This window comes from Rhipicephalus sanguineus, chromosome 9 (assembly GCF_013339695.2).
Source record: "Rhipicephalus sanguineus isolate Rsan-2018 chromosome 9, BIME_Rsan_1.4, whole genome shotgun sequence".
Classification (NCBI taxonomy): domain Eukaryota; kingdom Metazoa; phylum Arthropoda; class Arachnida; order Ixodida; family Ixodidae; genus Rhipicephalus; species Rhipicephalus sanguineus.
This window is the reverse complement of record NC_051184.2, coordinates 37,158,780-37,229,961: the sequence shown is the minus strand read 5'-3', so window position 1 is coordinate 37,229,961 and position 71,182 is coordinate 37,158,780. Positions and strand designations below refer to the sequence as shown.

The 71,182-nt window shown below is 47.8% G+C and overlaps 3 protein-coding genes and 1 long non-coding RNA gene across 4 annotated transcripts in view; 3 read left to right on the top strand and 1 right to left on the bottom strand.

The window, feature by feature from the left end:
* Positions 1-3,908, top strand: part of LOC119405001 (uncharacterized) — a 4,607-nt gene extending 699 nt beyond the window's left edge. The window contains exons 2-4 of the long non-coding RNA XR_005186402.2: positions 1,054-1,135; positions 1,726-1,840; positions 3,764-3,908. This is a non-coding gene — a long non-coding RNA (uncharacterized LOC119405001). The remainder of the gene's footprint in view (positions 1-1,053; positions 1,136-1,725; positions 1,841-3,763) is intronic.
* A 6,659-nt stretch (positions 3,909-10,567) lies between these two features.
* LOC119404113 (prolyl 3-hydroxylase 3) lies at positions 10,568-26,722 on the bottom strand. The gene is made up of 6 exons (XM_037670716.2): positions 26,366-26,722; positions 24,710-24,853; positions 18,036-18,186; positions 12,448-12,568; positions 11,105-11,180; positions 10,568-10,810 (listed from the first exon to the last, which is right to left on the bottom strand). Exons 1-6 carry the CDS (start codon positions 26,720-26,722, stop codon positions 10,568-10,570), a joined length of 1,092 nt encoding a protein of 363 aa, XP_037526644.2.
* Positions 26,723-29,020: 2,298 nt separating this feature from the next.
* Positions 29,021-50,186, top strand: LOC119404999 (sodium- and chloride-dependent glycine transporter 2). Its single transcript, XM_049419411.1, has 13 exons — positions 29,021-29,222; positions 30,454-30,585; positions 30,786-30,990; positions 32,060-32,203; positions 34,484-34,616; positions 36,989-37,123; positions 45,007-45,110; positions 46,917-47,041; positions 47,486-47,598; positions 48,448-48,576; positions 49,363-49,462; positions 50,011-50,111; positions 50,178-50,186. The coding sequence occupies exons 1-13, from the start codon at positions 29,021-29,023 to the stop codon at positions 50,184-50,186; spliced, it is 1,632 nt and encodes a 543-aa protein (XP_049275368.1).
* A 1,067-nt stretch (positions 50,187-51,253) lies between these two features.
* Positions 51,254-53,007, top strand: LOC125759744 (uncharacterized). The gene is made up of 2 exons (XM_049418837.1): positions 51,254-51,408; positions 52,499-53,007. The coding sequence occupies exons 1-2, from the start codon at positions 51,274-51,276 to the stop codon at positions 52,910-52,912; spliced, it is 549 nt and encodes a 182-aa protein (XP_049274794.1). The 5' UTR covers positions 51,254-51,273; the 3' UTR covers positions 52,913-53,007.
* The last annotated feature ends 18,175 nt before the right edge of the window (positions 53,008-71,182 follow it).

The following is a 71,182-nucleotide window of genomic DNA, read 5'->3' as shown; positions in this document are numbered from 1 at the left end:
GCGGCTTTTCACCTCGCCGAAGAACATCGGGATTAATACATTTAGCTTTAGCCTCGCATCTCCAGAGCATATGCTTAAGAGTAGCTGTGTCTGCCTGGCAGATCTAACAGATGCTGGTGTGATAGATCTCAGAATAGATTCGGTGGCATAGCAGTCGACTGGGATAAGTGTTAGTTTGGAGCTGCCTCCAGGTAATTCCTTCAGCTCTGCATAGATTGCCACGAGGTGGAGGGTTGCACCGCCGGGCCAAGCAGAACGCCTTGGTCAGTTCGTTGCATCCCGTACATTTCAAGTCTGTTTAAACTTATTCCACCGAAGCTCTCTTAAGCTAGCCTGTGCCGTAGTAGTAGCAGTAGTAGTCGGTGTCCGCACAAAACTCCTAGACGGTTCAGTGACTGAGCCGGTAGCTCACGTGATCTCGCTTTGACCAATCAGGTGTAAGCGCGCGCATTTCAACTCCAGCGGCGAATTCAAGACATCACGAGGCGTCCGCTGAAACGCCATTGGCTGAGCCGGTAGGTCACGTGATCTCTCTTTGACCAATCAGGTGTAAGCACGCGCATTCTGGTTATTTGGTTTTCAAGCACATTCAAGTGCATGGTTTTCTGGCGTTGTGTGCCGCGGTAGTGCTTTTTCTGAGGATAGTGTTATTGACTCGAATCTCAGGTAGAGGACTGCACCGTGGTGGCAGAAGTCCATACCAAGAATTGAATCTCGCGAGCATTATTTGAAGATAATGAATGCCGCAGGGTAAGCTCGGTAAAAAAAAAACAGCTTATGCGGCAGACAGACCACTGCAGTTACTTGCAGAAACTTTTTTACATGAATGGCAAACTGGCGTAAACAAAGAGAGAGAGAGAGAGACTACGTGAGATAACGCATTCCGTCACGAACTGTATTTCCGTAATTTAGTGTACGTCAGGACCCCGTATGTGTATTTTCAAAATGCACATGCCGAATAAAACAACTTTTCTGTTACCATGTGTTCTGACTAGAGCCGCACAGCTAAATCCTCCTCTTACGGTGTGATTGTACTTCTGAATCCTGACGCAGGCAAAGAATTAAAGCACAAGAGGTAGAATCATGTTTTGCGCTTACCTCGCCGCCACGTTTCTTTGGACATGGTTCTGCTCACGTAAGTTGTAACTCCCACCGCTATTTCATTTTGCATTATCTACCATTTCTTTAGCTCTCACCAGTTGCCGCTCGAGAGTATATGTAAGTGTAGAGTGACAGCCGCTTACGTAACAAAATATGATCCAGCGTAAGTGACACTCGAAGCAAGGCATTCAAATGCGTGTTTAGCTTGCTTTACACCTGTTCGCATGTACGCGCTCTTTATTTCCTAAGTATGTATGCGATTTGTTTCCTCTTTGTAACCAAAGGAAGTTTTATTACGTGGGGCAGCACAGCTTTTAACAAGTAAAATTAATGTAAAGCAACGCATAGTGTAGTTAGCCAAGCTTTTGCGTGAAGACAGATATACGTAATATCTAGAAGAAGAAAATTACACTAGACGGCCATTTCCTAACGCATGCGATCGCTTCTCAGTCGTCTGTCCAAATTATCATTTCAGCAAAACCACTTTTACTGTGTCTGTACTAAAAGAAGGGATCCATATGGGCAGTCATAATTATTATCTGGAAACGCATTGGAGCTTTCGTGCAATCAAACTCGCACAACTTGCATGTGATAACTTCGACATGGCGTTATTTTACCGTGCAGATCACTGCAAGCTGCCGCCGCCAAACAAAGGCATCGTCGAGGACGGAAAGACGTTCAATTCATCTGATCCCTGCGTTCAATACGTGTGCCTCAAGGGAGTCCTGACGACAAATATGTAAGTAGCAAGACTCCAATGAAAGTACACGACTTGCACCTCGCGTCGTAGCCATTCAAATGCGTCGCAGAGAATGAGGAACAAACGTGGAATAAGAGAGGAACATCCGTTCAACTTACTACTGTCTTCCGTCTTACGCAAGTTCCTCCTCGGAGGCGTTTCGGAAGGACTCATTTGCCACAAGACAGAGAGCTATTGGTTCCCTGTAGGATGACGAAAGCCCATTTGCGCTGGCCTTTTATGCGCACGCGTTTTACACATTGCCTAGCGATTTTAACCGTACTGCTCGGTAGAGTGACCCTATCACCGAGGCGGCCACCCAGCCATGATAACGCCGCCATGAAAGCATAACAACACGTATCTTGTGCGAAACATGCAACGCATAAACCAAATGAATTGCCGCCGCAATTTTGTTGTGTGATCAGCCAAAAAATAAATTCCTAAACATCAATGAAGCACTTCCTAAGATATAGAATGGGTAGTTGCGATGAGCAGGGTCCAGCAGGCATTACTGGCTGAAGAGTCCGATAGTTTCTGCGAATTCTAGCTACATGTGTGGCATTCGAGCCTTTAATCGTTTCATTCATCAGCTGATTTCTGTTCTTTGCAATGTTTTATGTCTTTCCTATCTCATCTAAATTGCTTATGGTATTGCTTTCATTTCACTGCACACATCTTGTTTCTTACTATGCCAAGTTTCCTCCAGACTGTGTTCATGCCCCCCCCCCCCCCCCCCGCCCTCCTCTCCTCCGTGTTTAACAAATTCCTCAAGCTTTCGCAACTTAGGAATCTCAATGTCAGCTTTTGCTTGTTTTTCAGCTTTGGCACTTCGGCAAAGTCCATCTGATTTCTTGAGTAGGTCGTCGCTATTTTCCTTATCTCCTTTCTCTCCCTCGTTCTCCCTTACCAGTTCTCTTGCTTAGACAGCAACTTAACTGCTGCTTCTAAATCAGTCTGCAGTTACAGTTTCACTCATGGTCTCTATGTCGGAGGTGGTGGCAGGAATGGTAACGCTGTAATCAAAACCTTGGGATATTGTGCTCAGACGAAGCCCAAAAAGCTCACAGGGTCCCTTATGCAATCGCGTAAGATGACTCGAAGGCAAAAGCCAACTTCTTTTAAGTGCATAGCACTTTAGGAGCTCGGCTTGTCCTCCCTCCGTAGATCTCATGTGGCGTGATCACGCTCACAATCAAGTGGTCAATACAGACTTAAAACAAGACTAGCAACGGTAGCAATGCCCAAAACAGGGTTAAAATAAACGGAAAAGGCCTAAAACAATAAAATTAACAGAAATAACCAAGAATTAATTCTAATAATTAAATTAAAATATACAAAAACGCTTCGGAAACATGCGGCTGATACATACGCCGCGCTAGAGAGGGCGCCACCGCCTTGACCGCCTCGCCAAGCGCGCGATTGCTCCTCCCACCGGCGATTCTCCGGCGCCGGTGTTACGAACTCCTGTGAGAGATCATTCATTCATAGACAGATACTAACAACAGCGCAACGGGAATCGCTGGGTGCCCGTGCTACGCACTTCCTCAGGTTTCGCTGTAGTGGAGCTGCATTTAGCGCAGGGTTTAGAACTACATCAATTGCATCACAAGAACGCCATTAGCGCTGGATCTTTTCTTCTCACTCGATGTATTGCTCCCCCCTGCGAAATCTTTCTGCACTTCACCTTGTTTTGCATTGCCTCCGTAATCGACCCACCATAACCAGGCGACGATGTCGTGCGATGACGTAATCATGTGACGTCACAAATTCTGCCGATGATTTGATGACGATTTTTCGCATCACTCGTGTTGACGCCGCCCACGCCGACGGTCATCTCTCGCTTTTGATGGGGGAATCTAAGGCATTCGCCTTTAAAAAAGTTTATTGCTTCTCACCTTTTGACGCCAACTTCTCTTTCAACAGGTGCATCGGAGCGAAAGTCGGAAAGTGCGCAATACCGAAATCAATCAAGAAGCTTCCTTATCCAGCTTGCTGCGGTCAAATGATTTGTACGGGACACTAAATAAAATGCCACAGAGCAAACTCTGCTCTGTTTCTTCTTCTCTAAGCGGCATTTTAATTGACAGTTGAAGACATAACTGCACACTTGGGAGTATCAAATACGCGCGCTTGTAATAGGGTTGATAAGTGAACCGCAGAAAGGGCGAACAGCCTATTGATGGTGGTCGTTCGAAAGTTACGCTTACTGAACCGAAAAATGACGCCTAACAAGCTGAAGTATCGTGTATAGTTCCAAGAGTGGGTTCTTCACGAAGTCACCCAAAACGCTTTTGTACAATCCAATGAGTTCCACGTGATCAAATATAGCGCTCTGACATTCGCACTTGATTCTAAATCTAATTAGTAAAGTGAAATGATGGCAAACTGATTACAGGTAGCAGTCATGAGGAGGTACACCCGTTAGCTAAAAAAGTATACGGAACGCGGAAGGGAGAGCCGAAATCGCTGTCTACGCCGTCTAGTCGCGAACCACCTGCTGTCGAGAGTGTTGCTTTGGCGGAATAGCTGCCGAGAGCATTACTCTAACGGAATTTGTCAGAGAGAGGCTCTCGACAGCAGATGGATCGCCACTACACGGTGCCGACGGCAATGGTATACATATGGGAATGGTCCATATACTTTTGCTCACGGGCGTGCATCCGCTGCTAACTGTATTTAATCACACTCTATTTAGACCTAGCGAGCTTGGAGTCCTCGGATTTCCCCCCTAAGTTTTCATAAGGAACATGTGTGTTAAGGCTTTTGAACACGCAGCAGAATAATAGTCAAGTTGTTTTACCTTTGTATGTTTTTCCAGCCATCCTTCTGGCGGCGCCCGCTTGACTTGAAGAAACGTACATTGTGCAAGCGAATAGCCGGCCATTAGAATAACCTACGGTATTTATTTCCGCGTTTGCTTTTTGTGCATACAAACAGGGACCTATTCTACTAACATAGTACCTGCCGTAGGAAAAATCGCATGCGCTTGCAGCAGGTTGGTCATTGTTATCACGTACAGCTACGGTTAACTAGAAGCGTCGACTTTTTGCAGGATATAGTGGCTTACTGACGCGGAGAACAATCGACAAAGAGGCAGCACGAAAACGCTCCGACCTTGGTCTAGCGGGTAACAGCTGTATCGAAACATTACCACAAAGGAATACCGACATTTTTCACTTCCAGTCTTTCTCAGAACCTCTGCGTCAGCTCGACAACAGAACGCTGTGAATTGCGCACACTATACTCGGATAAAACTAAAGAAAAAAGCGGCTTTTCACCGCCAAAGGACCCACCTCCAGCCAATGACGTCGCCGTGTCATCGTGACGTCGCGGCTGACCGCCTTCGCGCCGCGCTCCCAAAGGAGTCAAAAAGCGTGTTCTTCCGCGAAAATGGACCTCAACCCAAAATGGCCGCTTCCGCTGTTCGCGACAAGTTGACAACTCATCGGCGTTTTCAGTGAGACCGCGCTCTCGCAAGCTGACTTTAAACCATAAACTCTTTCACGCGTTTCCTCCTAACGGGGAAGTAAGATAAATTCAACTAAAATTTTATCTTCGCTCAATATAAAATGTTCCAGAGGAACTACTTTACGGCGCGGACGCACACATAGAAGCTTGGGTCCAAGCGCTGCTTGTAGGCGCAAAGCGGTCGCCCGCAACGTCACGATGACACGACGACGCCATTGGCTGGAGGGGAGTCCTTTGACGGCGAAAAGCCGCCTTTTTCTTGAGTTGCATCCGAGTATAGCGCGATCTTAGTTTTTCCTCTGGTGAGAAGTGAGGCACATATAGAAAGAACATAATTACCAGACTGAAGATAATAATACGAATTGTCGGTGTTTTACGTTCAAATACCACGATATGATTATGAGAGACACCGTAGTGGAGGGCTCCGGAAATTTCTACCACCGGGGGTTCTTTAACGTGACCTAAATCTAAGCACATGGGCCTACATGTAGCATTCTGCCTCCATAGAAACGTGGCCGCCGCGGCCGAGATTTGAACCCGCAACCTTCGTGTGAGCAGTCTAGCACCGTAACCGTGGCGGGTACCAGACTGACGGAAATGGAGCGCAGTATAAGAGTATTGCTGTTCTCGCAAATAACTCTGTTTTGCTGCGCGCTAACTGACGCGTCGCTGTATGGTAGGTTTTGCTGGACACCGATATGGGCTGACATATGCGCGACATGACTTATAGCAGTGTCAGAATTGAAACAAACACTAATTCCTGTTTAGTGATGGCCGCATGCAGTACGGTTGCCAAAACAGGCAGCACGGCATAATTAAATGTATAAGGTAGAAATAAAGTGGCATATATGGCATTGCTAGTAAAACTGTAAGATCATGGCAGTACTGTAAATTGATTGAAAGTCTACATAATAAAATGTCAATAGTTCAGTATACATTCCTGTTCACCAACAATAAACAGCTGTCGCTATATCGGGCGAGGCTCATCTCAATACAACTGCGAGCAAGCTATGTCAAAAGCTTCTGCTTTTTCAAGGTCAGTTAGTAAAGCAAAAAGCTATCACATCGGGTTGATGACAGCGAATTAAAATTGCATACTTGTAAATTCAGTGTGATCACCTAGAAAGAACGAACAGAACGGACTTCTTTTTCACGTCCTCTGCAGCCTTCGTAAAGCATTGTGCATAAGCGTAATGTTTGCTTCAAATAGTGCTGATGCATAATGAAGTTCGTGACGTTACAAAAGCTTTTAAAACCCGACCTAATATCGGCGAACTGATATTGCACACTACAGCATGAACGTTGATATTACTTGAACCCAGGGCTGCAGTGATTTGTTGAGATAACTTAAAGGGGCCATGACACAGCCGCCCAAAGATTTGCGCTTTTCAGTGACAACTAGAAGTAGAGGGTCCATTATGCCTATACAGATCTCAAAAGTGGGCCGTAAAAGAATATTTCAGTGCGAAACAAGCCCTAGAAGTCGCCGGCTGTAAACCCCGCCCACCGCCGGCGACCGCCATTTTGCCATGGCGCGTGTGACGTCATGTGCAGCACAGAACGAAGCCGTCGTCTTCTACCAAAGCTTCATCCGCTGCAAATCGTTCAATTTCAGTGCCAAGCTGAAGAATTGAACTTCCTGCATAATAAATGTGTCTTCAAATAACCTCATTTCGCAGTGTATACTGTTGTATAGAATCAGTTTGCTGAAGGCAAACTGATCCTATACAACAGTTTGCCTTCAGAAAACTGTTGTATATGAAATCGAACAGTTCCCCTTCATCGAACAGGGGCGCTGTTCGATATCGTCCAAACCAGGGTCGTGGAGTGGGCCACACAGGTCGCCGTCAACCTTGGGCTGACGGCCATCTCCGGAATCGTCCGCAGCCGCTTTCTGACGAAATAAAGTTTTTCCGTCCATCCATCGATGAGTCTCTCCACGTGCCCCTTCCTGCGAGCCACGTAAACAGTAGAATTTTTCTTTGCTACGGTCCCGACGTGGGAGTCGCCCGCTGCGCGCTGACGCGCGCCTTGCAGGACCCAAATAAAGCTTTTCAACCAACCAACCAACCAAATGGACATACCCGAAAACAAATTTGCACTGTATTTCTAGCGTAAGATTTCATTCTATTAATGAAAAAACGGAACATGAATAACTTCACAATAAATAGATATTTAGTTACATTTGAATTAGAAATAATTATCATAATCGGTATAAATTAACGCATTATGACATATTTTTGCAATAGAATATCGAGTGCCTTGAAATAACGTACAGACTTGACGCATTTACTGACAGTTCATCATGGGTTAAACGCTTCGCGTTTGCCAGTAAGTTTTATTATGCTTGAAATCTGCAGGACCTTCAGTTAAAATTAACAATGGCAAGTCGTGAATAAGGGGTAATTATACTGGTTTAATGCAACTTCCGAAGTGACTCAAACCGACTAGTGAGCGATAGACCACGCGCTCCGCATTCCATTTGCTTTGTAAAATTATTCACATCGCCGTTATAGAAGCGGTCTCCTGCGGTCACACAGTGGTGGTTTCGAGTTCTCCTGCGCGCTGCCACTGTGATGTAGCAAACATTATTTTGCCGTATTTTTAAAACACGTATGTATTGTCAATGGCGAAAGAATTTTTTTTAAATATAAGCCACGCCCTCTGTAAAGCACTGCGGGGACTTGGGGATATTCAAATAAATAAATAAATATGCAGCATTTCATGATCGAACCGATGCAGCTATATCTGAAAGCCCACTCGATGGATTTCTGACGAATCTGAACTAAGCAATATTCGAGGAGCGCCCTTGAAGGTATTCACTGGGTTCCGGGAAGTGGACAGGAAGAAATTTACAGCTGATTCTACGGATACACATGCTTTTTGTTTTTTCAGGCTAGCATGTGTTTGGGATCCACGAATGTTTCCTACTTGTAAACAAGGCAAAAGTTCGGAGGAACACGGAGGTGATGAAAAAGTTTTGAACAATTGCTGAACATCGAATGTCGCTGGAGGCAACGTTTCGACAAGTGAGACTTGTCGTCGTCAGGACTGCCCTTACGAGGTCAATTCATTGCACATGCGACTTGCAAACTTACCCTTGACGTTTGTGCACAGGACCATGCAAGCGTAAAACAAAAGAGCTTGTGAGGTAATTATGTGCATTAGAGCGAACAACGTACGCCCCGCTAATTGCATTCTGTAGTGAGTCGTTTCAGAATTGCTAGGCGTCCGCCGCGGTGGTACTGTGGTTACAGTGCTTGGCTGCTGACCCGTAGGTCGCGGGTTCGATCCCGGCGGTAGCATTTCGACGGAGGCAAAATGCTAGAGACCCGTTTACTTAGATCTAGGTGCACGTTAAAGAGCACCGGGTGGTCAAAATTTCCGGAGCCCTCCGCTACGTCGTGCCCATAATCGTATCATCGTTTTGACACGTAAGAGCCCAAGTATTATTATTTATTAGAATTGCAAGGCGCAGTGAGTTTAAATTAGGCAGCTAATGATCGCTCATTCAGAGCACTACATGCGGTAGAAATTATGAAGTTATGGACTATATTACAAATCACCGTAGGAAATTATCTTTCCTGTCTTATTATAGTAGCCGTATTAATTGTCATGAAAGGGTCTAAAATGAGTGCGACTTGTGAACTTCGACATGCGAATGAAGTTGTTATTGAGAGCAATGAGAAGCCCTGTGTGAGTGGGAAGAAAACGCGAGAGGTGTAACAGATACACCCACTTGAACTGGAAACGATTATCTTCAGGGATAGACTATTGTTATAACCACAGTTCTACTTATTTCGAGGCTCTCTGCAATAAGTAGAGCTGTGGTTATAACGTTCTCCTTGTTGCATAACTCAGCCTGTTTGAAACGTCTGTTCTGACTGTACGACGTCGCACAAGCTTGCTGTCATATCTATCTATCTATCTATCTATCTATCTATCTATCTATCTATCTATCTATCTATCTATCTATCTATCTATCTATCTATCTATCTATCTATCTATCTATCTATCTATCTACCTATCTATCTATCTATCTATCTATCTATCTATCTATCTATCTATCTATCTATCTATCTATCTATCGATCGATCGATCGATCGATCGTTGTATGTCTCATAGTGGTCATTTCTTGCATCTGAAGGGTTACATAAAACCAAAGAAGTGGAAGTACTATATATGTTCTGCGAGTATATTGCGCGGCCCTTTTAGTTCTGGCGTCTTCGCTCAAGTAAGAAGGCGGTAGCACCTTTTTTTTTTCTGTGTACTTTGCAGTAGTAGTAGTAGTAGTAGTAGTAGTAGTAGTAGTAGTAGTAGTAGTAGTAGTAGTAGTAGTAGTAGTAGTAGTAGTAGTAGTAGGAGGAGGAGGAGGAGGAGGAGGAGGAGGAGGAGCAGTAGTAGTAGGAGCAGTAGTAGATCTATCCTAATCATGAACCAACTCGCCCAAGCAGCCGTTTTAGTAGTAGTAGTACGAGTAGTAGAAAACTTAATTCATTGTTTCTGCTTGCGAAGTCCCAGATGGTGGAACACTCCGTCCAGGGCCCCATTTGCTGCTGCAGTCCGGCTGGCTCGGTCTACCAGTACTCGCTGGTGGTCTATAGCTGCAGTGTTTTATTCTTGGCAGGCCGTGTGGCACCGCTGATGAGATAGGTGACCAGAGGCCCCCATCTGAGCGCGAATTAATTGTTATTTATTTATTTATTTATTTATTTATTTATTTATTTATTTATTTATTTATTTATTTAGAACATACTGCAGGCCCATGCAGGAGAGGTAAAATTACAAGAGAAAACAAAATTCCGAAAGGAGAAAAATAAACAAATACTAACATCTCAATTACAAAGTTAACATATCAAAAACCAATCAAGTCAATAGAGTCAACAGTTAATGAATGATAACGGTAGTTCATTCAATGATAATTTGTCAATAGTGCGAGGGAAAAAAATTCGAAGGTGTTAGTTCTTGTTTGATATGGAGTTCAGGACTGAGGGTGATGTCTGGTTACATGAGCATGCTTTGTTGTATACATTAATTCCTACGCATATAGATTATGTTCACGGTGCTTTATGCGCTAGTGACCCATCGAGGTGCATCAGCTGCTGGCAGACATTATAATAAAGAATAGTTGCATATATTACTGACTTATACGACGCCTATCACGCAGTAATGTGATGCCCCAGGGGGGACCACAGCGTTATGCAAACAGGCGCAGCGAATTTCGGCAAGTGTCCTGCGTGATTGTAGAGACGTCGACGGTCAGGTCTTTCTCATGTTCCAGAGTAAGTCCCATCGGTCGTCGGGCTCCGAGCTCTTCCGTACGCGACCGTCGATGTCCCGGAGCAGTCGGTTGAATTCGGCTCTTGTAGGCTCCTCCTCTCGACCGGTGAACGTCATCCACACGAGCAAGGCGCATCGCCGCCCGGTGAACACCGGCAGCACGCCGTGCGCCGTCTCGCTCCTGAACGACACCATGCGTCCGCACTTAGGTCGCACGATGCCCTGCACGAAGGTGGCACAGCGGACGGAAGCGAGGAGCGAGATATTAGTTCCGACCAAACCCGCCAGGGTGGTCTTGTGGTTATGGTGCCCTAATGCTGACTCGAAGGCCGCAGGTTCGAATCCCGGCCTTCGGAGTGAAGCTTATGGAGTGTAGAAAAAGAAGAGTAGCATATTTGTCTTTTTTTTTTTGAAGCACAGGTCGAGGTTTATATATCGTGTTTTTACGCTTATTGTTAAGGCGTAATATCACTAATCTCTTTGGCAGAGCTCTCTGAAGCCATGCTTTGCACTCACCCGAATGCTCGTGCGTGGAGTCTTTGTGAACACGGCTTGGCCTCCATGGAAGTCGCTGTTCAAGTAGACCGCCGCGCTGCGTCGTTTCCGGGAAGGAACAGACATCCGTTATTGAAGTTGATGGAAAAAGCAGCTTCGCCAACTTCTTTCGGTGACAAATTCTGACTCACTGCTCTTATAGGCCTCCCATTTTAGGCTTTCGTTTACTATAGTCAGTTACAACATAAGACTACATACAAGCCACACCCGTAGTCATCACTGTTCCACCCAGAAATAACTGGAATAGGCGTGCCACCCAATCACATTTGCTCATTTTTATGACGTAAACCACTCCCCGAGCGATTCAGGTACGCGATGTACCCGTGCAGACCCATGTGCGTGTCGCTGGTTTTATGACGACAACGTGAACGTCCTGGCAACTTTCATCAGATTCTGACATCAGTGCTTAGCCAAAGATCAGATTTTACGTAGGAACGACGAACCTCTAGTTAGCGATATGCGTCCTATCCACTCGGCACAAAAAAAAAGTGCTTATGGCTCGAAAGGAAACCAGCTTGCACGACTCCCTTGCGTAGGCATTACATTGACAAGCGCGCCGAAGTTTTGCGGGCGGAGCTTGTATTTATTTTTAGGTTGCAACTGACTATAAAATAAAATAAAAGGCATAGCCAGGTGTACAGCAAAAATACTTGACTCATTTCGAGCTAGTCTTCAAACCAACAGCAAAAAGCCACAGGGTATACAACATGCATTCGTCTGAGATGACTCGAAGTTGAAAGCCACCTTCTTCCTGTTTTTTTCTTTCGGCTGATTATATTGATTATTCCATGATACTGCTATCCCATGACAACACTTCCTGTTACACCGGTAATACATTCCGCGGGGCAATCCATTTGCTCCTCACCAGCTCGAGGTCACGTGACCTGAGTGGAAACGTAACGCATGACGTCATCGGAAGAGCGGACCCTCAAGTCGGCCTTTGCAGTACTGATTCTGCTAAAGTAGAGGGAACCGCGAAGCGGCACAGCGTAGGTTACTGGCGCCCCCCAGTGGCACGGGCAAATCACCGAAACTGGCAAAATAGCGGCGCTGATGAAACGACAGGCGGAAGGTAGCCTTTCATTCAAATTGTACGGCGGTGGTGTGACGTCACACGTCACGTTTCTTGCCCAGGTCACGTGAAACCGAGGAGTTGAGTTGCAAACAGACGCTCCCGCATTCCGCAACACTTCGCTTTTGTGTGTATACGCTTGCGGCTCCAGGTTAAGGCAAGCGAGAGCGAAATTTCGTCTTCATAATCCAAAGACCAGATGACCAGGGATGATAAATTGTATAGTGTATACCTGTAATCTCGCCAGGAAAGATCTTCCTTGTAGTCCGGGCACTTGCAGGTGGCATTGTCAGCGAAGTCGCAGTTGTCGGAGTGAATAGTGTGACTCATGTCGCTCCTGCTCGCCGTGGAGTCTGCAAAATTTGCATTTTCGTCTGGAATTCATTCACGCGACTTCACATGTTCATGCCGCAAAGCGCATCTGCTTACTGAAGACGATCGTACCCGTAGTTAGTACGAACTACCGACGTCAGCTCAGTGGAATGACATACTCTTTCATGAGTCGACTCACTCAGTCCCGGGTCGAAGCGTGAGTCCGAGTCTGTGTGAGTTCGGCTAAGAAAAAGTTTGGTGAGTCTAGGTTCGAGTGAGCCCTAAGCGCCGAGTATATTTCTCAAGCGAATCTGAGTGGGCTGCACTTTTTGTGCCGACCCTACCTGCTCGTCTTCATCCTTCCTGTGAGGTTCATTTGGGCTCATGTCTATACCCGTGGCTACTCACACATTTCAACGCACTAGCGTATTTGCGCCAGCTCAATATTTATGAACGATGGAGCTGTTTAAGGCAGAGAAATAGCACAAACCCCACTACTCACCACTGGTTCACTAAAAATCAAGATGTCCGCGGGCAAATGCGTATGTGCCACGGGGAGAGAGAGAGAGAGAGAAAGAAAGAGAGAAGGAGAAAAAAATACACAGTATCGCCGCAACGGCGAAGCAATGAATGCGACAGCAACAAATTGGAATGTCACGCGAAGAACGGCAAGCAGCTCGAAACTTTCAGCGCCCTGCACAACGCAAAGGACGAACGAAAAGAACACACACACCACGAGCGCGAACTAACAACTGTCACAGCTCAACACGTAAAGCGTGCTGCTCAAACACAAAGACGGACGCACGAAACGAACGCACAGGTACACACAGTATGAACGCGAACTAACAACTGTCACAGTTTTTACTCCTTTGTGTTTAAGCAGCGCGTTCCTTTCGCAAACGCGGCCGCTGCAGCGAACGAAGTGACCTTCGGGCACTTTGTAACTTCAACGAAAACTTTGCAGTGAAAGCACTGCACATATAAACTGCCCCCATCAGGACATAAGCGCGCGCGCACGGGCGATCACGCCCTGTAGGGCAAAGTACAGGTTGTAGGGGCGGTAGAGGTAGGAGGTGCGCGCGCATCGCAACGAGCGGGGCGACGACCTTAAAGCACGCCCTTGGCGCCATCTCGCTGGTGATAAAGAACATGCCAGCAGAGTACCTCCGAGCTCTGCGTACTGCCAGCGGTAAATGGCGTATATAAATAGCACGCCGTTAATATGTTGAAGGACGTACGCTCTGTGGCCGAGTCGTTTAACGCCGCGTGCTGCAGAGCGAAAGGTCGCAGGTTCGAATCCACGGTCGCGCGCTTCCGAAAATATTTCTCTGAATTATTCTTCATTGTGGCATATATATATATATATGTATATATATATATATATATGTGTGTGTGTGTGTGTGTGTACGGGACATGACGGCGACGGCAGAAACCAGCCGAGTGTCCATATAATTGCTATCGCAATAAAAGACAGATAGAGAGAGAAATAAAAAGAAAGAAAGAAGTACCTTGTGGAAGAAATTTGTTTAGAAGAGCCGGAGGAAAATGTGTATGGCCTCGTTTGTACCGATACAAACCATGCCAGACAATGTGATGGCACCAGATTCACTGTTTAACCAGCCTTCACGAAGTCAAGGCAGTGAAGCTGGGTCATTTTTTTAATTTGATTCCCAACTTCGAATGTTTTGCATCGGGCACTCTCGCAACAGGTGCAAGCGCATGGCATTTATAGTGACAGTCTTGTCACTGCATGTAGCGGGACGTGCCTATAATAATATTGAAAGTTTCAAATAAGGTTTAACGTTTCTTGCGTATAGTAAACCTGTTGCTTGTTATAGTCTGAAACACTTTCAATGTAAACGCATAATCTCAGAAAGAAGTCGTCCAAGAAACTTGCGCCGCAGTTGACGTTGGAACGCAAGACCACCATTTCGGAGGTCCTTCGACTCAGCTCCATTGAAAGCACTACCGGCCTTCAATTGTTCTCCAGAAGTGGCTGTGACTTAGTTTTTGGAGAATTAACATTCAGTAGAGTTTCAGAAGGTGTCAGTGCTAACCAGCCTCCTAGGTTCTAACTGTCAGTTTAATATATGGGGCTGAAACATGGAGGTTAACAGCACAATTAGAGAACAAAATAGGAGATATTCACAATGCTCGGTGCTCCAGCAACACTGGGCGCCTCCGCCATCTTTCGCTGGGCGCAGTCGCGGAAGCCTCTTCTAGCGATTCCATAAGGAGAGGCCATGGAGAGGCTGATCAGCAGTCGCTGGCGGAACTTTCGGACCAAGCAAATGCGGCCGTTTCTTTCGAATTCTAGCACCGAATGGTCAGCCGACCTCACTCTGCTGCCACAAATCGACGAGAACACAATATCGGAGTTCGCTTAAAAACTCATCCGGACGGCAGCTGCAAGACGCGCACCGCTTCGTAAAGCCGAACTCTTGTTCTCTAGTGACGTGCGCTTCAGATCTGAAATACGCGTTCAAGAAAAGTGTTCGTTGTCGAGGAGACATGACTTTCAGACTTCTAAGATAACCTTGCGCTGCAATTCACCTCCATTGTATTTCCCGCTGCGATCATAAACACATGTCATACACACGCGCCAGATGTCGAAACTACGTTGTTTCTGCGTGACCAGTGCAACGCTGTGTTGCTTTTCTCGTCTCATTTCTTTGGCTACAGGTATCTCAACCCCGTTCGATACAGCGATACAGGTATCTCAACCCCGTTCGAAAGAAACCATGCATGGGCATGTGCGTGAGCGTGAGCGGTTCGTCGCAAAACAAACAAGAAGACTGATCACGCGTTTCAACTGTATACAAAGATTGCGGCCCGAGTACGAAATGCTCTTTTACTGCACATTGCTTGTTTATAATGCATTGTGGACGTAATCTATAGCGCGGATTTAGTATTGTCATTCTGGTTTTCTTGAACACTATACGTGCGCGTTCCTTGACATATCTTTTTAATGTTGCACTCTTTGCTGTTGCATCCTACGGCGGTGTTGCACAACCGTGCGCTGTTGCGAACGGCATACGAGGGCCTGTGACCAGTGGAAAGATGAGTGCAATTATCTACCGAACAAATTCTTAGCTTGAACGTATTCGCGGCGCACACTGACTGCACACACACACACACACACACACACACACACACACACACACACACACACACACACACACACACACACACACACACACACGCGCGCGCGCGCACGCACGCACGCACACACACACACACACGCACGCACTCACGCACGCACGCACGCACACACACACACACACAAACACACACACACACACGACATACCTATAGTAAAGGTAATGGTTTCCTCCCTCTTCAACGGCACTTTTATACGCCGCGCACCCGTCTCTCTCGGAGGCGGCGGCAACAAGAGTAGAAGGCGATGGTCTAATCGAGCCGTGTTCGTATCGCCTTTCCGATCTCGAGCCTGCCTTCACTTCTCTCGGTGGAGACCTAAACCGTGCCGCAAGGAAAGCCAAAGTGCGGGCGCCCTCTGGCTCCTATATTTATGTGCATCTAACTCGCATTTTCGCTCCCGGACAACGCTGTTTTCTCGCTCACAACCAAAGACACCACCGCCGACGCCGACACCAACACCGCACTTTCTGCGAAACGAGCGCTTTAACGCTATCGCGTTCAAAGGGCAGGGATCAGGGTGCAAAGCGAAAGGCAGACGTGGCATGTGGACTATGCATTTTGGCGCTCAATGCCTCGCGAAGCTTGCATAGAGATGCGTGTTGGGGCCTTTGCGCCGATCGAGTCTCGTTGGCGGCACTGATTTTCCTTGGGCGCGTGCAGGAGCGTCTGTCGCACTGATGTCTAATACATGTGCTTCTCAGCTTAACCGATCGACGGAGCCTTACACGTGTTTATATACGTAAATCATCGCTTTCGCCTATCTGCCACAACAAGCAAATGTTGATCAATCATGCTCTCTCGCGCGTATGCGACGTCAGCCGTCTGTTTGAAAATGCGTACATCGTAATTCTCTTCTGCAAGTCTATTTTATATTGCAGGCGAGTGACTGAATTGCTCGGGCAAATAAGAACCGAGGTTGAAGAGCGCTTTTGCGCGCACCGGTAATTTCCGAAGCAAAGCAGAGTTGACGATCCTGTTGACGAAACAAGTTAGCGTCGGTACTTCTTTTTCCCCTTCTTTCATGTAATTGATAAATTCCATTGAATTTAGTGTCGCCTTGTTCCCGGCATTGCCACGGCTGCCTCGTTGCCTTATTGTACATTGCGTATTGAATGAATGAATGAATGAATGAATGAATGAATGAATGAATGAATGAATGAATGAATGAATGAATGAATGAATGAATTTATAATAATTAATGTTTATTTACTTTGATCTTGAGTACAACTTCATGAAAGGTAGAGGAGCAAAAGGCGAGCAATGCTTGACAGGCGCCCCTGTACCAACAACATATTACAACAGCATTTCACATGCCTTAGTGGCAGTTCAATGGCAGTGTACGAAACGCGCGAGGTCGCTATATGTTTCACACCCAGTGCATGAGTTACACAGAACTTACTACAGCAATAATTTGACAATTACAAAGTTATTGTGCTACCATTGGTTTTCGAAATAAATGGTGACGTACTAAAACAAAAAGCTGATAGTAAAAAGCTGATAGGTAGAAACTAAACAGAAAAAAATATGCAAAAAAACGATTTTTTTATATGTGTTCGTTAAACTTGAGTTAGAGGCACTTCTTGACCCGTCCTATTCTCTGCTCACCGGTTCGAGTCTTTCTAGCGCTCCTTCTAAGTGCGCAGCACTTTAGCGGCCCGGCATGTCGTCCGTCGTCTCATGTGGCGTGCTCACGCTCACAATGAAGTGCTCAACACAGGCCTAGAACAAGAGTAGCAATGCCCAAAACCGGGTGAAAATAAACGAACAAGGTCTAAAATAATATAAGTAACAGAAATAACCAAGAAGCAATTGCAATAATTAACTCAAAATCGTTAAAAATGCTTCGGACACATACGGCTGACACCCGCGCCACGCAAGAGACGGCGCCACCACCTTGCCAAGCGCACGATTGCTCCTCCCACCAGCGCTTTGACGTTTCGCCGCTACATTTGAAGGGGGAAATAACTTGACAGAACTCGCTGCAGACGACACGTGTCTCAACTGCCGTAACAAGCAGGAAATCGATAAATCGCAGCAAAAAGTAGCGCGCATGTCGCACACCGAGTTTGCGAATCTCCCTGAGAAGGTTCTACTGGTGCCGGAGAAAGCGTACATGCTTAGCTCAAACATTGGCGTCATCGGCGATTTGGTAAACGGAGCAGTAAACGAGAACCGCTGGGTCGCCCGTGCTATACGCACTTCCTCAGGTTCCACAGTAGTGGAGCTCAATTTAGCGCAGAATTTAGAATTACAGCAAGCGCTACGTAAGTTTTTTACCATCTCTACTGCAAGAGCCTTAGAACTTCTCCCAATTTTCGGCGCTTCTCAAACGAATGCACCGCTTACTTGGCATCGCGATCCGGCACTGGAGATGAGCAAAGTGGATGTACAGCCTCTTCTTGAGCCGGAAGTACGCTTCCGTGATGAGCCGCGCCTTACGGGAGGCCAGCAGCATGAGTCTGGCCGCCGTGGCGTTCTCCATGGATTCATTTAAGCGCTGTGAAAAAAGAACAAAAACTCAGCAAGTTCCACGCCGTTGACACCGTCGGACAGCGAAGCTGCAATCGCGCGAATGTGTGTGATTGGCTAGCGAGATCACTTGCATCATCATCATCATCATCATGATCATCATCATCATCACAATTTCCTTTTACTTATTTTTTATTTACTCCCCCCTCTGATCATGTGGCCTGCGTGCCGCCTACTACTTCTACTATACTACGACTTCGACGGTACATGGCAGACTAATACAGCTTGGCTCTAAAAAAAATTTGCGCAACTTGCACTCACTCGCACAAGGCTGGGTCACAGCAGGGCTGATGGCCACCTAGCTGGTCCTGGCTTGGCTAAGCTTTCACCCTCTCGCCTCTCTCTTTCCCACCTCATGCTGTGCTATACTACACATGGCTATGCTCGCACTTTCTTTGTTTTTTTTTTTTGTCTCTGTCTTTCTATCTCTTCCTCTCTACATGTCTATTTCCTTGTCTTTCTATCGATTTCTGTATTTCCTCCCTTTCTTTCTCCCTTTTTTTCTTTCTCTATCTTTCTGTCTTTCTTTCTCTCTCTCTAGCTGTAATGGTCCTCTCGCTTTCTCTCTTTTTCTCTCCTTCTTCCCTTTCTATCTGTTTCCCTCTGTCCGTCGATTTCTTTCTTTCTGTCTCCCTCTCTGTGTACTTGTTCTCGCCTCCTCCTTTCCCACCTCCTTGCCCTCACATATGTCCTCCTGACCCTCATACCTCTTTCAGACCCCCTTGCTTTACTCTACTATACGAAGCTATGCTATGCTCTGCGAGTGTGCCTGGATAGCCGAGTAGTTACGGCGATCGCCTTCGGATTGTGGGGACGCGGTTTCGAATGTCACCTCGCCAAAAAATTTTTCCCAAGGAACTCATCTTTCCCTTTCTCTCTCTCTCTCTATACTGGTTCTCTCACCGATCAGATTAATTAGATCCCACGCCGTACAAATCATCGCACGTGTTCTGGGAGCGAAGATGAAGAGGAAGAAGAGGAAAGCAATGAAGAAGAGGACGGAGAGAGCACGTGCCCTTTCGTGATGATGATGATAATTTTCTATCTATGACACACGGCAAACCTAGACCATAACAGCGCTGCTGTAAAACGCGTGGGCACGGCGTAGCGGCCACGCGTTATACGATTCACTGAACCATGAGCATACCGCAATTCTGTCTAACCCATTGTGGTGCGCATAAAGTTTAAGGCGTTTTGCTGCTGGTGCCAGGGTTGCAAGTTCTTAACCCTGGCGTGGTGGACACCTTATTATATATATATATATATATATATATATATATATATATATATATATATATATATATATATATATATATATATATATATATATATATATATATATATATATATATATATATATATATATATATATGTATATATATATATATATATATATATTGGCCTCGAGGCCCACCACTGGAAACGCCGGCGCCACCGTCGGCGTGACGTGCTTGGCAGGATCACGTGGTCTCAGCGGCCGCGTCGGCTGCTTGTGGCTCACTGCCGCGTGCTTTGAAAACGAGTTTCAAGTCCCACATGCGCTGCGGTCTGTTCAAATTCGGAAGTTTTCTCTCATTTTCTACTCAATTGAAACCATTGTAATAGAGTGGCTGCCTCCGAATGCGACGAACATGGGGCTCTACCGCTCGGTGCCGCAGTGCCGCGCTTACGCAAAGGGGCCCAGTGTCAGCCTGCACTGGTAACCGCGGGGTTGTAAAGCTAAGAACCGGCAAGTAGCCATCCGCTACGAGTCTTGTGTGCAACAAGCACTTCCGCGACGAAGACTTTTGTTACTGCGTCGGGCGTGCGATGTTCGGTGAGTAGCAGACAGCGCGCACCGAGACGGCTCGCGCGCGCTTCCCGCCGGCAAATGATGCTTATCTGCCACAGGATGGTAAAAGCGCTACCTTTTATCACGTGCGATGCCATCTCAGAACCATCCAATGCGACCTCTTGATCGTCGGCCCCGTGCTCAGTGTCCACAAAATCGGCTGCAGATGCGCAAGTCATTGTTTAGATACGTTGAATTAAAAAACGCACAGGGTCCCTTATGCATTCGCTAAAGATAACTAGAAGGCGAAGGCCATCTTCTTGTCAGTCGATGTATTGATTCTCCCGCACCCCCCTCCAAAAGCGTTCTGCACCTAACGCGGTTTTGCACGGCCTCCGTGACCGATCACGGAGGCAATGCAAAGCGACCATGACGTGTGAATACGTCATCATGTGACGTCACATTATGTGACGTCATAATGACGCTACATATTTTGGCGATCTGTGACGTCATGATGACGTCATATGGTGACACCATCACGTGACGATTATTTTTTGCATCACTTGTGTTGACGCCGCCGACGCGGGACGCCGACGGGCAACCTTCCCATTTGATGAGGCATGCATTGCTTCATAGGCTACATAAATTTTGCATTGCCTCCGTGATCGTCCCACCGGCCAACCCCATGTATTTTCTTGGAGCCTCATTTATTTACGTGGGAAAGTTGCCACCCTGTTGGCGTTAGACACGACACTGCTGCCAAAATTGCTGGGGTACACGCCAAATAATTACTATCCTGTTTTGCGGCTGCTGGTTGCTGCAATACCTTCTATTTTATTCCCCGCTATTTCAAGTTCATGTGGGTCCTAGTTCACAGTCGATGTTTGCAGAACAAGTCCGGCAAACGTTACTGTATTTCCTTTCTTTTCCTAGGCGTCGCATGCTACTACATGCTCGGTCTCGTAGACTGGTTCTCCTTCCACCAGCAATCTCGAACTGGTGAAGCTTTGGTCTATGAATTTGTTGATGACAGAGAGCGGCAAGTTCACTGGAATGCAAACGGAACGATAATTAAGGAGCATTAAAAAAAGGCGTCGCATTTGCTCACGTTTTGTGTGAGCACCAAGCTAAACGAATGCGCTGAATAAAGAAACAGAAGCAGCGGCATTTGCCCGCTGAGAAGACCGATCAATACGCAGTGCGAGAAAACTTGTCAAATGACATTGAAACGTACCCGAATTTAGACCGAAAAAGAAAAAAAAAAAACACTGAATCGTCGGGACGGCAGATCACAAAGTTGCCATTCGCACCGAAGCCGCAGTTGTAAGGAAATTGTTCTTGAACTGCTCTGATAGCGTCCGCGCAACAGTAGTTTGTTTACTCACAAATTCTCATATTTTGCGGCCTAAAGTTCGCAGCGCGGTGCCAAAACGCGCTCGTAGCAAAAGCGAAACCATCAGTACGAACATACATGCAGACGCTCATACATGCAGAGGCACCGTCAGTCGTCGCGAACCCGTGCGATCGCTGGCCTGAGGCTTCTTTCTGTTATGCTCCGTTTGGTTATACAGGCAGTCTACTCTAACGAGATATTTCACATAGTTTGCACTCAGCGAGTGACTACCTTTCACGCAAGAAGCCGGTTCAGGGGTCTCCAACGCGGTGACAGCGTGAAGCGGGTGCTCGGTTTTCTGCAAAGAGACAGCGACTGTAGACTATCTTGTGCTTTCAGTTCGTCGAAAATGATTATTGTGACAGTAAAGAACACAGTTCATTTCGAAAGTACTTACATAAATGCCCTGGAGGGCTTCCGCGAGGTGTTTTTGTAGAGCGCCGACAGCAAAACCTATGGGGAGCGCGCCGGCGGTATCCTGCCTACCACGCAATCGAGGCGCGTCCGATAGAGGGCGACTCCGTAACTCCTCGAGGCCAATATCCGTTGGCGTGGAATGCCTGAACACCCTCACGCCCAGCCGGTGCATTAAAGGGGTGGTGCCACCAAATTTGTGGCTTGCGCGTTCTTTGCTGTAAGCGTTTCCTATAGCTCCAGGAAGCATGATGCACGCGCCAAGATTCATGTATTCTCGCTAAATAATTTAATATTGTCCTTTGATGTGGACAACTTTCGGTTTCGGTTTCTGGGCGCCGAGGTTGTGCAGTGACGTAGAAGTGTAGGAGGCGTGGTCACATGACCACACAAGGCTGTGACGCACTTAGCCACGAAGCGACCGAAACTCGGCGAGTGATGTAACAACCGATGCTTTGCCGGTACTATAATGAACTAGAATATATTCTAGTTCACTACAGCCGGTACGTATGTTGCGGAAGTGGCGGAGGTCCGGTGGTCACTCACGTTACTACAGCAGATTTGGTGCGACGTCACTACAACTTTCGTTGCCCATCCTACAGATCTACGTCAGTGTTGGCGCGCTAGCGATTGGTTTCGATCGGGAGAATGGGCATTTAGGTACACTTTGGAAGTGAATTAAAATATATTCTAAACGTTTGCTGTGTCCGACACTTCTTGTGGAGAGTCCTTGCATACAGAGGAAACCCACAACAGGATTGTTATAGCCTTGAAATTTGATGGCACCACCCCTTTAAGTACACGTCAGAAAAACCTAAGGTAGTTGAAATTCGTCCAGAGTCCCCTGCAAGCGTGTCTCATAGCGCTTAGCCACTTTCGTGGTGGGACGTAAGCGCTGTCTACGTATCTTATACGGCGAAGCTGTCTTTTGTACCCTGTGCCGTCAATATCATCGTAGTCGTCGTAGTGGTGGTAGTAGTCGTAGTAGAAGTAGCAGTAGCAGTAGTAGTAGGCGTCACGCAGGTCACGTGACCGGTGGGGGAGTGAATAAAGAAATAAATAAGACGAAATGATGAGGTTGCTTTTGTTTCAGTAAGTAAAACGAAATGATGATGATGAAACTCGAAATGGTTATGATGATGTATACGACTTTTTTGTACTCGAAGTCATCATCATCATTACAGTCTCGCTGTCTGAAGGTTTTCACGGCGTGGAACTGCCTGAATTATTTTTTCCCTTGCATTTTATCGATTCATTCGATAAAAAATAACGCCAAAATAACGCCGTGATTGATTGATTGATTGATTGATTGATTGATTGATTGATTGATTGATTGATTGATTGATTGATTGATTGATTGATTGATTGATTGATTGATTGATTGATTGATTGATTGATTGATTGATTGATTGATTGATATTCCCGAAGAAACCTTTTGACAGAACAGCTAAAAATACGGGTCGGTGAAACACACAGGACATAACGCTGACTACCAACTTGATATCAACTTGCCGTGGAGAGCTTTCTGTGCTGTGTGTTCCACTGACCTGTAATGCGCGCTGTTCTGCCGTAATGTTCATGAATCAACCAGCCCACCTAAAAACTTTTGGCCAAAATAACGTCCCGTTTATAAAATCCACGTAAATAGGTACTTTTGAAGTATTTTTTTACCATCTGGGATCATTTAATGTGTGCCCAAGGTGTTTTCTTTTTCTTTTTCTCTTGGCCTCCGTGGCTGAGGAACGAACGCACGACCTCGTTCTTCCCGTGCAAGTGACGCGTTATGCAGTAGCGTGCCGATTTTCAAAGCGGTGGATGTAGTTTGACAAGTAAAATAAAGGATGGATAGGTGGGCTAGTTGGTACAGCATATTGGAATAAAACTTAACGCTTGTAGTGTGTGTATAACTTTTCTTTTTCTGCGTCTTTGCTCTCTGAGTAATGCCACAAGTAAACGCTCACTGTACCGACTACTGGTGCCTGATAGTTACTCACGCTGATCAGTTGGCGGTTCTGGACGCCAACGAACAATTCGTTCTTCGTGAGAGGGTGTGGCCCCTTCGCGTAACCATCGCCCGGGACCGCCGATTCCTGCACGCAAGCACGGACCTTAGCTTTCACTCTCGCTCTCACCATTTTTTAAGTCGCTCTGGAATCACATCACCTAAATATCATTGTGGCGTCACAGATTTTAATCTTCTTTTTCGTAATGTCCCGACAATTGACTCAGTAAAATTGCCTCTAACCTGACATGTTAATTCTCTAGTTTCGTTAAGACACAACTGAATTCATTTCTTTTTTTGTAACACTAAAGTGTTTTATGCTGGGGTCCACCAAGACTTCAGTGACGTATTTCCGTCACGGAAATGACGTCGAAAAAATGCGCACCATCAGATGGCAAAGGAAAAAAATTCCATCGATGGGAGTCGAACCCACGACCTCTCGGGCGGTGACAAGAGATGTCGGGCACGCTGTCCACTGCGCCACGGTCACATCTGAAGTGGCTTTACAAACGCGCCTTTTATATCTCACACTTTCCTCTCGCAGTGCTCTTGGTCGGCGGGGGTGGTGTCACCGTCTGGGAGCGGTAAAGTGAAGTAATGCACCGTTAGCTCCTGCAAAGCGTCGCTGCTACGCGTGCGCCCCATCCCGCGTGTTTCCAATAGAAGTGCAATTTTGTCAACTCCTTTTCAATAAAGAACTACGTAAGCCTTAGCAGACGCAGTCAAGATAGATGACGTCCCAATGAGTTGGTGCAGGAACTTCAAGGCGGTGTGGCCACCTGTGTTTACTTTTCGCACTTATTCTGGCTTAAAAAGAGTCTTCTCGGATCAAGGCCAGCGATTTGGTGTTGTATGAGGATAATATAATAAAACAAGTGAGATTATCTTTGCCTTCTTAAGACTGAACTCACGCTTAGCTTGAGCAGGAGGTCGCACTCCTCCTGGTTGAGCAGTCCGTCGATGACCACTCTGCCGCGCCCGTTGAGGCAGACCTCATCCAGGGCCACTCTCGCTCCAGTTCGCACGAAATAGTCATCGCAGTGGGGCAGCTGGCCCTGCGATGGCATTGTTTAGAGCGAAAGCTCTATTACGATACGTCTCCCAAGGTCAGTCATCGCGTCGCAATGACCTTGAGCGCAAGAGTGGCACGCGTGATGTCACGCTAGGTGATCCGCGGCGGAGCGGCGTCACAGTTGTACTCGCTCGGAGACTCGCCGCTGCGTTAGCACGTGACCAGACGAAGGTTTAACGAAGCACTGTGTGCATAGCCATGGCAAAACCAGGCCAAATATACCTTCCACTTGAGGTAACTAGGCTTGCAAGAGTTAAACCACAGCGCTATGCCTGCAACCAGTGAGGAACCGTCACTGCGATGCTGCTGCAGGCGCTGGCTTCAAAATGTGCCACAAGAGCGCTGTGAGGTGGCGGCGGCATTGCTTCCAGCCAAAAAGGAAGAAGCACGGGAGAACAAATCTGACAGACGCATGACATAGAAGAGGGATGGCGCGCCTACTGCATCTCCATGGGAACGCGCAGGCGCACCTACATGTGACGCAAGCAGTCGTACCCTTTATGTGGCGTCGTACCACGCCCACTCCATGAATTAGGGTGTACCAACGGTTCACATTGAGCGTTCGCACTGTCACTGAAAAAAAATAGAGGACGGTTTGCATACCCGCGGTGAACTGGCGACAGTTGCTTCGTCGTAAAACTCCCGGAATATCAGGTATAAACTGTCCAGGAGCGCCAAATTCAAGCCTAAATAGCCAGAGGACTTCATCAATTAGCTAAGAGGTAGTGACTGAGCAAAAATGAGGATGCAGCATCTTATGACCCGCTGCTACGTGCTTTTAGTGAATATTTAACTGTCATCGAATCATAAAGAATGCACAATATTTGCCGCATAAGAAAAAACGCCGGGCCCGCGCGGAATACGCAGCACAGACACAGAAAAAGCTGAAGGAGCGGCATTTCTAGAGCGCTTTGTAAATTCTATCGAGGCGACATACTACAAGTACGATTGCAATGCGCCCAAGACGCCATAAATCATAAATATGCGAAATATGGAAGTATCCACTGTGTCATTGTTCACCTTTCTGCGGAGAAGCAAGGTACCCACTACGCATCGGTAAAGCAGTATGTGCACTTTGTTGGTGCTTTAGCTGATGACGATGAATAATTGTGGCTGAGCCTTTTTCTAATAGGTGGGAAGCGCTAAACCACCGATATGTTACGCAATCCGCATTGTGTTGCCCGCGGCGTCATATCAGGCTATACTATATCTGTTATCGTCATTCCTTGCCTGACATGACGCCTCTATAGAGTATTTTTTGCGAAAGAGTTTCAAGCATCCGAGTCGCTGTGCGGTGGGATACTCGCCTGCCATGCAGATGGCCTGGCTTCGAATCTTGCTCACTCCTGCACCTCCTTTCTCTCATTGTGTGCGATAGCGGTTACGGGTGACACCAGTGGCAGCGGACAATACGCCACCAAAATCGGCTGTTGCTGTGATCTCGTAACAGCTTTCACTGTAAAAGGGAATAAGAGTAGAAGGGTGGAGGGTGTACCTTAGGACACGTCGGCAATCCAGGGCTTCTGGTCGAGCCCACGTGATCAGAACGACCGGTAGCCGACGCGTTTGTTCCTCCGGTTCCGTCGAACTCTACGGGACACTGGGACATGTGATTCGTCGGTGTATCGTCGTCGCGATCCGTGTCGACCCGTAGAGCGAGCCGCTCTCGCAGGCAGAACTTGTCCTCGCGACCTCGCACGTCACACGGATTGTCCTCCGCTCCTAGACGATTGAGAGCCGATAGGCGGACGACGTCGGGCTGCTGGAAGAGCTTTTGTGGTCGTTGACCTCCGTACTCTAGCCATGAGAGAAGGGCAGGTGCCATGAACTGAACGAACGGCAACGCAAGCATCGTAGTTGTTGATTCTGAGTTCGCTGGCTCACATGCACGCTCGTTCTTAATTGCCTCGTGGTGATTATTCTACTCGAAACGCGTGGCCCATACCCACCACAAGGGATTGGCGACACATCGTGTGTATAAGGGGGAGAGGTGCGTATGACCATAGGAGTGCTTCTGGCACTCAGTGTCATTGAAATCGTTGTTTAGCCACAGTGCCTGGTCTTCTTCGGTGCCTCGCTGTGCTGGGTAAATCGCGTGTTCCAAAGCGTGTTGGAACCTGAGCGGCTTGCATTTAGGCCAAGAATTATTACCTCACTCATCATCATCATCAGCAAGTTTATTCAGTTTTGCATCTTACTCTCCGGGGTCCCCTTTAGGCACCTCATTGTGTAAGTGCGGAATGGCATTCAGCAGCACAGCTTGCCCCAGTTGTCATCATGTCCAACCGATTTCCGTGCTCGCACCTCTGCCACGGAATTCGTTCTCTTAATATTCTTGGGCAAGGTTGTTTTCTTTACTAATCATACTCACCTGCTTTCTTCGTCCTTGAGTTCATCTCCCGTGACTTTCTATTCGGCACCGATTTTGATGAGCAAAAGCCTTGCACGGAAACTCATTCGGTAAGACTGTTCCCTTATCTTTCATCGTCGACTACTTACTTCAGTATTAATCTCTACGTAATATAATAATGTTATTGAACGCCGTTGGTTAAGTAGAGTGCCGCTGCAGCAGCTGGTCAGGTGACGTGGCCTGGGGCATAGATCTTATCATAATTCCCTACTTTCTTCGGCGTTGCTTCTCCACTCCAGAATTTGCTCTTTTAAGGCGAAAGCTTTATATGTCTCATCAGTGAAGAAGTTTTGGAGATTTTGCGAGACCTGACGATACATCGCTAAACATTCTCGGCGTCAACACGAATGATGAAAAAAACTAATAAAAGCTGATCAAAAGTGACGTGATATTTACATCCATATGCGTGGGCCGTCGGCGTACCAAAAGTCGCACGACCTCTATGTAACATGGCGACATCAATGACGTCACCCCGTGACGTCGTCATGACGTCTCAATTGCCAAAATTTCGTCACATATCGTCAGAATGATGTCACAGATCGTCAGAACATGACGTAACAGGATGACGCGATCGCACGACATCGTCGCTTCATCAAAAGATCACGGAAGCTGTGCAAAACCAGGTGAGGTGCAGAAATATTGCAATGCCTCAGATCCTGGAGGCAGTGCAAAACCACGTTAGGTACAGCAAGCTTTCACGGGAGTGGAAGGATCAATACGATAGGCTCATATGAAGAACAACAAGGAGAAAAAAGTCACAGTTTCGCCGCAAGGGCGAAGCAATGAATGCGATAGCAAGAAAAGCGGCCTGTGATGGACGCACTGCTACGCTGCAGAAACATCTGCCCCCCCCCCCCCCCGGCAGCAACTACCGCGCGAGCAGACAGCAAAAGGACAAGGTTCTCCCTGCGCAAATATTAGAACAAGCGAGCGAGCTGGCCGACGACCTTTAAATGCACCCGTGTCGCTCCTCGCGCCATCTCGCTGGTAATGAAGAAACGCTTATAAGCGCATGCCGTCTCTGAGTCGTTTCAGCGGTAAAGGGTGTGTATATAACGCTCGCCGTTAGCTAGTGGAAGGATCTGCGCTTTGTAGCGTAGCGGTTAGCGCCACGCGCTGCGGAGCGAGCGGTCGCTCTTTCGATTCCGCGCTTCGGAAGCATTTTTCTGAATTATTTTGCTTTGGGACGTTTATATACATATATATATATATATATATATATATATATATATATATATATATATATATATATATATATATATATATATATATATATATATATATATATATATATATATATATATATATATATATATATATATATATATATATATATATATATACTTATACATACGAGGTGCATGACGGCGGCGGCAAAAACCAGCCGAGACTGTCCATATAATTGCTATCGCAATAAAAGGGAGGTGAATCTCGCCTTCCATTCGAGGCAAATGCATAAAGGACCGTGTAACTTTTTGGAACAACGATGGACACAATTGGCCGGCGCGTCTATTATCATCGGTATCAGCTTTCAATGGTCTGTGACGCGTGGAGCGTGCGTTGAAAGAAGACGAAGAAGAACGCAACGCGGTTCGCGGAGTCGGGCTCCGCGAGACAGAAGAAGCGTTCGACTGCGGTTGCGGCAGGGCTGACCGGCATCAGCTGCGGGCCACCGGGGTCGCCGGTAAAGGCGGAGGTCGAGGCACGGCACGTCGAGACTTGGGGCCCGGAAGAAAGGCAATGGCGGAGCGGGTGTCGCCAGCGGAGCCTGCCAAGCCGGAGGAGGAGGCTGTGGCACCACACGAAGACGAGGCCGCCGGCGGCGAGCCGGAACGCCAGAAATGGTCCAACAAGGTGGAGTTCATCCTCTCCTGCATCGGCATGTCCGTGGGCCTGGGCAACATCTGGCGATTCCCGTACATGGCCTACGCCAACGGTGGAGGTGAGACCCCGCGACCGAAGTTTCTTCATTTTGCACATATGAAGTTGTTTTCTCAGAACTGGCCCGCCGACACAACACTGGCTTTTTGCTCATTAATAACGGGGAAAGCTGGGCTAGTTGGTGCTGATGCATTTGCTGTGGCATAGTTGCCAGCGCACAAAAAACGACTAAGAGAAAAAAAAGGTTGAGACAGGACAGAACGCTAGACTTAACTGAGCAGTTGAACTCTAGCACTCTGTTATAGACAACTTCATTCGCATAAAGACAGTGGCTAGTGCCCTTAACTCTTCATACGGCGCAAAAGAATTCACATATGTTAGCGAAGTGCATCTTGGCCAGAAAAAAAATGTGTTCTTTAGTCTGGAAGATATCAATCATTATACGCTTACTAGGACAACCACTTTATCGTCACCGCTTTGTAAGCAAAAATAAATTTCTCATAGAGGTTTGCTGGAGCTGTGCATCTTGACGTTGGGTCTGAGAAGGTCAATAGCGCGGTTCAGTCAAGACGTTCCAACTACAACCAAAATGTGAAACTTTAAAAAAATTGGAGACAAATAACAGTGCTTTCGGCACCTGACGTACACAACGGCCACCTCTGGCCAGCTGCAAACAGTCTGACCACTATCGCTGGCTAGAATCAAACCCTGCCGTTTAACGTGTTTCCATAAACTTCAACTTCAACTTCAACTTCATTGGCTTGTATGTAATCGGCGGAGGTCGAACAAGGAACGTCTATGGCGCAAGACGGCTCGTCTTCATCAGGTTACGCAGAAGTATGGAGGATCCAACTGCTCAACTCGTTTCAAACAACTAATTCAATTGGAACGTACGTTTCGGCAAGGAAACTTGTCTTCGTAAGTCTTGTCCTTGACGAAGACGAGTCCTCTTGCAGACCCGTTAGGTTTAAATATATTCCTTCTTTGAACACGCTAGGATCAATTCAAGCTTTTTTGACCTCTTTTCAGCGACATATACTCACTGTGGTGGTCACTTCTACTTAACCATTGGCATATCATTTGCCCTATGTAACGCAGTCTCTAAAGAATGTTTCCAAGTTACATCTTGGCTGATTCAACCTGTCACCAATCCGCGTATTGGCACCGTTTTTAAACATTTGTTGTCGACGTCCTCGATGTAGACTAGAGTGACACTCCCCACTTTGCATACTAGGTAATAATAAATAGAACGAAAGGCAATGTATTGTTCATCAACGCGTCTTAACATCCAGCCGCCTTCCTGATTCCCTACACCATCCTGATGATTACCGTCGGCAAGCCCATGTACTACCTCGAGCTCGTGCTGGGACAGTTCCAGAGCCTGGGGCAGACGCACGCCTTCAACTGCTTCCCGCTCTGCAAAGGTGGGTCGCTCTTGCACCCCCCCCTCCTCGTTTTCCTTGCCCCCACGCACTGAGGCACTTACGATGAGAACGCGATGCAAATGCGAGGTATTAGAGAGGAGTGGCTACCCCTCCCTTCCACCTGTGCACACGCCTGTGCGTGCAGTCACGCTGATCCTCTTTACCTGCAAGTTCGCTGTCCCTTGACCCTCCAATCGCAGGCATAGGGGTGTGCATGACGTACGCGTGCTTCTTCGTGTGCCTGTACTTCAACGTGCTGCTCGCGTACGCTCTGGTGTACATGGTGCATTCGTTCAAGTCGCCGCTTCCCTGGAGCAAGTGCGATCCCGAATGGGCCGACAGCAACTGCTTCGTCCGGGACACCGACATCAGCTGCCGGACCATAGCACACGATCTCTACCGAGTGTGAGTAGGATCTACGAGCGCACTTGGAGTAGTTTTCAATAGCTATATGTTTGCGTTCTAAAGCTGTGAACGATAGTGAAAATGTTTCTTCTGAGCAGACTACTTTCAACTCGCTTAAAGGTGTTCTGAGCTACTCTTCGAAGTAATCAGTGAATGAAGTCAGAATCGGAGTTTATTGCCTTACGAATAGATTGCCGCATAAACTTCTCGAATTCGTGAAGAGCGGAGTTACAGGGGATTTTTCGCACGCTTTAAGCGCTCTCTTCCCTCGTCCCGACGAGCGCGATGGAAGCTATACAGGGAGTGATGGCCCGGGGGAAAGATGTTGCATCAGCGCGCGTCATTACATTTAGCACGCGAGATGAAACGCGATCACCCTCCCCCGTTGCGATTCCTGTGCGCGAGTATGGTTCACTGTGTAATGTTAGCAGACTATGCAGCACGGCGGCACCCCGTGGCAAGACGCGCTGCTCATCCAGAGGCCGCTCTTGATTCATGTCGGTCATTGACCAATAGTATGATGTCTGCTGTTGGACGTCAAACTGCAGGCGCCGGCAGCTCCGAAGAGAGTGAGCACAGGCCTCTGTATGAACAAAGGGTGCATGATAAAATGGCAACCTCGCGCTCCGCATCTAAACTCCCCTTACCGCGGACGACTGCGAGATTATTCTGAGCTGTTCATAGCAGTGTCTGCTATCCGCAAGATGTTATTTTCTCACCAAGCCCGAGGGGTGGTTCATCAACCCTTTAATGGACGTTGACATTTCGACAGCTTATAAGAAGTGTACGTGGGTACCATATTGCGCATGCGTAGTGCAATTTCGGACTCGGGCGACGTAAGATAGGCTTATGTTTTAACAGCATTCTCAAGCCGTGGAGCACGCCTTAACGAAAGGTTGCGCGTTGTCCGACTACTGAAGTCTCTTTTAAGCGGACATGGCATAAGGTGCCGATCCAAAAGCTTTATATAAGCATGGCGGCCATCGACTTGTATGCCGCATACTTACCTGGCTATGTTGGGATGCTATACATTGGGCTTCTATTAAACTGTGTTTCTTTCCTTTTGCAGGTTCGGCACACTTAACGAGAAGACAAACGATACGGTGGTCTTGCACCACAAGGAGATCGAGTTCTACGTGCCCCGAGATGTCTACGTGAACCTGACGCGTGGCTGCACCAACGCCACGCAAACGGCGGCCGAGCAGTTCTTCTAGTGAGTCACCATTGTCGCTGCGGCTGATGTCACCACCAGAAGGATTCTTATCTTCAGTGAACACTATAATAGCCATGGCAGTACCTGCAAGCCGACGTTTGATGCTAGGACAGTCAACAAACCTTTGGATTCGCACATACACAGGTCAACGCTCATGCAACAACTGGTTGAGAACATGCACAAAAAATTATTCGCCTTCACTCTTCCTAATAATACCCGAAGAATATAGTGTACATTTGATGGCTTTTAGTCACTAGCAGGCGGCAGAAACAAGCATGAGCATTTGACTCCACAAGATGCCGTAATTGGCTTTAATAGCAGGCAGAAAGTTTTATAACACAATGAATTTAAATTTTCTTGTTGAGTCTTAGACACAGGCTGTCATTGTTCTCCGCCATTAATTTCGTCAGATATGGCGTGGCAACTCCGTCACAAATGACGTCAGCCAATGCTAGCTGAAGTCGTTTTGTGGCAACGAACTCGCTTTTTTTTTTTGTCTTAAAGGGGCACTGACACCTTTTATTTCGAAGGCGAGTTTACTCTGCCATACAAATCCCCTGTATGCAGAGACGGCTCTGAGCAAGTGTGAAGCTCAGAAAATGCTGATGAGATATTTTAATTTGATATTAAAGTCAATTTTTCCACGGCGCACCCACCGACATCGACACTAGCTTGACGTCAGGCTACAGTACTAATTCTGGTGACTTCACGCAGCAGTCTGGCTAGTTGTGATCACCTCAGGTACCAAAACTTCCAAGATGGCCGCTTGTGCGTCACCAAAACATTCAAATGGCCGCTTGTGCGTCACCAACGGAGCCACGGTGCGGAGCGGCCGTGGAAACGTTACTATATATTGTGCGAGCACGTGACGAGAAGCTCATACCGTGTTGTGACGTCAGGGTACAGTAGGAACCGAAACTAGCTTTTAAAAACATACTGCAATTGCTTTTTCAGGGTGCACTCGCGCTTAGCACTACCTTTTCTAGGCTCTTGAGGGCTTGGCCTTTCGTTTGACGCAAAAAAACAACTGAAAACTTTCGTGTCAGTACCCCTTTAAAGGGCCCCTAACCCACTCCGAGTCCAAAGACGAGGGAGTAATTTCTCGCATTCACTACCGTTCCTACAAGCGTTATCTCCTCCTCGCCACTTATGTCTTCATAAAGCACGTGTACAATGTCAATACTTAGCTTTGAGCCTATCAGGATTTCGCGCTTGTCGGCTACACGCTGTTACCAACCGCTTGCTCAGTCGGAAACACGAAATGAAGTGAGATCAGTCGATCGAGCACTCTAATCATGCGAAACAAGGATGAACAGGTGGGCGACTGTATGGCAAAGCAGATTAGGAGACAATTCACAACTGATATTTCTCGTATGTGGACTAATCGAGAGTATGCTCACTGATGACATCACGTGAATCACCGTTCAGTGCGCCAGAAGGACGAGAAACTTCGAGAGAATAACGAGCTCGTTTTTTTTTTCTTTTTTGAATTTTCAGAGGCTCTTTAGGAGCCCTTTAACAACAGTGGTGTTCTTTGTAATCGCGACGTTTCCTTTCTTGAAAACACTTCCGGTTCTGAGCCCACTGACATCGTAAAATACAACAGCCCGCCGAAGACATTGTCACCAAATTTGTCCATTTGGAACCGCGTACTTTGCACGGTTTTGAGTTTATCTGGCAGTGTGTTTCAATGTTCTGTTAATATTTTTTTAAGCTTTAGACGTGTGGGATGAAATATTGTGAGTGAAACGAGAAGACGGAAGGGGCCACCTTGCACGCTTCGGGCACTTTGAAACAGTGCGTGGTCACGGGTTGCATAAAAAGGATAATCGACAACCACTCGTTTGTAGGCAATTATCAATTATCATTTGACAATTACCCATTTCATAGCCTTTCCGTCATATTGCGAGATTCCGCAGAACTTTTTTGCAATATTCTGTGTCCATCTGCTTCGAGTTTTTTCTATAATTCTCTCTCGCACTGCCACTTGCTTGAATCCTGGTTAGCTCAATCGCTACAGCGACCACCCCAGAAAGTCATTGGTCGCGGGTTCTATCCCCAAACCGAGGCGAATTTCTCGTCAGCAACGAAGAGTTCCCTTCTGTGAAATCACTATGGATTTCCTTGTGGTCTCGTGCTACTAATGAGTGGTTGTCAACTGTACCTTTCAGAACCTTTCCGCCACCTTGCGGGATTTCGCAGAACTGATTTGCAATATAGGTTATATTAAGTTGCCCAGAAGCATGTCTGTTCGCTTTCATTTTGGCTTGCATTTCGCAGCAATAACGTGCTGAACATCAGCAGCGGCATTGACGAGCCGGGCAGGATAAAGGTTGACCTCACGGTCAGCCTCTTCATCGCCTGGATCTTCGTCTGCGTCGCCCTGCTCAAGGGAATCAAAACGTCAGGAAAGGTGCGCGCCTCAGATCAGAAGGAAGCCTCTTTTTATATATATTCATACTTCGAGTACCTGCCTTGAACTTTTGCATATGCGTCTTGACCGGCAGTTCATGACCGGGCGTGCCCCAATGTGTCCGAACCGTTGAGTGATTACTACAACGACTGGTGTGTTTAGTTTGCTACAACAAACGAGAACAAAGAGCAAACGACGTCATTAATGCCGCGGGAATCCCTATCGCAGACCTGATAACTGCGAGTGATGAACATATGTTGTCGAGATTGAAAGAACGAGGCTGCTAACCCGAAAGTTGTGGCTTCGATCCCGGCCGCGGCGGTCGCATTTGGATGGAGGTGTAATTCTATGGGCACCGTGCATACGTTAGGAGCCGCCCCAGTCGCGCGCTGCCTCCTGCGCCAAAGCGGCCACGGCAGCAGATTTGGCGGGATATGGGAGCAGACGACGCACGCAGCGGCAAGCCACTGCGCCGTGCTTTGGTGCTTCGCTTGAGGCGTCTTCTTTCCCTTTTGCTTGCCAGACCTCGTGTGTCCTCAGGCGAACGCGGCAACATAAAATGCATGAGCTGAGGGAAGCAACGGAGGTGACGAGCTCGTTGAGCGAAACTGCGCATGCGTAACGCGGGCCGCCTCGCTCACTAAGCAATCACAACTTATCTCCCTCGGGCTAACGCGGCAGCGAACTCAGCGGCAGCTTGAAACTGGCGATACCATCAATTGCACTGTTACGGCCGCTGAATAAAAAAACGCTTTCCATTTGTGTGAACTTGTAGCGCGCAGGAAATATCGATCGATTGTGTGCTGGGTGCGCCTCTTGGCATTTCCTACAATGTGCCTGCTGCATATTCTGCTGTACGGCCCGGGTGTCCAATTAGAACCATCGTTACTGTAGTGCAATGTAGCATCCATGAATTCTCACTCGCAAAGAAAAAAAAAATACCCCATCTATTCACAAAACTTCATTTGCCGTCGAACGAGTGCGATCCACCGTTCATGCCGATTCCGTTCATATTCTCTGAATGGAAACCGGTAAAAACGCGTGCCCGGAGAATTCCTGTAGCTGTTATTGCACCCAACAACGCAACAATTATTCCTGGAGTTCGGCATTCCTACAAACAGCGCAACCGACACAAAACGAACTGCCCGCGAAAATACCTCGCGACGTAACAGCGGGAGCGTGGAGCGAGCAGGGGTGCAAGCGCGAAGCGATGTTTTATGCTATATAACTCTTATCGTTCACCACCTGCGGCCGGCTGATCGCGTTGATAACGCGGACGGACCGTCGCTCTGGTCACTTGTCAAGCGCGAAAATCACGAAAAGTATAGCCATCGTAAAAGGCATAGTTCCTCGACTTCACCCCATTGCGAGCGCGTCAGAGCATCCCGCCAAATCTGCGCTTCTTGCCGCTAGGGACGCCGAGCGGAGTTACGTCTGCACGGAGCCTATAGAGGCCCTGGTATTGTGCGATATCAGTGCACGTTAAAGAACGCCAGATGGTCGAAATTTCCGGAGACATGCACTACGGCGTGCCTCGTAATCATATATATCGTAGTTTTGGCACGTAAAACCGCAGATATTGAAAGATGTGGCCGTGTCGTTACGACAGGACGTTAGACTTACAACCGAGCGCCTAAGGGACGCAAAGCTCTCTATTGGTGCCGTCGCGCGCGTGCGATTTTTGGGCAGTCGTGGCCTGAACGGCAGCGCAATACACAATTGCACTATAACTCTCAGAAATAACGCCTATTTTCTCGTGCTAAAAGTATTCTATTATCGCTTAGGGATTGAAACTTACTAGAGAGGAATCGGGCGAACGACGGTTAGGTCAAGAAAAAAAGACTGCATATATGGCACGTAATGTGTTATTCCTTTAGTTCTGTGTTGAAAATGTCATTAATGTCTTTACGTAGGTATTACCTCTTTTCGGTCCTCCCTGTTAGGCTTCTTCTTTCGAATTTGAGCATTTTCCATGCGCAGTTGCCGCATCACGCAAGCGGCTTCTTCAGAACGACCATTGAAATTCAGCCATCACACCTAAGGCAGTCTTCTTAGGCCACTACCGCCCACATTGTCTAAGTGGACATAAAGACGTCCTTACGCTCTTCTGCCCTTACATTCATTTCCGGTCTTTACTTCCGGTCTTAATTCACTTTCGGTTTACAATTTCGATGCCTTAATTCGCATCCGGTTCCTAATAAAATGTGAAAACAGTAACATAAAACAAGAAATGAATTAAATGTGAAAAGTGCAGTACAACGCGTCAACTTCAAAAAGACTTTTAAAACGCGATATTATCTTTAATCTCTCGCGATCATTGCAGTGATTGAGTCCTAGTAAGAATTTTGCTTCCTAATTTTCGTCTCGTACAGATCGTGTACATCACCGCTCCCGCCCCATTCGTCATTCTAACCGTGCTGTTGGTCCGAGGAGTCACCCTACCGGGAGCGGGCACGGGCATCGCCTACCTGTTCATCCCACAATGGGAGAAGATACTATCCGGCCTCGTAAGTTACCCGTATCTTATTAGTGGCACGAGCAAAGAGTGACACTACAGTTTCTCTTCTGAGCACTTCCTGTGGAGCACTTCCGCTTTTTCGAATATTCAGAAAGTGCCTTGTAAAAAATGAGAGGTACGAAATCTATCGTGCCGGTTCAAGTTAAGAGTTATATTGGTTACACATGATGTCGAAGCATACGTTTACTCAAGATAAGGGCCAATTAACTGTCAGGATCATTAATGAAAACTTATTGAATGAGTTGGAATCGTTGCGGCACCTGGCGGAGCAGATCCCATTCACGCGCTTCTTTCTGCGTAGCCTCTGAGATCCGCTCCGGGAGTGCAGTGAAACGCAATGTTAACCCAGGGGATACACCTGGGAACATGAATAGAGTGACCTAGAGTAGGGGAATAGGGGGATTGTCCAAGGAGCCACGCGAATGCATGGGAGGAGCGAGAGCCTTTTGCGGTGAACTGCCGCGACGCTGCCGTGCCGGACCCGTGGACTTGCTCCGCGGCGGAAGACGCGCCAAAGCGGCGAGCGTCTGCTAGGCACCTGATATTTTGGCCACTATTAGCCAAAATTGTGGGAATTTAATAATGCAGAGACTCATCGCACAGAGAACGCGTTTGGGCGTTGTGAAACGGGAATTTTTTATATTTCCTTTCAGCTGCTTTGTCACCGCGATGGTCTACACTTACGCGGCTGTTTGAGGACCGCATTCTGCGCGCACTTCATCGTGCGAGACGGCGCTTAATTTACTTTCGTGTGGAATGACGAACGTAAACTTGCTGCAGGAGAGACTAAAATGGAGTTAACCAGGAGAACGTAGCAGATATGCACGAATAGTAAATGGCTACACAGCCTATAGCTCATGCTGACGCGCTTGCACCCTTCATATCCTTTCTTTTATTACGTGCGCTCGATTTGTTTTACCAGGCTGCCTCCCGCGCTCTGCTGTTTCAAGCCTTTTCATGCGAAGCCGAATGTGTCCGTCAGCGTGGCCGCGGTACCAAAAGTAAAAAATTACTCGCGTAACTCGCGTCTCGTTCACTTGGTATACAGGAAAATTGGCGTGGAGAGGCACGAATGTATGCCTATCATGACCGATAGGTCATGGCATCATTTACTTGACATGATTGCCATTTGCGTAACGACTAACAATAATAATATGCCGTGTGGCGCGCAAATCAACTTTCGTCGGCCAGAAATAATTCTGACGAGTGGTCTGACGAGTTGTCTTCGTCAGGTGATAAAAACGTGGTGGTCATCAATATCGGTGTCAACGTGTAAGACTTACCCATACATTTTGAAGAACTGACCGCATAGGTAAAATGTATGCGCAAAAACAAAAACAAAAAACATAAAAAAATTGGGGGACGCTTAAGCTTCGCCTTTAAGAGTTGAACGCGATAGCAATATCCTGCCCCTAGGGCGCACTTCGAACACTACGAGTGTTTACCAGAATGCGCGCAATAAGGTGTGTGCCTTATGTAATGGGTAGCATGCTTTAAACCAGGAGCAATTATGCGCGAGAACCTTTTTCGACGCTGCGATGCACCCACTACGGGGTCTTAAGGGAATACGCGCAGTAATGTGTGTGCTTTTTGTAATGGGTGGCTGTCTGTAAACCACCAAGTCGTTATGATATTGACGTGGTGTGACGCTCGATGGCAATGTACACTTGTACCACGCAATATTACTGCAATATTGCATCTCGTACTGTGACACCGGTATACAGGACGCGTATTTTTGGGAAGCATCAAAGTTACTTTCAGTGGATCTCCAAGCAGAGGCGTGGCTGTGTGGTAGAACACCTGCTTGCCACGCAGACGGCCTGGGTTCGATGCTCACTCGGACCCAACATTTTTATTATTTATTTTATTTGCAGCTTTTTCGATTTTTCGGTCACGGACAAGATGATGATTTTTCGCTCACAACCAACGGTGCCGACGCCGACGGCGGAATTTCTGCGATACGAGCTCTTTAACGCTATCGCGTTAAAACGCCAGGCCTGCGCTGAAACCGCAGCACAGTCAAAGCGAAAGCTGGAAGAGCGGCATTTCTAGAGCCCGTTGTAAGCTCTCTTGGGGCTACAATACAAGTCATTCTGCGGAGAAGCGAGGCGCCAGCTACACGTCTGTAGGCATTATGTGCACTTTGTTGACGCGACGACTGATGACGATGAAGAATTATGGCTCAGCCCTTTGTAATGGGTTGGAAGCTTTAAACGGCCCACCAGTTATGTAATTTGCATTGGGTTACGCCCGGTCGCTATTTCCCTCTCCCGTCATGCTGTATAACATACGTTGACGTGGGAGAGAGAAGGGGGGGGGGGGGCGAAGAACCTTACTGAGACCCCGAGTAAATGGATCCTGCGCTTATGGGCTTCCTTGGCAACCAATACAAGTGCACTTGCGAGGAACCCACTACGCTATAAATCATTGTAATTTTACTGAGACCCCGAGGAAATGGATCATGCGCTTATGGGCTTCCTTGGCAACCAATATAAGTGCACTTGTGAGGAACCCACTACGCTCTAAATCATTGTAATTTTACTGAGACCCCGAGGAAATGGATCATGCGCTTATGGGCTTCCTTGGCAACCAATACAAGGGCACTTGCGAGGAACCCACTACGCTATAAATCATTGTAATTTTTGGAGAAGTAGGCAGCAGGCACTGTGCCATTTTTCGTCATTCTACGCAGAGCCGTGGTACCTGCTAAACGCATGTAAGGCATTATGCGCGCTTTGTTGATGCTGTGCCTGATGACGACGAAGAATTATGGCAGAACCCTTTGTAATGGGTTTGAAGCATTCAACAACCTACTCGTTGCGCAATTCGCATTGTGTGACGCCTGGTTACAAAATTCGCGCTGTGCGACGCTTGGTGCTTATTTTACTCTTCTACCACGCTATATTGCATATGCTAATGTGGTTCCTTCCCGACATGAAGCCTGTATAGGACCTTTTTGCAAAGCAGTTTCAAGCACCGGCATGGCTCAGAGGTTGAATACTGGGCTCCCACGCAGAGGGCCCAGGTTCGAACCACGGTCCATCCTGGAATTTTTTTCTTATTCTTTTTTTTCTTATTTCGAGCGATACTGGTTACGGACACCGGCGGCGGCGGCGGCAGCGGCGGCGGCGGCGGCGGCGGCGGACAACTACGGCGCCAAAAACGGCCGGTGAAATGATCTCATAACAGCTTTCGCTGTAAAAAACATGGTCCCTTTGCAATTCGCCTGAGACGACTCGGAAACGAAAGCCATCTTCTTTTTCGTCGGTCGATGCATTGATCCTCCCCCGCCCCTCTCCGAAAGCTTTCTGCACATAACGTGGTTTCGGACTGCCCACAGGATCGAAGGCATTGCAAGCTTTCTGCACCTCACCTGATTTTACATTGCCTCCATGATCGGTCCCAGATTACGGAGGCAATGCAAAGTGACCATATGATGTGAAGACGTCATTATATGACGTCACGTTGAGTGACGCCACAATGACGTCATAGTGACGTCACAAATTTTGTCTATCTGTGACGTTATGGTGACGTCATGGCGTGATATTGTGCATCACTCGTGTTGGTGACGCCGGACGCCGACGATCAATTTTCGTGTTTGATGAGGCATCTAAAGCTTCTGGCTTTATAAAGAACAAGAAAAACCAAAGTGAATGAAATTGTAACCGTGCAACATCGTGTATGCCTCACTTCATGTTATGAGATATCGCCCGAAAACAAACGTGATTCTCACCTCAGAGCAGCTGATTGCACGCGTCTGCGGGACAAAAGAGGCTTGCTTTACCCATCTAGTCTTCTCTTTATATTTATTAAAGAGATGACCAGGCACGCTGTTTAAGTACTTCGGAGCTTCAGCACGAAAGCGTGGTGGACGCTATATATTGAGCTCATCAGGAAAAAATTTGCAGTGGCTTCAAAGGTTCAGCTGATTATTCTTAACTTTCCGATTGTCTAGCATTATTAGCCTTCTTCCGTTCATTCTTCGTACGCTGAACCGCTAATTGCCAGGCAACTACTTCGGGATCCGATGAGATAAGCTTCTCGGCTCTTCTGCGCCATCGAGCAGCATTTGCGCTCTCCTTCTCCATGGCGTTACCCGCCTGCAAACGCCAGTCAGAGGCGCTATCAAGCGGCCCCAGCGCAGTGTCAGACGGTGATTGCACAGCGAAGGCGAATAGCTGCGCGCGCGCCGGCGCCACTGTGTCTATGGCTACGACGTCACTCCTCTCGAATGCGGCGCAGACCAGCGGCGGCGAGCCGCGCGCGGCGGTGTCGGAGAGCGCGTCAGATGCCAGCTTCGGTGACCCACTGTGCGACATCTCTGATCCTCGCGCATGCGCAGCACGGCTCATGACCCTCCACGCGAAATCGGCTCCAGCTAGGCAAGTGTAGCTAACGCTACAAAAGCGGGAAATGGCGGTCGGGTGCCCTGTTGACGCGCACTCAATTGCCCCGGAAACAATTGCATTTTATGTAACTACTCGTCCACATCTTTTTGTATGGTCTCTGAACCGCGCGAACGCTAACCTCCGAGAACCGTGAAAACGTCTGAAGTTGAGAATGAGTTGTTTGAAACTGTTTTCTTTTCGTATGGTGAAGGCTTGCAGCAATGTACGCCTATCGCGCGAACGTTTCATACTGATATATATATATATATATATACATATATATATATATATATATATATATATATATATATATATATATATATATATATATATATATATATAATCGCACGTTGCATTTTTTCAGGCTAGGTAGATTAGAGGTATCTGTATTTGACCAATTTTTTTCTGAAGTGATTGAGAGATTACACTTTCATATTTGTAAATTTCTTACCGTATTTTCGTTCAGGCAGCTATTTAACTTGTACGGCAAGACTGGGTGTATTTGTAAATTTATTTCATGATTTCTGGATATTTGTAAAGCATTTCCTATATTACGCCTTTTATGCAAAAACTTGTGGAATAAGGTTAGTTTACCTGGCATCGCTTTTCTTTCAAATGTTTGCGCACGGTGAGCCTTGTTGTACGCTACCTCAGAAGAAAAAATAAGCCAACAGCATTTCGGTCGTATGACCGTCTCTACTCTTTCGTTTGTTTCCCTTACGTCTTCCCGGTGTGCTTTGTCCATAATAAAGTACCAAAGGAGACTAACAAATTACCGAATAAAGCAGTGTACATATGGCTAGCAAACCACTGGAGACCATGAGTAAAAAGCTCGTAGTGTGAAGAGGTCACTGCGTGTAAGTATTTCAGCTGACTGCGCGTGTAGTTTGCTTTTTTTATTACTCTTAATTCTTGCATGGCTGATGTTATTCCCGATTGCCCGTGAGAACAATCTTTTTTTTTTCGTTCTTTCCTTGTGCATGTTCGTTTTGCGCATCATTACGCACGCACCAACGTTCTCGAACTCGTGAAACAAGGTGCTGCGCAAAGTAAACACGGACAAGGAAGTGAACGAAGACTGCGCCCGTCCTCGTTCACTTCCTTGTCCGTGTTTACTTTGCGCAGCACCTTGTTTCATGATGTACGACCGACTCGCCCAGCAACATGCATTATTGTTCTCGAACTCTATCACCGGAACTAGGCCGCGCTGATGCCGTTGGACACACGGTTATTTTGCATTCTGTTCTTGCCCCAGCACTAACACAACGCTTAAAGAGGGATAAGCTCCGCTCCGCACCGCATTTTAAAAATTAAGTAGACTTCAAGTGCCCTGTGTGGAAACTCAGCGCAAAGAATATATATTAAAAAGAATACATACATATTAAAAAATTTTGAGACACACCTCCTAACTCTTGATATTTTTGTAGATTTCAGCAAAGCATTCGACTGCTTAAATCACGACGTTCTTTTTGCGAAATTAGAGCACTATGGTGTACGTGGACACGCCCTTAACCTAATAAAGCCATACCTGGGCTCACGGTCTCAATACGTAGTCGTTAACCATTACGCCTCAGAGATTCTAAGTATTTCGAATGGCGTCTCTCAGGGTAGCATTTTGGGGCCACTGCTATTCAATGTATATATATATAAATGATGTTCCTAACAACAGCACTCATGCGAAATACATTATATATGCAGACGAAACCAGCCTATTTTTTTCTTCCAATCATATACAACACTTAGCAGAAATCGCAAACGACGCACTCTCATCACTTGCCATGTGGTCATCAGTTAACTTTTTGAAAGTAAACAAACAGAAAACGAAAGCAGTACTTTTCTTTCTTAAAAGAAAACAAGTATTTCTACGGCCCTCCTTATACCTAGGCGATACTGTGAGCAATACAATGTCATGGGATGCACATGTTAATAATCTTTCTTCAACACTCTCTAGAATCATAGGAATCACTTCGCGTAGCAGATATATTTTTCCAACCAAAGCTAAGCTTGCTTTGTACTATGAATTTTTTTATTCCCACATAAGCTATTGCCTGCTAGTTTGGGGCAATACAACGTTGTCAAACATACTAAAACTACAAATCCTGCAAAATAAAATGCTCCTCGCAATTGTAAATGGGTCCTATTATTCGGCCACTAAGCATATCTTCCTACATTATAATATGTACGTACCTGTAAACAAATTATTCGACTACAGATTAGCATGTTTTATAAAACAATGACTAGAAAAAAATGATTCCTTTTTTTCTAAAATTGTTCCACTTACGTTTCGCCACTCATCATATGACACCAGAGTACAAAGTAGTTACGTATTACCAAAGTGTAGAACAAATTATGGTTTTTCTATGTTGAGTTATACTGTGCGAAAGTTCTTGAATACCTCATTTTATGACTGCCTAAATACTATGTCTCTTTCTGCTATTCGCAACAGCATTATTCGGCAATCTGTGCCACCGTAATATCAAATGTTTTCATGTCTTCATATACTGTATCAATCTGTGTTATTGTTTTACATTCACAGTACTGTTGCCAATTGTGACACATAGGTCTTTTTGTCAATTTTATTATTTTTTATTAGTAATATTTTTTGTTTCTTTATTTTTTTGCAGATGCACGAATACTTACACGATCTCTCTGTACAGTGGTTTCTGCTTTGTGCCTACTGCTGACATGTAAGGATGGCCAGGCTCGTCAAGCGGCGTAAAATTCGCTGCTTTTTTCTCGCCATCCCTAGTTTGTATGTACAAACTCAAATAAAGATTTAATTTGATCTTGAAAGGCTACAGCGCGCAGCAGACGCCCCTCCATTACGCGCGCTTCCCGAGCGCGGAAAGTCCACGGTTCCTAAAGCAGCGGCGCGGCGCGGCAGTTCACCGCAAAAGGCCCACGCGGGAGCCGGCGCTTTGGACACTTCCCATATTCCAGGTCACTCTAACATGAATGCTCAGGTGCGAGTGCCACTCAAACCTCCTTGGTGCCACTACCGGACACTTATATCGAGAATTAGGGTCACCTCCAATTTTTTCTCTCCCTCTCCCTAAGCAGTCTGGCGCTATTGTAGACACTATCAAATCCGCATTTTTCACGGCGCCCCCGCGCATGCGCTCTCCCCTAGCGGAAATGTCGCGAAACGTCTCGTCATCTTCGAGGCATTACTTCTGGCAATACCGGTTGTCCCGGCCCCTACCGAACCCCTACCAAAATGGCAGAGGGCAGCACAGGAAAATGAAAGAGGCGGATTCCGCCATATTGCTATATTTCGTAATGGCGGTATTTCAAGCCAATCGCAGAGGCCGTAGCAGCCCTCTGGACCAATCAGAGTTGACAAATGGCGCAATTTGACAAGATGGTGGAATTTGACAGTGTCCAGAATAGCACGGCAGAATTCCACCGCGGGTGGTTTGGCAAGAATGGGAGCAGCCGTAACTTGAAGCTGCGATTGCTGCATGCCGGACTTCTGATATCGCAGGTATGGCAGCAGGCGTGCCAGCAGATTTTCTACTCGCTCGGTGCCTCGATGGGCACCATCATATGCATGGCCAGCTTCAACGACTTCCGAAACGACCTCCGCCGGTGAGCAACGCCGCATCGTCGAATGGCATTGTTAGCTCGCTGTTTCATGCTTACAGTTCATTTTTATATTAACAAAGGAGGACGATTAGCGTTCATCTATTACAAATATGCAAGTTTAGATTCACCAACGAGGATAACGAAAATTGATCGCATCCAGTGATTCAAGTACGCAGGAAAATGCCCGGTTTGTTATTCTTACCCAACCACTTGACAAATAAACCGACCGTACCACGTCCTACTATACTCAAGAAAGTTCCCGTTAGATGAACACGCCACACCATCAGCTCGAGCCAATTTTTGCAAGAACGAAAACTTTCAGTTGTTTTTTTTTACGCGGACCGTTTTTGAGTAGAACAGTCTCACTGAGGTCTTCTTCCAGTCCTCTAGCTTTGTCAAATATTTAGAAAAACTTTTATTGAGTGAATAATGTACGTACATGTACAACATTTTCGTTAGTCGGCGTTTGTGGTGTCCTGACATTTTCCTTTATATTCGTTCAATCTTGTGTTCTACCACTGTTGTGTTACATTATATTTATATCCCTTGTATTGCCCCTCTTGCATGGGCCAAAAATTATGGCCTGCACTATAATGAAAAAAATAAATAAATAAAATGCGCCATGTTGTAATGAGTCGCGAATCTGGCACCGGAACAATGACATGGTTGAAAGAGGTAACCCTGAAATTCCGTCAGATGCAATCATTTTCTTCGGCCTTCGCAAATTATAGGGGCAGAGAACCCTCATTGCAACAGCGTTCACCGTAATCTCCTCCTGCTCCTGCGATATCTGCGGAATATCGACATTATCAGCATGATGGTTACGGGGCATGTTTTGAGCGCTTAGGTAAATCGATTTGCGTTAGTGCTGGTCTGTGGTCGTCCCCGCTGCCCCCTTTTTATAGCTGCATCAAGCTCGTGCACTCCGGATAGATGCTGACTGCCCACGTAAACGCATGGCCGTGTATTTTCACGTGCGTGTTCTTCGATAGTGACAGCCAGAACAGTGGATACAAAACAAACATCACCGCCCTCCCCTGCCAAAACTAACGTCGGTAGCAGGTGTGAATCTCCGTAATTTTCATTGAGGCAATGTTCACAGGAAGACAGATACTAACGAGGAGAGGTCCCCTTGTCTAGAACTTGCCGTACCTGATTTGATTGATTGATTGATTGATTGATTGATTGATTGATTGATTGATTGATTGATTGATTGATTGATTGATTGATTGATTGATTGATTGATTGATTGATTGATTGATTGATTGATTGATTGATTGATTGATTGATTTACTCATTACGTTATAGCACCTGCCATCGGTTCCTTTATACGCCTATAGACATGTATGTGTCCTTTATGCACACGTAATCGTTTCAATGTACGACGTTCTTTAGGAATTACAGGCCAGGCACTGTCGAGCTTCGGAACGCCCCTTTCCGATAGGGCATCGCGGCTTATGCCATGTCAGGGTCATAACTAAGGGGAGATTAGGGGGCCCTGACACCCCCAAATTTTTTCGTGCCCTTGTTTTTTGAGTGTCACTTAAATGTATGCACGCCTTGACAGTGAGCACGAGTTAACAAAAACTGTTTAACTAATTTAAAACAATTCGTTTACAGAATTTTCTATTAGATGTAAGCGGTATGATTGATTCATGCACGAAAATGAGCCAGTCTAAACCTTTCTAAGTGGTAACCGTTCTGAATGCAAACACCACCGCAAAGAAATTCCCGGTTACGGCCCTGTCACTCGTGAAGTGGCTTCGCTGCCCTCGACAAATACTAGGCCCTTTTCGTCTTCTTCCTCAGTGACATCATGATCATCACGATGGCCGATTTTTTCACGAGCATCGCGGGCGCCCTCGTTGTGTTCGCCGTGCTGGGCAACATGGCCCACAACCTGGATCTGCCCGTATCGAGCGTCGCCGAGAAAGGTCAGTCACCGGCGACGAGACTCGTCTGTACCAGTAGTCAGATCTTGTTACCAGCATAGGCGTGCACACAGGAGGGGGGGGGGGCGACCGCCCCTCCGCCGGTCACCTAAGAGGGGGTGGCGCAATATCTGCCCGATATATTGACCCCCCTCCTAGTCACCTAAGTGGGGGGGGGGGCAAAATCTGCCTCGTACATTGACTTAGTAGGGGGGGCTGCGATGAACCTTCGCCCCCCCCCCCCCCTAATGGGGAACCCTGCGCACGCCTATGGGAACCAGCACAAGAATTCAGCAAATACAGAGGAAGCTTGTCTTCAACCAGCGCTTGGGCTGAGTGTGCCTCCTTGTCCATGGTCACATTTCGCGTATGATGAAGCATCTAAGGCTTTCGCCTCAGTAACGCCTTATCGTAACGACGCCCCCTTGCTGTGCAAATTGCCTCCAGGCCACGGCCTCGCCTTCGTGGCGTACCCCGAGGCAGCCAGCTTGATACCGGGTTCCAACGTGTGGGCCTTCTCGTTCTTCCTCATGCTGCTCCTCCTCGCCGTCGACAGCCAGGTAACTCGTGCTCGAAGCGTGGCAAATGAGCTGTTAGGTTAGTTAGGTTAGTCTCTACACTGCGGAACAAAGATCTAGGCAAGATAGAGAGATGCACTTTGGAAAATCTTAATGCGACAAGAATTTCATTTTCAAACGATAAAAATGGGTGTCCAACAACGGGGACTTTAGTTGCAAATATTGCAAGACTACCGCATATAAATGTGAATGCTGGCTTTCAGTGCTTCAAATATTTTCAAGCGATTCCAGAAGAAAAGGAGCATTATACTTTTGTTCACACTACTTTGTATGCAAAAAAAAAGATATTAATTGCAAAACCTTAAGCAGTTATGTCTAAGCAGCCGCGCGCTGCACGATCTGCCCTCTGCCGTTTTTTGTTCGCGCACCAGCCACTGACGCTGACTTCCACTGTTCTCTTGGAGCATTGCAGAAGAATTGTGAAGTATGGGGAAAGGACGCTCTGGGCGACGAAGGCGCGAGTTTTGAATGACACTGAATAGATTGCTGCCGTGTAATTTGCTTAAGAATTCATGCCCACGGATGTGGAGGCACGTAGCGAAGAGGTTAGGTTAGGTTACGTTTGGTTATGTCAGGGTCTCCATGCATATCCATGCAGTAAATGTTCTGAATGAGTGTGACGTGAACAGCTCGAGTGCAGCTTTGTAGAATTCAACCAGCGGCTGTCATAAGAGGGGAGGGGGGCCCTAGGAAGCTAGGAGAACTCCAGATTTAGACGGTTACTTTCATCTATGTGGTGTCAAAGCTGCCATTGTTTTTCATGCTCTTTCTTTTCACCGCGACACACGCGCTAAATTTAACGCTTTTCTTTATTGCCCTACGCGATTCAAGTTCGCCATGTTCGAGTCGTTCTTGGTACCCCTCAAGGACGAGTTCACATTCCTTAGGAAGTACCCGGCTACGTTGTCCATCGTGACTTCGGCCGTCAGTTTCTTTCTGGGCATCTCCATGACAACGCAGGTGAGCTGACGAAGCGCTATTTTAACGGATAATGTACCGAGGGGCAACCTGCAATGTGAAACTTGCAGAGCAATTCGTATATAATATCTACATACGCTCGCAGACTTCCCCGAAAGAAAAAAGCAACTGAAACTTCCTCTCACTCTCACGCTGTATAATCAACACAGTGCAAGCAGCCCTGAAACTGGGCTGTTTTATCATAGCGTTTATCATTTTTTATCGGCATATGTCTTCTAATATGTACCCCAACTCTGACAAACCAGCGTACATCTATAAACAAGTGCGCTAGTAGTACTCGCTGTAGGGATAGTCGGTGCATGTCTTGTAACAACAGTAAATTGGCGCCAAAAACACGACCACGCAGGAAAGCAAAATAAAGATAGAAAATTGGGCGAATTGGATTACGTTCATGGTTTACAACTCAAAAGGACACGGACAAGGCTCGTGCCGGACGGCAGTCGTGTAGCCCGGTCTCCTCTTTGTAAACCATGAACACGAACACAAAGGAACACATAGGACAGGACAAGAGCTATGTCTATGTCGGGCGCTCCCATGCTCTATGCGCTCTAGACAGGATGGGTGCCCCTCACGTTCCTTTCCGTTCATAAGTTTACTACTGTTACTAGACAAGTACGCCCCGACACGCCACCGGCGCCCTGAGCGTGCATCGGTACATACAACCTTCGATTTCCTGCTGAAAACGGTTTTGGGATGTAAAACCCCAGATTGTTAATTTACTGCTCAAAACGCGCCAAGGACATCAACACGCAACCACTTTCCACGCAGGGCGGTCTGTACGTGCTCAACCTCATCGACACGTACATCGGTGGCATGATACTGCCCATGATCGCCGTCATGGAACTGTACACCGTGTGCTGGTTCTACGGTGAGATTCAACACCCCTGCGTAGCTTTTAGCTTGATAATAAGCTCTTGATAAGAATCTGGGAAAAGTTAAAGGGGCCCTGCGACACTTTTTCTGCATGGTCAGAAAACACTGCCGATCGGTAGTCGAGGCTTCTGAGAACACGCGAGCCAAACGTTATAGCGCAGCACGCGGCCTGGAATTTACAATTAATTTTCAAAGTCAGCTAGAAATAGTTTCCTCTTCTTTCAACAAATACAAAAGGCCATATACCCAAATACCATAGGTGGTATTTGGGTATATGGAAATGGGCATAGGTGGGTCATATACCCACCTATGGCCAAGCGACGATGTTATGTGATGACGTCATCATGTGACGTCTCGTTATGTAACGTCAAGATGACGTCACTACGACGACCCAGTTTTGTATATGTGACGTCGTGATGACGCCGTCACATCATTTTTTTTTTGCATCACCTTGTGTTAACGACTGTCACTTTTCGTGTTTGATGAGGCATCTAAGGCCGTCGCCTTCAAAAAAAAATTATCGCGCTCATTGCTAAATTGCAGGCCCGCAAAGGATCTCCTTGGACGTTGAGTACATGCTGGGCTCACCGCCAAGTCCCTTCATGAAATTGTGCTGGGTGGTTGTGTGCCCGATTGCATTGACGGTAAGAACAAACCGAAAGGCAACCGTGCTCTCCTGTGCCCTTGACGCGCCTCGTCTTCCTTCGCAGCTACGATAAAGCAGAACGCGAATAGAAAGGCAAGGTTAACATGTACTACTAAATCTGGCTTCTACAACAGAAAAAGGCCGCTCTTACTGTTAAAGGGGTAATCTGGAAAAGGCCAACAATTGAAAAACAAGCAGATCCTACGCGATGTTGAAATGTATAGCATCGGAAGCTTATTTGTGTTAGCAAGGTAGCAGCAGTAGCGGAAGACACTTCAGCACAGCCGCATCGCCTGCAGCTGTTAGATGTCGGCTTTGACAAGTTACACGTTGTCGTTGTCAGGAATCTTGTTGATCTGCAAGCTTTTTGTAATGCCTTGAAAGCGAGTATTACAAAAAATGTCATTAATGCAGTTGAAACAAATGAATGCGAAAGCCCAAAGGCCTTGCCTCAGTAAGAATGTTGATTAGTGGTGTATTCTCGGTGTTGCAGCACGCTTAGAAGGTACTAGCTGACACAAATTTTCCAAGGTGTTTACTCATACAAATCTCCTTTATACAGAGTCTGCTCTTCGCGAGTGTGAAGCTCAGTAAATGTTGATAAGTGCTGTATTTAGAACACAGAGAAACGATGCATCCTATGAATAAATATCATCTTTCTTATTTAATGTCCCTACGCGAGCATCGTCGTCTTCTTTCATATACAACATTTTCCCTGTTGATTTTACTACCTGATATCATTGCAACTAGCCATACTGGTGCGCAAAGTAACCAGAACTGACACTCTAGCCTGACGTCACGATATTGTCGATGTTAGGTGTGCCAGGCGAAAGTCGACTTTAATGTCAAAATAAAGTATCTTATCAGCATTCACCGATATTCACACTTGCTCACAGCCGTCTCTGTATACAGGAGAATTGTATGCCGGAGTGAACTCGGCTCCGGAAATTGCTGTCAGTGCCCCTCCAAAAATAGACATCGGAAGGTGGTGGGGTGGTTGGGGTGGATCGGTTTGTCACTTCTAAGTTCCTCCATCTTCCCGTGGCACTCTTCTGTCTCGATTAGCGTGCAGACGCAATCACTTCGAAACATATTCGAAACATATTCAACTAACGCATCTTTCTGCGCGACTCTTTCAGCTGATCGTGGCTCGCTCCGTGATGACGCACACTCGCACAGAGACCAGGGGTATCCTCTACCCTCTGTGGGCCGACATCCTCGGCGTTCTCTTCGTTGTCATCGGCCTAGCGCAAGTTCCCATTTTCGCGTTCATCTACGCCAAGAAGAAGAACTTCGTACGTGCAGTGACAGTTCACGCTTTTTTCCTGTACGCAGAAGAATGCTTGCCGTGTAAAGGAAATGTGTACACCCTACGTAGTGGTTGTGAAGCACACCGCATTTCGATAGCTCTGCTAGTGCTCCGATTATTTGTCATGTTTTGTTTGTTTTTTCACTATCCCCACCCTGTACAGCAAGCGAAGTGCTGACGACTTCTATCGCGCGAATTCCCCGATTGTGATTAATCAGATTCGGTTATCTCATTGTCAAACTTTGGGCTGCCTTAGCTAACTCATCGCTCGGCACGAAAAAAGTGGCAATATATTTTATGAAGGACAGTGAAGACGCTAGACTTATTCATTGTCTCACTATAGAATCCATCTTACAAATAAGACCCTACTGTACTTAACTGAAAACATTGTTTTTTTTTTATTCAACGACTGGATGGGGGATCTTATTTGAAATGACACCATATGGTACTTAACAAGTTGACTAAAACCATACGATGTTGATTCAATACCTTGACTGCGTAATCAATTGTAATGAATGTGCGCCTAACTGTAACATACTGGATTCAATATCTGGCTGTAAAATACCCTCGTAACTTTAAACTAGGAACCACAACGCGCGTTGTTTCTTCATGGCTAGTGGTCTTACCGGCAAAATTGAAGCCGGCGCTTGCCCACCCTTTATCTCGAAAACATGCTCTTTCCAGGTGGTGCTAGCTTAGAGATCAAGTTGTTTTTCCCTCTTTATGTAAAAGCTAGGCTAATTATCAAACAAGGGATTGTTGTTCCCAACGAAAGTAACATGTCAAGATGAGTAGTGAGGACTTGATCTCAGAATTTCGCGGTTCCTCGTAGATACCAATAACACCAAGGACCACGTCAAGCAGCATCTTTCCTGCAAAAAACAATTGATATTGAAGTTGTAGGTCGTGGCCGAAAAACGCTCCCTTTTCCTTTGTTCGATGCCGAAGTATTATCCTGCCCCTATTAAGATGGCGGCCGCGGCAGCCATCTTAGGGCGGGTGCGGCTTCACTTGTGCAACATACTTTCCGCTCCAGCAATTCTTCTAAAACCTCCTTGTCATAACCGGCCCCGCAGGACTGGGCGAAATGTCTGAAGCCGGCACACGACTGGGGTCCCGAAGATCCCGACCTCTACGTGAACTACATCCGTTTCGTCCGACGACACGGCATCGACAGGAGCGTCTCCGAGGCGTACGCCGCGCGTGTCAATGCCGAGGAAGACGTCACGATAGCTTCCTCCACTCAGGGCCTGGTCCTCAGCTCACCGGCCACCTCGCCCGGGATAGGTTCCGACGAAAGCCTGCCCTTCTCGTCCAGAACCAAGTCGGAACCACAGCGGCCTACTTCGGTTCTGAAGGACGTCTTCATCCAGGGTATGCCCGCGAAGGCCGACGTTGCCACTGAGGACGATGTCAGCGTCGTCACCAACACTGTCACGCCCAAGGTCGATCGCGCGGCCAAGAAAGAGAACGAGGACCCCAAGGCGTAGTGGAGTGTACGGCGCGAACCTTCGCGTCGAAGACGTCTCACATGCAGCGTGAGCTTCTGTCGCCCGCAGCCGCATCTTGGCGAACTGAAAGCGGGAGATGGGCTTCTATTGGAATTAAAGTACCGCGAAACTTGGCCAGCCCCTGTCTCCGTTCTAGAAGGCCACCTTCGATTTGCGCTTTCGGGTTTTCAGGTATAGCCGGTTACAACCTAAGAATATATACAAGCGCCGCCCCCAGAACTGCGGCACGCCCGCCATTCATCTGTGCAAGAAAGCCGGGCTAGGTAGTTCCGCCGCTCTAACCATGAGTACTTTTTCGCTGCTAATGTAAATAATACGCGTATTAAGAATTAAAAGTTTGTCGCCCATTCGTTTGGCTAAGCAGGGATATCGAAAACATTGCTGCAATTTGCCAGGAACTAAAAATTTTGTATATAGAAAGCCAGCGACCCGAACATGTCTGTATGGGAAGGCCACCTGCCTGAATCACGCGAGAGATGCTTGACATCACGTAAATGAGCAAAGGCAATTGGATGAGGCATTTATGCAAATTCTCTTGGTTGGGACAGCGACGACTGTGGGCGGAGCTTGCATTATTCTTAGGTTGTAAACGACTATAGTTACGAACTGGTAACTCATTCTAAGAACCGTCCAAATGCGCCACTTTGGACGCCTGGCAGCACGGCGGTGATAAAGAATTCTACCGTTTTGCGTAGAGGATTCGCTGATCGTTTGCGTACAGGCACGCCCTGGAGATGATAGCTCTTGTACGACCTTCACAAGCTGGTGGCATTTTGGTGGTCGCTTCAGCCTTCGATATGAAACAGTTGCTGTGTCAGAATCGTCACCAACATTGGCAGACCCAGGGTTGACTATGCAAAGAAAGAACAAGGACCCGAAGCAATAGAAAAGTGGACGGTGCGAAAATCTTCGCGTCGAAGACGTCTTATACATATTCGAACCGAAGATTATGCCGGAACGTGTTTCCCTGAAACCCTAAACGAATTTTGAAGCCCAACGTGTGTGCCAAATGTGGCCGCGAAGCGAGCTCGTGGCGGAGATGACCTGCGTAGGAGACCGCGCTGCCTAAGCTTGCGCGCCGTTGGGGCCTTGCGGCTCAACACGCGTTTCCCAACGGTACATGCCTCTGAACTTCTGGCGAACAGTGCCTCGATATCTACAATCGTGTTATCGGCGTTTGTTCGGATCGTTAAGTACCACTGATAATCTAGCCCCATCCCGTAGCAAGGTGATGTACTGGTACCAACCACGGCATACCGGGCCGAGTGTGCACGTCTTCTTCCTTACGGTAGGTACGGTTTATCTTTCTTCGATCGGAGAACACACCCAGTAGACCTTCAATTATTCATTACTGTGCTAGGAATTAGAAAAAACGCATTCTTCGCATATATGCCATGGTTACTGCAGAGAGACCGAGAAACGAAGAGGAAAGCCAGGCCGGCTGACCAATCATGTGCACGTTGGCTACTCTGCACAGTGAGGGGGAAAGGGGGAATAATAGATAAGGTAGAGAAAACTTTTTTGATGACCGGTCCACTGCAGGATGCAAAGTAGCAATCGCGCGCACATACGAATGCTTGGGCCAAGCTCCTAGAAACATTTCTTCCACTTTCTTCCGAAAGTGGTTTTCTGTCGTGGTGGCGCAGTTTAGCGGCGTTGTCAGTCACGATGGATGCAAGAAAAAAAACGAGTTTGGATCGGAACCGAACCCTGGCATTCTGGGTTTGTTGTTTTACGACATAGCCACCCCATGCAGCCAGGCAAGCACATGATAATAATATTTTTTTTCGTCATTATGACGACACACATTCATGATGCGCAACCAATAAAATAAATGCCTAAAGGTACGATATTTTATTTCTAAAAATGTGAATTTTCCCCTTTCCCCGCCTTTATATCTTAAAGGGACCATGAAATGGCTTTTGAAATTGTGTTAGCGTTTAGGCTACAGCATCGTCAAGTAATTCGCACCACAAATTCAGCAACTCGCCGTGTATCAAGGCAGCTACGGGCAGTTATATGTATACCCTCCTTCTCAGCAATTATCGATCCGCAAATGATTCTCAGGGCTTTACCGGTTCACTATGTTTATACAAAATCGTCAAAACCGTTTCAGGGTCCCTTTAATCTTTACATTTACATTAACCGCCGTCTTCTTGGCCGATCCTCCATAGTTTAAGGAGCAAGCAAGAAGGCAAGCAAGTCTTTCCTTGTGCAAGCTTACTTCAGGTGCCTTCCGACTCCTTAGGTTAGATTTAAGTGCACCAAACGTACTTTCGGGGCTTTGTCTCTTGGATACACTGACGGGAAGATTGCCGACGCCCTGCAGGAGTTTCTTCAAGGTTCACAGAGGTTTAGGCTATAAAATCAATCTTTACTCCTGTTTATATCTACTTTTCCAAATTGCTTTATTATTTTTTATTCAAATTCTCCGCTTCACTGCTTATACTATGTTCTATTATTCTATTCATATTTTTGTTTCATTTTTACATCTTTCATCTTAAATAGACGAAATTTAAGTTTTAATTTAAGAATTATGTTTTTAAAAACTATCCTGTTCTTTGCAATCCCCCAGCGTGGGTGTGTGCCAGAGTTTCAAGGATATACTCTACTCTACTTTCATCAAAGGCGTCACCTCTCTTTCCCGTTGTGGGTAAGTGTCATGGCTTTGGCACGTGCAGAAGAAGAAGAAACTCGGAGCACGCGCAACTGAATTTTCGCCATGGCTGCAGAGCAGAACAAGTTTCTCGAATCGAGGTGAGCCTTCTGTGCTATTAAAACGTGCAAGAATAAGCACTCGTCTTAATCAGTGTTAGGAGAAAAGTAAAACGCATAGCCATGGTTATATGGTTCCACAAGATTCACCGGCCTATCAAGTAGGCCTAGCCTATATCGGCATTGAGAGTGCTGCGTCAGCATCTTACTCTTGCGTCCTTCACGTAACCTTGCCTTGCCGGCGACACTACACTTAACGTAAGAAGCCTAACGCAGTATCGTTAAGAGCTCCGCACCCTTTCGGAGTAAAGGAAGATCGGTTCTTGGGACACAAATTGTAGGAAGCTCTAAAGGCGAAGGAAGAATCATGAGGGGCATAATTGTGCTATCTACTGGACTGCGTATCATAATTACTTCTGACGCTTGGTTGAAGCGCTTTCGTTTTTTCGTTCCTAAGTTTAACCCCTTCTTGTGAAACGTATGAACCGCATCTTATATGGGTAAATGATAAAGGAAATATAGCACATATGCACTGCATAGATCATCAATGCATCTTCAGGTCTGCAATTACGGATTACATATTCGTCGAAGGACTGTCAGCGGTCAGCCTCATAATCATCTGGGAGCCTGACAGTTCAGAACACACAAACCAAGACGGACGTCTCTCGCCGAGCGCAGCAGATAGGGTAAATTTTGTCGCGCATATAATCGCGTTCAAATTGATATTCTTGACTAACACAAATAACCGCAGTGCAACCGTTATTTATGAGTGGTTATTTTATTGATTGCAAATAACTACCCAGTGGTTGCTGCCAAAAGATGACATAGATATCGAGTGCGAGTGCAGCTAGGTAATTTTATATAATGTTTGTCTTCATATGCGTTGCAGATACTGTTAGATTTCATTCATTGTATTTACAAATGACGTTCTTGTCCAAACCTATGACTGTATTTAGGATGCTGGTTCTCATCTCGCACTTTTCCTCCTGACCTCCTCCTATAAAACGTACATGTATATCTTTGCATCTCGAACAAAGTTCACTTCCACAACACTAGTAAAGAGCCTGCACCCGGACGTTCGGCGCTCCGGCGCCCGAACGTCTTGGTGCACGCCCTCTACTAGAATTGTCGAAGTACCTCTACTCCTGGTGCAGCGGTGGTTCAACGTTCGAACATCCTAACAAGATTTTTTTTCAACGGCGTGCAGAGCTTTACTTCCCTCTGTATAAGCGCATTATGTTTTAAGCATATTTCTATAGTTACAGTCTCGTGGATACGACTTTGTCTTGTGTTAGTGTGTAGGGGTGCTTCGCAGAAATAGGTTTTTTTTTTTTCATTTGGGCCTTGACCGATTTGAGTTTGCACAGCTGTGCTGTGTGCTGTTTGACATGTGCTAGTGAAAGCTTGCGAAGGTCGTAGATAGGCGCGGCTCAAGCAGAGATGAAACGCGCCCGCCGGCATCGTCAGGTGAAGGAGCACGAAGGGGTACCTGGGGGGGGGGGGGATGCGTCGCTCTGGCAGAAACTGCGAATGTTGATCAAAAGGGCGCCGTCACTAGCGCTATCTTGACAGACATCCGCAGACGGCTGCCCTTGTACTTGCTGTACTATCACCGCTTCCTTCGCGTTGAGGCGACAGGCCGCAAGAAAAGCGCTTCGCTCACTGGAGCGGCCGTATTGTCTGACGTCTGCATTTTGTAGAGTTAGGCCATAGCGGACCTTAATGGAGCTAGCTGCAAGCCCTACTTCCTATACCATTCTAATTTGTTGCTATCGCATTCATTGTTTCGCCCTTGAGGTGAAACTGTGACTTGTTTTATTCAAAGTCAATTCACACACTGTACAAATTTCCAGCAGGAATCTCTCGACTGTGACCAGGGACGAAGAGCACGAAGACTCGAGTAAGAAGAAGAAGAAAGGGACAAGACGACACGGGCGACCGCGAAAGGATAAAAGCGATTTGTCTAGCCAGGTGTACTCGACGTCCCCCGTTGTGTCGACCACGTCTTCCGCCGCACCGACACCGGTTTACCAGAGGTTCGTATCCCCCCACGAGACGTCGACCACCGCGGCGAGGGACAACTCGGATCTCGAGGCAGCGCCTACAACTACTTCAGGGCGGCTCCTCCGTGGCAAAAAGGCACGGTCGAGGAAAAGCAGCCTCACCGACAGCCGGAGTCAACATCAGGACTCGGTTCCCGACAGCGAACTTTCGAACTTGACCCGCGAGCACCAGAAGTCGCAAAATGTGCCGGAGATGAGTGACCCGTCAATAACAGGGGTCGCAGGAGGCGAGACGGCATCCGTTGGGCCTGCTAACAGGAAGCTCTGGGGCAGCAGTTTATTCAAGGCGTTTCCCATAGACAAAGTCGGCAATGCTGCCTCGTGTTCTGTCGCTTCACCTCTCGCTACGAAGGAACTCTCGGCGCCGTGGACCGCGGCGCCGTCTGTGGAGACCGTCAGACCAAACGCCACTGAAGGCCTCGCGACCGACGTCGCCTCGTCAAGCACGGGAAAAGAGAATGACGTCGACGCGGCGGCGCATGAGGTCGGAGGCCAGCGGTCGCAGACTTCGGGGGCACACACTAGCACCTCCAGCGCTTCCAGCACTGGCAGCGCCGTTGCGGCAGTCGTCAAGCCGGTCGAGCGGATCAGCGATTCTTCTCAGTCGTCTCGTAGGTCAAGCACGAAGGTGTTAGCGGCAGCTGCGACCCCGTCCAGGGGCTCTGTTATGCTGGCGTCGCGCCGCACGTCCAGGGGCCCGACTCCTCGCCCTACGGTAGAGGCTACGGCGGCAAAGCCAGGGACGGCCGGTCTAGAGGCCCACGAAGGCGGGAAGCCATTGGAGAACCAAGCTGATGGCCAGCACGACGCCGTGAGTTGGAAGAACTTTTCGTTCTAGTGCGCATAAATTCTGTACACCGATAGCCTGCGCAGGCTTTGCAAGGGAATGGAACTGTGTGAAACCCTCTCGGCGAAAACTTTACGAAAGATTATGGGAATACGTTGTTTATAGACTGTCTTAGGCCGCACCCTTCGAACCGTTATTGAGTAGCCTGGAATAGTATGTACTTTAGTATAGCATCTTGCTTCGTGAGTTTGCTTGAAGACGCTGGTGTGTCTCGACAGCCTGTGTATTACGGCATCAAACTTACCCTAGACTGCTGCTAATTGATAGGCGGGACTTGAGAGATTAGAGTGTGCACCCTAAGTATTAGAGAGTAATATTTGTTATTATAGCAGGCTGCAGAATATCTACAGAACTTTAGGCAAATAGTTGCCGAAAGTTCATCTATTGCCGAGAAACGTTAAGAGGAAATGTTAGCAGGAATGAGTTACGTTGCATTGTTAGGTCCACGCTATGTAAGCGTCATTAGAAGAAAGATTTGCAGGAAGCGCACACACTGCTTCCATTGGTGATCTGTTAGAGGGGACCCTGCAACACTTTTCCAAGTGACCATCAAATGGCGTCATTAAAGGAATTTACTGCCTCACGGATCGACTGCCACAAGCAATTTTTAGAACCCGTCAAGTACGAGCGGAGTTGCAAGGATTTGTCGCAAGCTTTAAGCTCTTTCTCTTTCTGCTTTCGTACCAGCGAGCATGCTGAAAGCTACGCAGGTTGGGGGAGGGAGGGAGGGAGGGAGGGAGGGAGGGAGGGAGGGAGGAGGGAGGGAGGGAGGGAGGGAGGGAGGGAGGGATGAGGCGTATGACAAGGGCGCAAGAAGCTACGTCCGTTCGTCAGCGCGCGTCATCATCTTGAGCACTTCATTATCTTTTTTTTTTTACTTTCAGCGTGATCGCGAGCGAGCGTGCGGGCCCGTCGCGGCATCCCATGGCGGCCGCGGTAACTACGCAGCTCACGATGCTCACATCAGCCAATAGCCGCGGACCTTGTGTTTATGGCGCGGTCATTTGGGTTTACGGCCTCATTTGTCGAGAAGAGCGAGTGATTTCTGGGTTTCTTTGAGAATGAATGGTGAATTTCAGGCCGCTTACTGCGCTATATATTTGGCACGCATGTTATCAGGAGCATTGACTACCGATTGGCAGCGTTTTCTGACCATGCTGAAGAAGTGTTGCGGAGGCCCCTTTCAGCACAACCAGTATTCGCAGATTACGCCCTGTTAGATGCGAAGCAGCTCTTTGACTCACGTGTGTAACGCCGTACGTTACGTGCGTCCGTACGAATGTGCCGCAACACGTTCTCCTCGCCGTAGGTGTTGGAGCGTTGCCAAGCAGGTCACGCCACAGCTTTGCGTTGACGTCACGCTCCCCTCGCACGCTTCCCTCGCAGGTGCGCGCTGACGTCACTCTCTCCCTCACCCGCAGCATGCTCGCCGTAACGCCCGCCCGGCTGCTCCGCCCGCTCGCAACACCTCTGAACGTGTCACTTCTCTCTCGCTTCACCCGTGGTAGTCAAGGCGAAACGCGCGCCTGCTCCGGTCCAGCGCCCGTGTCTCGACTCTGAAGAAACAACGCCTACGAAGTCTTGCCAAACGCTTTAAGGGGGTCATGAACCACTTTTCCAAGTAATGATCTAATGACCTCAGTATCGGAGTTTATTGCCTCCCGAATCGATTGCCGCAAAAATTTCTCGAATCCGTCAAGAATGAGCGGAGTTACGGGGGTTTGGCCCATGCTCTCAGCGCTTTCTCTCTTTTCTCGTGCCGATGAGCGCACTGGAAGCTAGACAGGGAGGGATGGCACGGGGGAAAGAAGTTACGTCAGCGCGCGTCATGAAACGCGATCGCTCTCCCGCTGTGATTCGCGTGCGCGATTGCAGCTACCGTGTAAATTTAGCAGACTGAGGAGTGCGGCGCGGGCAAGTGGCGGCACCCCGTGGCAAGAAGCGTATCTCATCCGGCTATCGGCCAATAAGCATGCTATATTTCTTGCGACGTAAACTGGCAGATCCGCGACGTCAACGTGCAGACGCCCCGCCCACCAACGAGAGTGAGAACCGCCCTCTGTTTGAAAAGAGGGCGCCTGAGGAAACGGCAACTTCGCGCTCCACTTGTGGCCTTTACGCGGCGCGCACGACTGTAATATTTGGCAGAACAGTTCATAGCCGTGTCAGCTTTCCGCAGGATGTGTTTTTTCAACAAGCCCAAGGGGTGCTTCATGACCCCTTTAATGAAACTTACACGAAACCCAACCCGCCTCCCGTGTCTTTGCGTTTCAAACAAACGTTTACTCGAGTAAACGCTACACCGAGTTTCGCTTCAAACCGTTCTTCCAGCACCCGCGTCGACGCCCGTTTCAACCGGGTCAACGCCGCGCGCACCGCTGCTGCTTCGCAACCCATCAGGGTTCCCTTCGGGGAGATGGTCCAAGTTTTTTAGTCTACATAAGGCATAACTTCAATAGCAGTCTTGTGGTCTTCGGGTTATGTAACGAGCACCTGACGCACAGTGCTCCAAGCTTTCATTGCTCATCCATCGGAACACGCCGCAGCGACGGTGATCGAACCCACGTCCTAGAGCACATGCAGCAACGCAACGCCAAAGCCGCTAAATCGCCGCAGCGGCTCTCTTTAACACACATCTAATATAGCAACATATCGCGCTGTTACATTACTATTGCAGGCACGAGTTCCCGACACCGCCGACACAATGGCCGCGAGCGACCGGAATCCGTGGGTTCGGGCCGCGGTCATCAGCGCCGGGCTGTCTGTCTTTTGCGTGGCGCTGGTCATGATCGTGGTGCAGCTCCGGAATCGCCGACCAGCCGGTGATGCCGGCGACCCCCTGTGCGAGACGGATGACTGCGAGAGCCACGCCTCTATACTCGAGCAGATCGCCTCCAAGGACGTCGATCCGTGTGACGACTTCAGCGCCTACGTGTGCACGGCTTGGTCGCCTGCTAGGATTCAGACACAGCGTTACGTGACGGCCATGGACTTCGCCATCTACGGCTGGATGCAGTCTCTCAACAGAACGCTCCACGAAGGGCGCGGCAAGATTCCCGTTGGCCGTAAGGCGATGCTCATGTACGACACGTGCACGGCCGACGATTGGCGATACGGCAACAGCGCGAGCGAGTTATTGCTCTTTCTCAACGAAACCGGACTCATCTGGCCGTTCGGGCCGGCCCCAAAGTTGGATGCCCTGGAGCTCTTCGTATCCCTGGCATTCAACTACGATGCCCCTTTCTGGTTCTCGGTCGCCATCTCCGACTCGCCCGGCCCTTCGGGGGAATGGCGCGTCGTCCTGTCGCCCAGCTACGAGCTGCCCATAATCGTGGCACACCATCTAAACGCAATCGATGGCGCCGCGTACTCCTGGACCAAGATACTCCACTCTTTCGCAGCGGGCGACTTGGACGAAGCGGAAATAAACGAGACCAGATCCGTCGGCGCCGAAATTCTGCGCCAGCTTTACGCCGCGTCGGGCGACCCGACCCCAGAGTCCGCGCTGTTTGCGATCAGTAAATTTGAAGAATATACGCCTTCCATCTCATCCTCCCGCTGGTTGAACGCCTTGCAACAAGCCCTGCCAGTGGGTCCGACCATGGCCACCGAGGTGTTCGTGACGCACGTTGGGTACGTGAGAACCATCGACAGTCTGTTTGCCAAGCTCGAGAACGAACAGCTCTTGAGGCACCTGTCTTGGCTCTTCATGAAGATGTACATTCCTGTTGCCGGTCCCGAATTCTTCGTCGGCGTGTACGGGAACTCCGAAACGTCCAAGGTGTACCGACCCCTGTTCTGCGGATTCAACGTCGAACAGCCGTATCGCCTGCTCGTTTCGGCACTGAGCTACGTCTCCAGCGCAATCAGCAACGACAGGCCCTTGATCGACGCGAGTTTCGACAGCCTAGTCCTGGAGGCCACGCAGAAGCTGATGAACTGCTTTTGGCTCGATGTACACAGCAAGTTCCTGGCCGTGGAAAAAGTCAAGGCCGTCCGGAAGCGTCTGTGGCCGGAGGACGTCGTGTTCGAACCGGGATTCCTGGACGATATGTACGGATACTTTCCCGAGAACGAGACGTGGAGCTTCGGCTCCTACTGGATCGCGTCCCGCAAGAGCATTCGCGGAGCGAAGACATCGAAGCTCTACCGCAGTTTGTCCGTTAATCCGATCGGAGCCACTGAACCGTACCTGACGTATGACGCCATCTTGAACCGCGTGCTCATCACCATGGGAGCTGTGGCCAGGCCGATGTACTACAGGAACGGTACGAGAAGTATGCTGTACGGAGGCATCGGGTTCTTGATGGCGCTGCAGCTCGTCAAGTCTCTGGACAGAAGCGGTTTGCGCTGGCACCCGAACGGTAGCGCCGTGGGATGCTTCCTCACGGAGGAATCCAGAAAGGAATACGCGGCCCGCGATTCCTGCGGCGTTCGGGACTCGAACACGAGCGTGTTCCCGGAGATACCGGCCGTGGAGGTCGCCTACGCGGCCATGCAGAGGGCGCTCAAACAGGATGGCCGGCGGTTCCGAATCTCCAAGGGCCTCACCGAGGAACGGGTGTTCTTCATGACGCTCTGCTTCATGACCTGTCCGCGAAGGTACACTCCTAGCGCTTACAGGGTCGACTGCAATAAGGCCCTGCGAAATTTTCCCGAGTTCGCGGCAGCCTACCGATGCCCCCGAGGTTCGAACATGAACCCGGCCAAAAAGTGCAGGTTCTTCGACTCGGCGCCTCCGAATCCTAATGACTGACGGGCTTTGGTGGCCTCTTTTTTCGTGGCAGGCCATGCCGACTATCGGATTCCTTCTGCTATTATCTTGTGCACTCTTTCGTTATCCTTAACGTGTGCATTTCTAATCTGTTGACAGAATTATTGAAATATTAAGTACGTGTTCCCACGTTCCTTTACTGCTACGTGTGTCACGCGTTCACTTGCAGCAATTTATTAGCTTAAATATTTTGGCTAAACTTCTCCGTTGATAAACGCCGTAGCACGAATTCACTTACTGCACAGTCATCTCAGTGTTCCGTGTTACGTCCAGTAGATAACTTAATTTCTATTTTTATTTGTACTTTTTACTATAAACGCATACCGTTTCAAGGCTGAAAAGGTTGACAATGTACTCATTTCCGAAGACCCAAAGACACACACACACGCGCGCGCGTGCGCGGGCACGCGCACACACGCACACATATGTACACGAAGGAAAGTAATTGCCTTTGGTTTTCTGTCCTAATCATTGAGCTATACTATCGCGAAATTAGCGAAAGTAGAGGTTTGTAAGAATACTATACGCACGTAGTGAAATTTGGTGCTTCCCCATTTGACGATAGGGCCTCGTCAGCCATAAGTGTCTATAACGTCAGCGTTTGATGACATTTTTTGGCGACATGAGCATGATTTTCCATTTGATTGATACTTCATAGTTTTAATGCGAACAAAGAACATCCCTCTAACAGAGCTGGTAATACATGTGCCAACTCGCCGAAAATCTTAAAGGGGGTTTGGTATAGCCTACAGCAGAGCACTGCACGGGCCCGGGCCGGCCCGAAAGCCCGGGCCCGGCCCGGCCCGCGGGCCGGGCCGGGCCGGGTAAGGCGTTCTTGGATCGGGCCCGGGCCGGGCTCGGGCCCTTGGTCTTCGGGCTCGGGTCGGGCTCGGGCCTGAGCCAGGCCCGTAGTAGGCCCGGGTCTCATACGTATAGGTATAATTGCGTGTGTACGTTGTGTGGCTTTGTTTTCGTGTTTTGTGGCGGTTTAACTTCCCGAAGCGACCCAGGCTATATGAGACGCCGTCGTTGAGGGCTCCGGGTAATTTAAACCACCTGGAGTGCATTGGCGTGCATAGAAATTGCACAGTACAAGACGTCTACAATTTTGCTCCATCGGTATGCTACATGGGATTTCAAGAAAGGCCTAATATAAGTTTCCGCCATTATAGTGAGTGAAAGACGTTCTTGGGTACCGTGTAAGGAAAACAACGGTAAGCTGCCTAGATTAGTGTGTATAAGATGTGCGCGTTTGTATCTACACTCTAAGCCGAAACTGGGCAAAATTGGACTAACGGCAGTCGTTAAACCAAAGGATCAACGGTTCGTCCAACACGGTTTAAATGCGAGACAGTGCGTGTCGTGCGCAAACGCCCGGCAAGAAGGGGACCAACGGGGGGTGTAACTGCGCGCCGATCGCCCGCTGCCGAGCTGCACTTCTCGGCCCTGTCGGCTAGCACGATTACGAGTTACGTGGTTTACACGCCAGAGTGAAAGCGAAGCACTATTACGACGAATAGAAGCAGTTATGGGAGTCAAGTTCAACTCGCGCCGGCGCACACAGCGAGCGAGCGCGCTCACCCGCCTTCCTTCCCTATCGAGCTGCCGGACCCAAACAAGTGCAAGCCTTCGAGCCCGGACACCGCGGATCTCTCGCTTCAATGTGCCGAATTAGGAAGAACTACGAAGAACACTGCCAGCGCTAACACAAGTAAGCGGTTCGTCAGCGGTTGTATTCCCGCAGAGTCACCGGCTACAACTACGAAGCGATACGAAGTAGGCTTCGCTACGTCGTCGGCACCAAGCCGACCGGCGGCCTGTGCGAGTTCGTTGCCGGTGCAGGTGAAAGAAACGTTGCGTAGAATTTGTTTCACAGAGAATAATGTCTTCTGGAATAAAGTACAGTTCAATCTATGTCTTTCTCTTCATACGACAACTGTTGTCAAACATCTAGCGTGAAGGCGAGCGCCGATACGAATCAACGTGCGGCCGGCGGTGAGCGAGCGACTTACGAGCACGGTGAAAGAACCGTGCCTGCGCGCCGTCTCGTCGTTGTAGGTATACATATATCTACATCACTCCGTAAGACGTCGCGGACAGCGGACATCTATTTTTCATTTGTATGCAAAAGAACGACGACGAAAACTGCACAGGAGACGCATGTTGTGATCGGTCGTTCAACTCAGCCGTGCTCCTCGTAAAGGCCTAACGACGTTGTCGGCAAGAAGCCGGCATCGGCGGGGCGCCTCACTGCTTCGCCGGCGTTCCTGCATAAGTGCCGCTTCTATGTTTGTGTGTGCAATGCATAAGTGGATTTTACGGACTTGTGCACCAGCATTACTAAGGCTGGTTCGGCCGACACGATAGAGTACCAGCTGATAATTCGAATTCGCTGACTGAAAGAGCGATAAAAATCCGGCGGGTTCGTATTAAAAGATCGGTGTGTTGCGGTTCTAACATTGAGCCCACGTAAATTTACACGTACGCTGCGAATGTTTATTGTTTTATTATGCCGAACAGAAGTCTGCCACCGGCACAACATGGGAGGTCAAGATACTGTGCCTATATATAACCGATGGTTGGTTTTCGGCTGTGTGGCGCGGGCGGTAGGTGCATGTTAGGTGCGTGTGGTGTTTAGATTGCAATGGTTGTGTGTTGTTGTATGTTTGTGCACGTGCCGCAAACACTGCATCATTCAATGCTGATTCAGTTGGAAATAACAAGAATTACGCCGACATAGTGAAGAATCGCCATCTTTTTTTTTTTTCTCGGTTAGTCCCGACGGTTCAACTGTTAGACCCTCGGGAGCATTCTACGAGGACCAACATTTAGACCAACTGGAGTAAGTGCTAGAGAGTAAAAGTTGAACCCCTGTAGTTACTCCCGCAGTTGGTCCAAAAATGGTTCAAAATCTGTGGCAGCCCATTTAGACCCCTGAAGGACCAATGCCATACCCCATTTTAGTCCTTTTTGGCTTAGAGTGTAGGGAAACATTTCGAGTATGCAGCTACGCTCGCATGCCCGTAGACTGGCCAACGCGACTTGTGGGTCATTAATATCTCAGGAGCTGTTTTTTCGTGCATTTTAAGCAGTGTTGTAGGCGTTACCGAAAAAAAGTAACTAAATACGTTACTCGTTACGCTAACGAAAAAGTAATGCGTTACCGCCCTACGTTGCCTCTTAAAAAGGTAACGCGTTACCGTTACAGTTACCCTAAAAAAGTAACGGACGTTACTTCTGCCGTTACTCTATAGTCAGAAATTTTATTCACCGCATTTACACTGTAGGAACCCCAAATAACAGTTTTAGAAAGGTGATATTTATAATTCACACAAAATTTCCATCACTAACATTTTTTGCGCGAAGTACCGATTTAACGAGAATACGTTGCACAAATGTGTCGTACCATGGCAACAGTAGCGTAGCCAGCAATTTTTTTCAGGGCTGGGGCGGGGAGCGTTCAGCCATACTTTATGTATGGTTGTGCGTTCGTTTGTATGTGTGCCTGTACATATACACATGGAAATTGAAAGATTTCGGGGCAGGGGGTAGAGGAGGGTTGAAACCCTCAACCTACCCCCCCCCCCCCCCCCCCCGGCAACGACAGTGCTTCGCAATAGTGGAGTGACCTAAAGTCGCCTATACAGTTACACGTGATGGCTGCTAACTCTGTGGGCACATGGTAAATCCATTTTCTCAGTGTGACGTTAAACACAAATTACATCTTATCATCAACGCTCTCCTTAAAGAAAACACCACAACTGTCAACAAATTTACAGTAATTCTGATAGTGCGCTTCTACTAACAAGGCAGAAGATCAAATAGTCATAAAGAAATTCTTAAACGGCATAGTTTCGGGGGGGGGGGGGAGATTTTTTCACATATGTATTTCTCCCCTTTAATAATCTGTATACCTGACTAAAAAATTGCGAGCGTTTATGTGAAGGTGTTCAAGGTCACCCTCGTTCGCTGAAAAATTGGGTAACTATAGAAACGTGTACCCGCAGTTGCCGATAGAAAGAAGCAACTTTCATTTTGAAAACAAATTTGATAACCATCGCTAGATTATTGCAAGGAGAATTTTCCAATAACTACAGCTTCTTGTAGAAATAAAGCAACAGCTGAATTTGAACGCTGTCATCGGACAGATTGCCTCTCTCATAATCAATACGTCCACACCTACCTGAATAGGCACTCGAAGGACGCATTGGGTGGTACTCTCAACGCCTGATTAATGAAAATAGCGCGAAAAAACGTAGGACGAGACGAGGAAGGCTAAAGCACAAGCGCATGCGCTGTAGCCTTCTTCGTCTCGTCCTACGTTTTTTCGCACTATTTTCATTCATCATGAATTACCAACTCGTCAACAGTCTATTCAATTAACGCCTGGCGGGCTGGCATGAGTACGCCGCTGTGACAATAGAACGTCGGGGCGAGCTCTGCAATAGTGGCGCCTATGAGACGAGGGAAATTTGTGTGAAACTTCCGGGATAATTGAGAAAAAAAGTAACGAGTAACGTGATACCTCACGTTGCCGAAAAATGTTAACGTAAGTACGTTACCCGTTACAGTTCCTAAATAGTAACGAGTACGTTACTAAGTTACCGAAAAAAGTAACGCGTTACCGGTAACGCCGTTACTTGTAACGCGTTACCGCCAACACTGATTTTAAGTGCAAGATGCGGAGCGACTCTTATCCCAGGGCAAACGCCGTTGTTAATTTTCCCATTACTAGTGGCGATGCGCCAGACCATAGAGACACTCGTTTCCCCGAGTGGCGGTTGACGGTGGCGGTGACTCGGGGAAGAAGGGTGGGACAAAGAACCTTGTTGTTTTGAACACGAAACGTAGTGTAGGTTGGGTGTAGTTGCCTGCCGAGGAGGTCAACACGACAGCTTTAATTTATGTAACGCTGCCCAGCCTGGCGTATTCCTCCCAGAAGCAGATAGAGCACGTTTTTATCCCCATTGCATTGTGCCATAGATGAGGTTTGCAGGAGACTTGCTACTTTACTCAAAAGCCCTAGCTCGTATGCAGTTGATGTAGACTCAATTTAAAATGTCTGCCATGCTTTTTTCTCCACTTTATGCAGGTATATATTTTGTAGTTGTTCTTTGAAATGCAAAAATGAGATTGCGTGGTTAGCACTGCGTGCGTACATGAAAGAGCCAGCTATGACTCCAATTATATTTTATATTGCCCTGCAATCATTTCGCAAGAGTGTTACGCGCGTAATTCACCGAAAGTATACACAGTACCAGTGAAAGTCGTGACACTGAAAGAAGTTCCTAAAACAATCTAGAAAATATCTTGTGTGCGGCAGGTATCTTCACAATAACCGAAGACTGGACAGTGCCTCATTTATGCTCAAGGCATAACTAGCTGAAACGGCCGGGCCGGGCCGGGCCGGGCCGGGCCCAAACCTTTCGGGCCCGGGCCGGGTACGGGCCACATTCAGGAACACCGGGCCGGGCTCGGGCGGGCCGGAGCATGGCGTTTTCGGGCCGGGCCGGGCCCGGGCCGGAAAATCGGCCCGTGCAGTGCTCTAATTCATCTCCCATATGCTCAACGAAATTTTTCAGGCGAAGCTTGTATCGATTGACCTGTGAAGCTGGTGTTCCAACAAAAAAAAAACCTCCTGGCCCGCAGCTGCCTTACACCAAGGAAGTAGAAACATGACGAAATAATTTTCTTTCCGGCGCTGGCGTTTGAACACGGTCTCCCCGGTGCCAAAGCATGTGCCTTAACCCCTAAGTCATGCGCCCATACTTGCGCAACGTTAACTGAGCTGAACCATACGAATGCGTTCTGCCTACAAGGCAAAAAAAAATAATAATAACCAATTGGGAAGTAATACACAGGCTATGGACGCTTCATTGAAATATTTCGTGTGGGCGGAAGAAAAGCGATCTCCTGGACAACGCGTAACGCCGTGTAGAATTCGTAAATTGAGAGCACTATATACAGACTCCTCCGTACAATGCCAAGGTGTACGCGGTAATTCATTAGCATTGTAAGCATTAGCGGCCTCCTATCGCGCGAAGGCGCAGTCGCACTGACTAAGCGTGTTTCGCAACCGTGTTTCAGGGCCACCGCCATGAAGAGGAAGGTGCACCTCTTGTACATCCACCTCGAAGACAGCCGCTTAAATGGGCCGCCAATACGGCCGGTATGATCCTGTGCCGTGGAGTTTCCAAGCCTCCGCTGGTGTTGACTCACTGGGCGCTGTCCTTCGAACGAGGTGGCATGATTCAGCTGGTGGATGGGGTACGCGACGACAACAGAGATCTGGCCTTCGTGTGTCGCTGGCGGAACCAAAACCAGATGGATAAGATACAGCACTAATTCGAAGACAGGTGAGAGATGTTCATCTTAGAATTAGCTCCCGGTTGAGGGGATTTGAGCTCAGTAGTAATCATTAGAGACCGGATTTTAGGCAAATGCCTATTTCTTCCTCGCGCTCCTATCGCGCCGTTTTCATATATGAGCATGAATTAGAGGTTAAGAAGGGCTTTTATAGTGTTTTTATGGTGCCTATAAATGCCTATTTGGGGGTTCGTGCCTAAATGGTTACAAATGCCTATAAATGCCTATTTTCAATATTGGCGCTTATATTAACGCTATTTAGCCTCAAGTTTTGCTCCCGGCTGCTATCTGAGACCGTTAATCGTGTTACCGCGTAACATTGACTGTTGGGAAATATGGAGTTGAACCTAGTCCTCTAGTTCAACCAAATCCCGGAAACAACCGCTAGCAGCAGTGAAGTGGACACGCCGGTGAGCATTCGCCGCCGCGCTGATGTGGCTCGAGCAGTTGCGCATGCCAAACCGCCGAAAGTTGTCAGGAGAAAGGAGAGTCGGGAAGAAAAGAATGCAAGAAAAATGTGATGTGCACGCAGCTTTTGTTTTGTTTGCTGTTTACTTTTTAAGGTGTTCACCGCGGTAGCCTAGACTGAAGTTTTGTTTGTGGGTGGGTGGGGGAGGTTTTACCTATACTTTATGTATTTTCGTGCATGCGTTTGTATGTGTGCGTGTATATATACACACGCCAAACTGAAAAGTTTCGGGGAGGAGGGAGGCTGAACCCCATTCCCGCTACCTCCACACCGCCTGGCTAGGCCAGTGGTTCACAGCCAGGGGATAAATGGTATCTACGCGATTCGACCCGGCCAGTAGGTGGAATCCCTCCCTTCTGGTCCTTTAGCGATCTGGCTGTCTGCTCCTGGTCTGCACTTCCCAGTCATGCCCGAAAGACACTCAAGAGTGTGTTGATTCTACAGTGGACACTTGACTCATCGTGCAGAACAGGGGTGAACCGTGAGGAGAGAAAGCACAATTGTAGGGCTATGTTCAACTGTTGGCGCCTTTGTGCCATCTTAAGCAATAACATTTTTGCTTTCCTGTCGTAGATAAAGATCGCGCACGCCTTCATTTGAAACTATTTGCATTTATGTGAAAATTTATTGTGCCTATATTTACGATTTTGGAAGCCTAAAACATTGTTTTGCATGCCTATTTTTGGCGCCTAAAACGGGCTTTTTTTAGTGCCTAAAAATCCGGCCTCTAGTAATCATACATCATGAGAACGTATAAACAAAAGCTACTACGAAGGAATGCGCGGGCACAGACAGTCGGAGTTCTTATTCAGGATATGCAAATGCAAGAAATTAAGCAGTTTCAAGCATATGCGCCAATAAAAAAATTGTATTCCGAATTTTCATGAGAGGAACCTTTCCGGCCAGGATTGACACCGTTTCCTTTCATTTCGCCACGGTGTAATGCCCGAAGTTTTCTGCTCCTTACTCACACCCTCCCCATCTTCCTGCATGCGGTTAACTGGCATTGTACGTT

Bases quoted from the DNA above. Each gene is read 5' to 3' on its own strand.
- LOC119404113 (XM_037670716.2), bottom strand. From the start codon at position 26,722: ATGCTTGCGTTGCCGTTCGTTCAGTTCATGGCACCTGCCCTTCTCTCA. The intron at 24,854-26,365 runs GTACACCCTCCA...ATGCCATCGCAG, and splicing joins GATTGCCGACGTGTCCTAAG to GGCCAGCTGCCCCACTGCGA. The intron at 18,187-24,709 runs GTGAGTTCAGTC...CTTTTTTCACAG, and splicing joins ACCTCCTGCTCAAGCTAAGC to CGCTTAAATGAATCCATGGA.
- LOC119404999 (XM_049419411.1), top strand. From the start codon at position 29,021: ATGGCGGAGCGGGTGTCGCCAGCGGAGCCTGCCAAGCCGGAGGAGGAG. The intron at 32,204-34,483 runs GTGAGTCACCAT...TGCATTTCGCAG, and splicing joins GCGGCCGAGCAGTTCTTCTA to CAATAACGTGCTGAACATCA. The intron at 47,042-47,485 runs GTCAGTCACCGG...AATTGCCTCCAG, and splicing joins ATCGAGCGTCGCCGAGAAAG to GCCACGGCCTCGCCTTCGTG.
- LOC125759744 (XM_049418837.1), top strand. From the start codon at position 51,274: ATGACGCACACTCGCACAGAGACCAGGGGTATCCTCTACCCTCTGTGG. The intron at 51,409-52,498 runs GTACGTGCAGTG...CCGGCCCCGCAG, and splicing joins ACGCCAAGAAGAAGAACTTC to GACTGGGCGAAATGTCTGAA.